Source organism: Ricinus communis, chromosome 10 (assembly GCF_019578655.1).
Source record: "Ricinus communis isolate WT05 ecotype wild-type chromosome 10, ASM1957865v1, whole genome shotgun sequence".
NCBI lineage: Eukaryota > Viridiplantae > Streptophyta > Magnoliopsida > Malpighiales > Euphorbiaceae > Ricinus > Ricinus communis.
In genome coordinates, this window is record NC_063265.1 from 18,112,651 (window position 1) to 18,176,844 (window position 64,194).

General features: G+C 28.8%; 3 protein-coding genes across 5 annotated transcripts; 2 read left to right on the plus strand and 1 right to left on the minus strand.

Annotated features, from left to right (window-relative positions):
* Positions 1-17,851: 17,851 nt before the first annotated feature.
* Positions 17,852-18,945, minus strand: LOC8263660 (dirigent protein 22). The gene has a single exon (XM_002537887.4). The coding sequence runs from the start codon at positions 18,552-18,554 to the stop codon at positions 17,994-17,996; it is 561 nt and encodes a 186-aa protein (XP_002537933.1). The 5' UTR covers positions 18,555-18,945; the 3' UTR covers positions 17,852-17,993.
* A 5,210-nt stretch (positions 18,946-24,155) lies between these two features.
* On the plus strand, positions 24,156-31,661 carry LOC8259325 (regulator of MON1-CCZ1 complex). 2 transcript variants are annotated; one of them, XM_048369662.1, is made up of 15 exons: positions 24,156-24,277; positions 24,796-24,886; positions 25,499-25,600; positions 25,758-25,890; positions 25,996-26,262; positions 26,426-26,685; positions 27,173-27,326; positions 27,681-27,790; positions 27,874-27,961; positions 28,528-28,857; positions 28,941-29,015; positions 29,283-29,872; positions 30,452-30,560; positions 30,667-30,846; positions 31,396-31,661. In XM_048369662.1, the coding sequence occupies exons 5-15, from the start codon at positions 26,095-26,097 to the stop codon at positions 31,570-31,572; spliced, it is 2,241 nt and encodes a 746-aa protein (XP_048225619.1). In that variant the 5' UTR covers positions 24,156-24,277; positions 24,796-24,886; positions 25,499-25,600; positions 25,758-25,890; positions 25,996-26,094; the 3' UTR covers positions 31,573-31,661. The 2 variants fall into 2 exon arrangements, with proteins under 2 accessions (XP_048225619.1, XP_048225620.1); XM_048369663.1 differs by lacking the exons at positions 24,156-24,277; positions 24,796-24,886; positions 25,499-25,600; positions 25,758-25,890 and having other exon boundaries at positions 26,133-26,264; positions 26,427-26,685.
* A 14,143-nt stretch (positions 31,662-45,804) lies between these two features.
* LOC8287221 (kinesin-like protein KIN-7K, chloroplastic) lies at positions 45,805-59,527 on the plus strand. Of its 2 annotated transcripts, none has more exons than XM_015726112.3 (24): positions 45,805-46,182; positions 46,381-46,669; positions 46,769-46,866; positions 47,385-47,474; positions 47,568-47,620; positions 48,123-48,188; positions 48,277-48,330; positions 48,483-48,542; positions 50,688-50,766; positions 51,776-51,843; positions 52,005-52,067; positions 52,270-52,374; positions 53,178-53,282; positions 53,464-53,571; positions 53,641-53,787; positions 54,624-54,806; positions 55,001-55,162; positions 55,398-55,625; positions 55,728-55,868; positions 55,951-56,076; positions 56,163-56,213; positions 56,576-56,623; positions 56,720-56,923; positions 58,670-59,527. In XM_015726112.3, exons 2-24 carry the CDS (start codon positions 46,413-46,415, stop codon positions 59,207-59,209), a joined length of 3,036 nt encoding a protein of 1,011 aa, XP_015581598.1. In that variant the 5' UTR covers positions 45,805-46,182; positions 46,381-46,412; the 3' UTR covers positions 59,210-59,527. The 2 variants fall into 2 exon arrangements, with proteins under 2 accessions (XP_015581598.1, XP_002530370.1); XM_002530324.4 differs by having other exon boundaries at positions 45,807-46,182; positions 55,401-55,625.
* The last annotated feature ends 4,667 nt before the right edge of the window (positions 59,528-64,194 follow it).

The window sequence follows — 64,194 nt, forward strand, 5'->3', positions numbered from 1 at the left end:
TAATCAATAATATATCACTGAAAATAATTATTAATCAAAGTATAGTCATTTATACAATGACTAGACACAAGCTCTGCAGATCATTTTCACTAATTTTCCGTAAAATGCATCATCTCATCTCAGAAGAATGGGGTCCATGTTTAGCCTTCACCCAAAATGCCTCTGATGCAACAACAACAACAACAACCCATCATTCGAGCAAAGCTCTTCTTTGCCATTAGAGTCACAGTCAGAAAGGGTGTTTGTGGGTTTGGAAAATGAAGGGGGACCATGGGTATGTGGGGGTTTCAACTCTTCAATGCAACTGAACCACTTATATATATATATAATGCCCATAATAAAGTTGAAAATTATCTGATGTGAACCCTAGCAATTGCTGTTTTTCCTTTGCCTCTTGATGTGGCAACATCTTATGCGACTTTTCCTGACTAATTAAATTTTGCTCTCCTTTCTTTCTTTCTTTTTTTTTTTCACTTTTTTTTTTATTTTCTTTTTACTTTGATGAATAAGATCTTTGTTTTTGAAATTTGAAAGTTTTTTTTGAAATAATTATATTTTAAAGTTATGCCTGAATCATATTAACTATTTAATTTAAATTAAGAAACATAAAGGTTTATATTTCCTTAAAAATTAATTTTAAAATTTTCAGAAATTAATTCTTAATTAGTAGATAATAGAATTTTAATCATTATTTTAAGTTAAAATGGTGGAAAGTTTTGAATGCATTATTTATGATTTTCACTAAAATAGGAAACTATCTTCATCTTTATTTTCATATGACCTACAAATTAAAAATTTCAATTTCCTGTGAGATATTCATTTTTTTTCTTATATTGGTTCCTTTAATAATTTAAATTTTTATTATAGATTGTTTAACATTTTCATGAAACAACTCCCAAAGCTTGCAATCCAACTTTATACCTGGTGACTTTTATTAAAATTAAGAATTGACCTTTCATCAATTCCCATATAGTTAAAAACAAAGTAATCATAAATTTTGAAATTACTTTTTCAAAATCATAGAGATCGAAACAAATTAGGTTAAAAAAAGAAGTTAAAAACAACTGCCTTGATATTTTTATTTTCATAATATGATGCCAAAACATTTAAAAGATTATAATTTTCTCAACAGGCAGTAATGCCAAAGTAGGAAGGGCTCAGGTAGATATTGGATCTTGATTTTGATGCTTGTGGACATAGATTTTATGCAGAAATTAACCTCCCCACACACACCCAAAAAAGAAAAAGAAAAAAGAAAAAAGAGAAAAGAGAAAAAGAAAAACCCTCATGTGAGCATGCATAGCTCCAAAAACCCTACTTAATTATCAACTTCCAACAAAAGGGTCACCATCTTCAGAAACCCTAATTCTTTCAACGAGTTGGAAAGAACAATTTGTAGTTCTGGCTTTTGGCACTCATATTCATTTTCTGTATGTAGCAGTAGTAAGTGCATTAATTTTGGTTGGTCTGTTTGGGTACAAGAGAAGAGTCACTATCCAGTTGTTCCTCATCTCTCTTTCCCATTAGGTGGATTGAATGTGACTTTGGCTATGAGGAACTCATGTCTTTACCCTTTCACCTTCTCTCTCTCCATTTATATCCTTTTTGGCTTTGCTATTTCTTCAAAAAACATGTGTTTGCGTGTGGCCCATATTCTTCTCTCATCATCTTCTTCTCTAGCTATAACTATAACTATACATAAATATACACATATATTAACTATGTCTCTCTCTCTTTTTCTAGAATAAGACAATTTTTTTTTTTACATTTATTCCCATTTTCTTTTCTCTCTAACCTACCTACCCCTAGCTAGATTTTTATCAAAGACTTTTCTATTGATTGATGATGATCATAAGTTTATTTGTTTCTCCAATTTAATTCTATGTTTTATTAGAATTAAATTAGAGTTTCCAATGATTTTTGGCTCAACAATGATGTTGACGACGACAACAATAATAATAATAATAATAATAATAATATTATTATTATTATTATTATTATGAAAAGAAGAAGAAGATAGTTTCTGCTATTACTTTCTTAAAACAAATAAATTTTACTTTGGTTTAGAGATCGTTTCTCTATAAACTTATTAAATCTCATCGTTTAATTTTAAATCTAAAAGTGACTGGCCACATGTTAAGTCTTACTAATAGAAAAAATACATGATATTAAGAAAACATAATTACTTTTGTGAAATTTAATGATTTACGAAAAATTAGTAAATTAATAAAAAATACTAATTTTTTTATAAATGTAGATTGCTAACTTAAAGAACATAACAGTCATTTTTATATTTTTAATAAATTAAAATAATTTTTTATAAGTATTACTACTTGCGGAAAAATGTATGATATTTAAAAAAATTGATTACTTTTATGAAGTTTAATGATTTGAAAATAATTGGTAAATTTATGAAAATTAATAAATTTTTTATATATGCGAAGTATATTGCTAACTTACAAAAAATAACAATCCTTCATAAACTTTTCGTAATTTAAAATAACTTTTCTCAAGTCTTACTAGCGAAAAGATATATGATATTATAAAAATATGATTAATTTTATGAAATTTAATGATCTACAAAGAATTGGTAAATTTACGATCGTAATTACAAAATTTATTGCTAACTCATAAAAAATATTAATTCTCTTTATTTTTTTTTGCAATTTAGAATAATTTCTCGTAAGTTTTACTAGCAAAAAGTGTACCATATTGCGAAAATATTATTACTTTTTAAAATTTAATAATTATAAAAATATCAACAATTTTATGAAAATTAATAAAATTTTGATAAATATGAAATATATTGCTAACTTATGAAAAATGACAATATTTTTCATACTTTTTTATAAATTAAAATAATTTTTCTTATAGTCTTACCACTTGCAAAAAAATATATGGTATTATAAAAATATGATTATTTTCACAAAATTTAATAATTTATGAAAAATTAAAAAATATATAAAAATTAATAAAATTTTTGTAATTACGAAATTTATTGCTAACTTACAAAAAATGACGATCAATTTTATACTTTTCTCGTAAATTAAAATAATTATTTTTAAGTCTTACTAGCAAAAGAATTGTATGATATTAATGAAAATAATTTTATTGCTAAATTTTATGATTTATGAAAGAATTGGCAAATTTATAAAAACTAATAAAATTTCCGTAAATGTAAAATATATTGTTAAATTATAAAAAATAAAAAAATTTTAATACATTTTTCAGAAATTAAAATAATTTTTTTAAGTCTTACTATTTGTGAAAATGTATAATATTACAAAAATATGATTATTTTTATGAAATTCAATAGTTTATAAAAAATTAGTAAAATAATGAAAATTAATAAAAATTTTGTAATTGCAAAATTTATTATTAACTTACCGAAAACGGCAATCCTCTTCATTTGTTTTAGCAAGTCATTACTAGCCAAAAAAAATATGTGATATTATAAATATATGATTATTTTTGTGAAATTTAATGATTTACAAAAATTGATAAATTTATAAAAATACACAATTTTTTTATAAACACAAAATATATTGTTATCTTATAAAAAATGATAATCTTTTCCATTATTTCTCAATTTCTAAAAACAAAAATTATCATAAATTTTAATGGTGTATGAAATTTTAATACTGTATTATGTTATTTTAGTAATCCTTCATTCTACTTTGTGATTTGTAAATACAGGTTACGAAAATTGGATTTTTTACAATTATATAAAATTAATTACTTAACAGAATTGTATTGGTTATTTAAAACAAAGTGCTACTTTGTTTTAGAATAAAGTAACTATAAAGTTTTTCTCCATGATAATAATAATAATAATAATAATATATCTAAATTTTTAATTCAAAGGTTATTTAGAAAGCCGTAATATCTTAAATTCTAATTCCATCATAGGAAGATTAAATTAAAATATAATATTTATTCTCCATATACTAATATTAGAAAGAATTCATCAAGTGACTTATTGATATATGTTACATAATGGAAAAGAGAGTACCATTCCCCTGTGATTAATTATTGAATACCTGAGGGATTCTATGCTATCTACATATTTTAATAATAAGGAACAAGGTTTAATTTGCTCTTCAACTTTAAGGCCATGCTCAATTTAGTCTATTTCTTTTTAAACTTTTGTGAAACTTCTTAAATAGGTTGAATTTAACTTTCATTTAGAAAATAAGTTGACATGCTATGGAGTCCAATTTAGCCATTCAACATTAGATATTTGGCCATTCAATAGTTTTTTATGGTTAATTTAACCTTTTCGTAAAATAATTTAATCATAATTAATTTAATTATCTAACTGAATTTATATATTAAGTTTTTATATATTTTTTAGATATTCAATTAATTGGTTTAGTTTCGGTGCTGATATTCGCAATAACTTTGATTTCTTAAACTGCATACATTCATTTGTAACGATGGATAAATGTATTTGTGAGTGTTGCCGGTGATTTTTTACGTATATTTTTTTAGTTAATGGGCGAAAATAATAATAAAGTGGTTGATAAAGAGGTTATGATTTTAATTATAAGTTTTTATCTATATTTTAATTTTTAGTAATAATATTAATGAATTTTTATTTAAAAATGTATTGTCGGAAGAAGAAAAATATTGTGATGATAAAGAATTGATATTAATGAATTTAATAGACTTCTAGTAATTTGAAAAAATTATTAGAATAAAATTTAATTTAATTTTTCAATTATTCAATTTTTCACTTGGGTTCGATTTGATTCTCAACTTACCGTTTTTACATTTAGCTATTTTTTATGCTCTTTATAGCATCTCTTTATCAACTATGAAAGTGAAGAACAGTTAAATTGAGCCTCAGTTTTGAAGGCCAAATTTAACCTTATTTAAATATTATTTGAATATGAGAAGTTAAGGAAAAAGGGTACAGAATGATACCAAATGATTCAAAAGTTTAAGTATCCTCTGCTGGTAAGTGACTTGATGTCAGATCATTGGGATCCCAAATGACTTCTTTTACTTTCAAAATAAATCATTTGAAAAAGAATAATAAAAAAATATTTTTATATATTCATTGGTAGTGGACGATCATGAATTCCACATATCTATTTAGTATTATTTCATAAAGAATTAATGCTGTAAAAACAAAAAAATGTTCCGAACTCCAAATTTCTAATTCTTAAAAATTATTTTATATGCTTTAAATGAAGTAAAAATTAATTCAGAATTTTATATATTTAAATTTGAATGAAATTAGTTATTACTAAATTAAATTTTAAAAAAATAGGTGTAATTTTTAAATAAATTTTATATTAATTTATCAATTATTTTAGAACATTAAAATATCTCTTTTATTTTTATTTTTTTATAATTTTTAAATAAAATAAATTCTTTAATAAATTTTTAGAAATTTCATTTTATTATATAATAGAGGTGTTAATGTATTGCAAGACAAATTATATTCTTAAAATTCATTATAATACCATTGACGAACATATAGCAAAATCTCATTTAACTTTTTCTCAATCTTCCATGCTTTTAAGGGTAGAATAAAATTTCATAAAGAGATATTAGGGGCATGTTTGATTGAGCTGATAAATGTAACTGGTAGCTGGTGATAACTGGAACTGTTTAGTAGAATTTTATTAGTGATTACTGTTAGTATGTTAAATGACCATTGAAAGTATTATTTATTGTTAAATATATTATATTATATTATCTTATATTTAATAATATAAATTATTAAAAATAACTTATAATAATTAAAAGATTTTATAGTTTATTTTCTTTAGCTTAATTGTATTTATTATTAAAAATATCTATAACAATTATTTTAAAAGTAGAAATTTAAATTTAAATTCTATAAATAATAATTTTTAATTTCAAATACTATAATTTTAAATATTATAATTATTTAACTATTAAGAATAATTTTAAAATAATAATAATTTATTTTAAAATATGATATCAATTTAAAATAAGTTATAAATAATAAGTTTTAATAAGGATAATAGTGTCCAAATAAATAAATAAAATAAAATTAGCTATCAGCTGATAAAGAAAAAAACTCTAAAATAGAGCTGATACAATCAGAAGCTGATTGAGACTAAATCAGCTATCAACTGTTGTTTCTTAAGCCTTCACTAAATGCTTTAATATAGCTGTTTAGTGAGAAATAACTATAGGCTACATTAAATATCTGAACTAAATATCTTTTGATTATTTTTTTATTAAAACTAGATGTTATTATATTTTACATCCCAGGTAGAATCCTTGGCAATCATGTATTTTACACCAAACAATTTTTATTGCCTATAATACAGGGGCACTTTTTTTTTTTTTTGATGAAATAATACAGGGCACTTAAAGAAGGAAAAATCAATTTGCTTTTTTATTAACTGTAAAAAATATTACAAGACATAATAGCACTTTATTGCAAATGGTTTCTTCTGAAAAATTCTTGCAAAGAAATTTGGATTCTTCCTAAAAGAAATTACAATTTTTGAATTCATATTTAACAATTATAAATTTAAAATTTGTCAAATATTATTTAAATTTAAATACATATTTGACCGTCGCTAAAATTAGCTGTTGTTGTATCTCTAAAAATATCGTCCACGAGCAACTGTTGTAAGAAATGGAAGTTATGTTTTATTCTGACAATTTGGCATGCAGCTTTATCATTTTTAAGGAAAATGATACAGAAAACATTAAATTCCACTTTTCATAAGTCAAATTTACTGGACAAGAGAAGTCACATGAATAAGAAAAATATCCTTTGACTGTGGAAGAAAAAAGCTGATCGAATAACTTGGCTTTATAATTCTCTTTGTTTCTGTTCCTTTTTTTCTCCACTTGTGTAATCATCATCCATCAAATCTCTAGCAAATACCCAATTCTTTTTTTCTTCCAAGTTCTTCTTTTCCTTGATTGAGGTTAAGGAAAAAAGTGGAGAATAATGATTGTATGGGTGTATTTGGTAATTTTGCAAAAATTCTAACATCATGAACTATTGCAATCTTGGTACATAAGTCACATGGTGAGGAATGTCTAGTAGTTTTCAGATCATGCAAATGTTACTACACATGTCATATTCCAATTGGCTTCTAGTCTAAGATCCAAACAGTTGGAATCCAGAATAGATCTGTATTAATGTGAAAGATATAGATATTAGAGTCTTTTTTTTTTATTTTTCCTTTTAGATTAAAAAAAAAAAAGAAAAAGAAAAGAAAAGGGTTCTCAGACATTCTTGCTGGTCCTTTCACTGCATGTGACTTCAAATTCTCATCAACTAGCTACAAAAGCAAATTCAATGTTTCTGGAAGAGAGAGAGAGAGATTTTCCTGAGCAGAAGAGAACAGAAATAAAGAATGTGGATGCAATTAGGAAAGGCAATGCAAGTGGACATAAGAACATGACAGCCCACCACTACTGCTCTCTTATTTGCAGCATATATATATATATGTAAATATCAAAACTCATAAGGGAATGTTTTGAGAACTGATGCATTCATAGCTTCACATCCTCTAATTACCATTCAAAGTATATTGATCATACAGTAGAGAAAAATGTGAGCACTAATAACTATATGAACACATCCTCTCCAGATTATTTTCCAACACACAATACAGATATATATATATATATATATATATATATATACGGGGTTAACTCTAGTTAAATATTATGATGGTGATGATGATGTGAGATGGGGCTTTCTACATGTAAGAACCCTTTAACTGTCAAGTATAAGGATAGCTCTTTGAAACTCCTTAAAAGCCTCTTGATGGATATGATCATTGTTGTCTGGAACTTAAGACTTGGACCACTTATGGGAGGCATCTTTTCAGATGTTGCATTAACAATGTGGGGCAATTTTTAATTATGCCTATATCTTTGGTCCCTTTCCCTTTGTGTATGTATGTCATTTTTGGATTATTCTATCAAAATCTGTTACAATCAAGCATTAATTAATTAAGTTTGCTAGTCCCTGCCCAAACTTCAACTTGATCAATATCAATCTGAATACAAATAAAAAATACTTCCAAATATGCAAAAGTTGTGGAAGTTCTAGTTGCATTTTAAGCCTAGCTTGGTTCTTTTTCTTGTTTATAGGATAAATAATTTATATATAAAAAATGGATATGTTATATAGCCTCAATACAAAAAAAAAAAAGAAGAAGAAGTAATTGTACTAATTTGGGGACTATTATTTGTTTGAAGAATCAAACAAACCCTCACACAAGTGAATGATGTGTATATATTTGAATAAAAAATGTCAAAAGTTCACACTAATTTACATGAAAAAGATTGATCTTCTCCCCACTTTCTTTGGAATTAAGTGAATTTGCAATCCTAGACAATCAATGGTCAATTTGTTATGTCTTATATGTGGTTGCTATGCTATGATCTTTTTACATGATTAAATTGTGGAATCAGAATTTCTTGTAGTACCCTCTAGCAAATTGCATCAATTTTTGTCTACTGCATATACTTGAAATTGAAGTCATTTTATTATCAGCTGTGGCTATTCTTTTTTTTTTTTTCAGTGTTGCATATAATTATTTTTCTGGGTTAATATCTTTAGGTTTGCTGAAAATCAAGCAGTAAGTGTGTGGTGATACTTGGTTATACAAATGGTGACACACAAAATATATCTGTTGTAGATTTTTGTATCAAACATCAATATATGTCATTTCTTTCACATTTGATAGATTTAATGACTTTGGAACTTGATGAGGATGCACCTTTACAAAATTAATAAAAAGGAAACCAATCTACAGATTTAACTTAAATTTATTTATTTTTGGTAAGTAAAGAACTTAGTCTAAATTTATAGATTTATCAAATTTCTCACCCTTTAAAATCCTTTATTTTTTAGGATTTTAATTTCCCAGCTAGAAGGTGAGAAATTCAAAAATCCACAATTTTAAAAGAATGGTGGGTTCTTATATATTTTTATTTTGATATTATATCTAATAAATTTATATTATTCTAAAAGCTATCTCAACTTTTTAGAAAATTTATTCTTATGTTTAATTCAAACAATGAAAATTTTAAAAAATATAATTTTGGCTAAATCCTTCAATTCTAGAATCAACCTAAACGATGTGGAACAACATTTTCAAAGTAATTTATATATCTCATATTTTTATTATAGAAAGTCATCTAGTAACATAAGATTCTAATTAATGCTTTATTCTTTTGAATATACATAAGAAGTTGGTTTAGCACTTTATATTTGGAGAGTCAAATTTCATTCTCCATTTAATTTTAAAAGATGTAATAATTGATATTCTTAAACTTAATTTTTTATTAACAAATTTTAATATTTATGAAATTTTAAAAAAATAGAAAATAAATTTATGTCAAAGATCATTCAAAAAATGTGTGTTCGAGGACAAATCAAGTAAAAATTAGTAGGCATATGATGGTCTGGCTAAAAAAAATGATTCGACGAGGGCGAGAAGTAATTGCTAGGGCAAAAGCAAAAATGTTTGAACAAGAAAGGGCTCTTGAGATAGAGGGTTTAAATTGAGGGCATGGAGATTTAGAGAGAAGGAAAGTAAGCTTATTGTATTTATCACAGCAGAATTACATTGAAAAGGTAGTTCAATTTTTTTCAGATGAAAAAATACAAGTCAATTAGTACTCCTTTTGCAACACAGTTTAAATTTTTAATGTTAGCGATTCATCTAGAACAAAAGAAAAACTAGGGCCAGTGTGTGTAAAAGATAATTGAATGAGTCACATAAAACCTGTTCCCTCATCTACTAACATCACTCCAAGTAATTGGTGAACATCTCTTCAGATTTAATAAACACACACTTTGAATCATCTCTTCCAATGCTTTGAAAAATTAACAGGAAAAAAAAAAAAGGAAAAACTTTGGACATTAATAATCAAAGTCATCCTATGTATTCAAAATCTGTTTTAGTTGTCACAATTGATTAATTTCAGCGGTACCTGAAATTGTTCTGCATCTATTATTGCAAATTTAATTTCATTAATTGCTTTAGAAAAATGTGTAGATCCGTAGACTGAATATGGAAGATGTGCTATTGAATTCATTGGAGAAGTAAATTTGTTTGGTAATGTACCTCTACACAAAACTCAACTCTTATGTTCTAATGCTGGGTTAATGATAATAGTAAATTTTATATTTAGTTTAGTATTTATCTTAAATTTTAATTTGCTTTCATTTTAATCATATATATATATATATATATATATTAATTTCAAAGACTTAAAATACCTCTACACAGAAATCAACTTATGTTCTAATTCTGGGTTAATGATAATATTAAATTTTATATTTAGTTTAGTATTTTTCTTACATTTTAATCTGCTTTCATTTTAATCACACACACACACACACACACACATATATATATATATATATATATATATATATATATATATATATATATATATATATATATATATAATATTAATTTCAAAGACTTAAAAATTTTTATATGTTTAATTTTTGACACATAGTATTTTTATTTTGACATGTGTACTTACTTTTAATACATGAGATTCAAATTTATGTCTAATTTTATAGTTTTTTCTATTAATTTATTGATTTATAAGTTTCGTTCCTAATTAAACGTTGATTTTAATCCTAAAAAATAACATATTAATTGGGCATCACTTCATTTACTTAAAAAAATTTATATTCAAACCTCTTCTCTGCCTTCCTCTTAATTCTCTTTATAATAAGATCTTATTTATAGTGCAGTCTATCGTCTCTTAGGTTGATAGTTAATTTCTTTTGTATTGTTTATGTTTGAAATTTTGATTCAATAAATATAAAAATTTTAAACTTATTTCACTATAAAAATAATAAAATAGCGATGAATTTTATTGACAAATATAAGATAAAATAACTATATATAAGCATTTTGAAAGTTTTTACTCTAAGGTCGGATTTTCGATGGGAAATTCATGATCAAATTTCAACACTATTCTTTTGTAAGAATATAACGACATTATTTGATGTTTCCATCAATAATATATGGTTTATTATAGGTGTGAAGTTTAGTGAAGAACTAGTATTAAAATATGTGTCATTAACTAATTAGTGATGAATTATTAATAAAAAAATTCCGCCACTGATTTTAAGAAAAGATTTACTAGCTGATATTTTAATTTTTTCATTTATCTATTCCTTTAGCCATAGATTTGTGTAAGGAATAGCTACCGCTATTTTTAGATCAAAATTCTCATCCAATATCTTTTTAATTTTTTTTCTTATTTAATATTATTAGTTTTATCTCTTCTTTTTTTATTTTACTGTTATTAAAGAAAATTAATTAGACATTAACATATAAATAATGAAAATAATGACAATTAATTTATTAAAAATAATTGACATTCGAAAAGTAAAAAATTAAACAATTATATTGAATAAAAATATATTATTAATTTGAAAATGAATTAACTATGGACTTTATATATTTTGTAGAAAATATAACTTTACATGAATTTTCTATTATTTTTTAAATTAACAAAAAACTGTCTATCGCTAAATCGCCGTAAATAAATCAATTCGTCACTACTGTCCATCGCTAAAGAAAAGGCCATCACAATCGATTTAATAAAGGACATGTATTTGTCATTGTCGTTGCTAATGGTCTTAGCCATGAAGTTCTCTACTTTAGTGATTAATAAAATGCAGTCTTTTTGTATAGTTCTTGATTGTTTGTTATTGAAGTTTTCTTGAATCTTCAAGGATAATTTGATTTCCTTTATTAATACACTTTGAAGGATTCGGATTTTTCTATCGACGTATTTATAGAATTATTACATATGTAATATAAATAGTGAAATTTTTTTGTAAATATTTTCACAAATGAATTTATTTAAATATTAAAAATAAATTTTATAAAAAATTACAGAGTTTTAGATTAGAAGAGCTCCTTCATCACAATTGAAGAATATGTATAAGTTTTCATCATTCAACTAATTATATTTAGATATAATTGTAGAGTGTTTGAATTTCTTTTTTTTCCTTTTTTATTAGTATATGGTCCATATAGTTGCCTAAGTGGATGGGATGGTAATGTTATAAGAGTTCTCAAAATATTCGAATACTCTCGCCTTCTCCTCCTCCTTCTTCTTCTCCAAAGTTGATCTCTTTTAACCATTTTAACAAATAAATAATGGAAATAACTCAAACACAAGTTAAAATGATAATCATGATTATAATAAATCCTTCATTTCTTGAAGAATGTTCAATCTCTGCTGAAGATTTCCTACTAATTTGAAGTTGAAAATTAAAGAATGAACTTTTATTACTGATATATAATATTCTCAATTCTAAAAAGCAGTGTCGGTCCAAGAAATACTACTGTTAATATTTTTGTTAATAGTAGTTGTAAAAATAAATAGATGAAGTGGCAACTATGACTTTATTAAAATTCATAACCTCTAAAGAACTTATTATAAGCTCAATTTACACATCTTTGTCCGGACCTAATTAATTAATTTGCTCAAAAGTTTACTATATTAAGAAAGAGGCAATGACTCACTTATTATCTAATTGTTTGAATTTAGAAATAGCTAGGCGCGTTGCATGGCGTTATTATTATTTTGATTATAAAATCAAGTTGATAGGTACAATCTAATAAAAATTTTAATATTTAATATTACTTTTTAAAATCTTAAAAAATAATAACAAACTAAATATTTTTAAATGTCTTTAGTTTTTTTAAAATTTTAAATTTTTGTTAATGAAATAAAATAAAATTATTTATTATTTAGTTTTAATATTATAAATTAACATACCAATATAATTAATATTACCATTTTTTAGAATTAAAATTCTATTATATAATTAAAAAATTATTTTACTATTAAATATAACATTAGAAATATAATTTTAAGATGCTATTTTCTATATTAGAATTATTATCTAATTACAATACTAATTTATTAGTTAATATAATATTAAAATATAATTAATTATTATTTCTTAGAATAAATTTAATATTATTATTTGATTAGAAATTTTTTATTAGTTAATATAATATTATAATATAGTTAATTTGATACTATTTGTTAGAATAGAATTAGTATCATTATTTGATTAGAAAATTATTAATAAAATATAATTAATATCATATCTTTAGAATTGGAGTCCGTGCTTAATTAAGAATATAATTTATTAATCAATAAATTAATAGAAAAAACTATAAGATTATACATAAACTTAAATCTCATGTGTCAAAAATAGTACATATATTAAAATAAAATTTTAAAAATTTAAAAATTAAAATATACATAGATTCAGATTTTTCTTAAAGAATGAATTCAGGTAATTGAAATACTACAGAAAAAATATTTCAGAAAATAAGGAGAGTTTATATTTATTTTTTAATTTATTTTTGCTATCACTAACATTAGCCTATTGCAAGTGACCGACACAGCAATCACAAAGTTAATATGATATTAGTTATGTATTTCAATTTAAATATTTTTTTTTATTTCTTTTTATTTGAAATGTCTTTTAAAAATTTGAAAAAGGAAAACTCAGTGACTGAGTGAATTAATGAATTAGCTGATGCTGTTATTGTCTTGAATAAATTGGCTTCGACAACAGAATCTTTTCACGAATGTCTAAAGATTATTGTTGGCTGCCTGAGAACGAACTTCATTAATCAAGTACCATATGTACAAACAAATTGGAACAGTGTCGTTTTGCTCCCTCAACTTATGTCAGTGGGTCAAATAGCCCCAATTTAAACTTCTTTTGACAAATTAGCACTGCACTTCTTTTATGTGTGTGACTAGCAATATTAGTGTATATATATATATATAATTCATCTTTTTCCAAATTCAAATGAATCAATTGAAGTATTAACTATAACAAATGTGGTAATTCTCTTCCCTTCTGATATGCTGTAAATGGAGAATCTATGAACCCTCTTTCTTCCTTGTTACTTTTTCTTTTTGTGTGTGTATTTTCTTAGGATAATTATGTCTGTCTCCCGAAGAGTGTTGCCTCGCCCCTATCGCTCTGGTATCCTCCTAGTTTGGGGTCCTTAGGCATTGGATGTGTCCTCAGGAATTCAAACGAAATAGTGGTTTGTTTATTTTCTTGCAGTTGTGGTATATCAGACTCAAAATCATGCAGAAGTTCTAGCCATTTTCAAAGCATTGGAAATTCATATGAAACGTGCAATTAAATGGATTTACATAAATCATGGAAAATGGCGACCATCTTTCCAACAATAGACTCTTTGATGCAAAAAAATCTCAAACATCAGTTTGAAGCACATTATGAGAGAAAAGAATCATATGGCTGATGGGTTAGCCAAAACCGGAGTTAACAGGTCTTCTGAACTAATAGCTTGACTTGAACTAATGCTGTGATGGTACTACTGCTTTTGTTATTGTTCTTTTGGAACTTCAGATATCTCTGCTAGTCATGATGATCTTCTCTCCATGAGTCTGTGGTGTGTTGGTGTTTCCTTAGATATCATTGTTGTTGCCACTTATATATGTAGTGCACAGTCTATTGGCTCTCTTTTCCCTTGAGGTGTAGACGTTAGTAGTTTTGAGATGATTGCTGTTTAGATATATTATAAGAAGTGTTTAATAAAATCAAAAAAATAAAAATGCAAGAACTCAATAAAAGAAATTAAAATTTAAAAAAACTCAATAAAATGTATTGCCTTTCTTTTATATGTTTTGCAGGTGTTGATACATGGTACTTCACTGGTGCAGTTAACCCCACAAAATGTCACAGATAAGGCAGAGAGATAGATAGATTGAGAGTTTGAGGAGAAATGGGTTTTATTTTTAATTTTTAATTCTTTTTAAATTAATACACTTGGTGGGGACAATATAGTACCTGTCCTTAATTGCACAATGCTCTTTCTTTGGCACCATCAAGTGGTCCTCCCATCTCTCTTCTCCTGAAACAAAGTACTCTCCTTTATTGTATGTCTTGTGTTTTTATCTTCTTTCGCACTACTTCCTTCCTCCACACATAAACCTTTCTTCTTGACTTTTCTTTCCAATGTTTACTACTGTAGGCCCTTTGATGTAATTGCATTCAATCCCCCTACTTTTCTTCTCCTTCTCCTCCACCTTTCTTCTTCTTCTTCTTTCTTCTTCTTCTTTATATTATAATAATCAAACCACTACTACTTTTAGAAACTAACCCTTCATTTATCCTTCCCCTTTAATAGCAAATCTTATGTTTTTTTTCAGACCCTTTCTTTTCAGGTATTCTTAAGTTTGCTTTAAAAAGTTGGGTATATAAAAACTATTATGTGCCCAGGTCTCAAAATTGTAAAACTGCCACTGTCATCATGCCTGCTAACTAAAGATTTAGTCCCAATAAGATATATATATATATATATATATATATATATATATATATATATATATATATATATATATTTTTTTTTTTATTTACATATAAAAAAGAAAGAGAGGAAGGATGGCTTGTTAATGGGGTCCTTGATGTTGATATTTTTTTATTTTATGGTTGATCCATTCTATCAATTAATATTAGTAGTTTTGTTAGATAACCTAAATCAAGGCACTTTGATTTGGAATTTTAACTAATACCCTAATAATCATCAAGATATTATAGTACAACCTGACAAAATTATCCTTGACAGCAACAGATTAAAAGATAATTAAGTCAATCTAAATTGGGGACAGGAGAGGAGCCACTTTTGGTACATATTTACAGCTGGAATATAAATTTTGGAGGTTTATGTTTTATACATTTATGCAACCCTTTATAGTCCTTGTTGGTAAATGTTTTAATAAGGGTATGTTTGGTATGGGACAAAAAGGTGAAAGTCTTAAGGGGTTAACCTTCCCCCTTATTTACCTCTTCTTTGGTATATTTTGGGGGAAATGGGTAAAGTTTAGGGAGGTTATCACCTGACCCCTTAATACAGCTGAAATTTTGATATTTGTTTTTAACTCATTATCTTAATTAAAGAGCTAAACAAAGAGTATTTTCTAAATTCTATATTAATTTTAAAATTTAATTTGTATATTTAGAAATTTTAAGATAATTTTTATAACCCAAAGTTTTTATTATTATATGTTTTATTAATTTATAATTCATTTATAAATTACTCTCGCTATGTAATTAAGTAATTAAAACAACGACTAATTAGTTAATTTTTTATATTTTAATTATAATTTACGTACATCATTAATTATTAAGCAATTAAGTATTTAATTTAATTATTTTTATTAATTAAACAATTACTCTAAATATTTACTAATATTTTGTTTTAATTTTATTAGTTAAGTAATTTCTCTAATTAATTAATTGGTAATTCATTTATTAATTAGTAATTAGTTAATTAGAGCTTGTTAATTATTTAGTTAAACAATATATTCATTTAATATATGGATATTTATTATGATACAAATAATAATTTTACATATTTTTATATATTAATTAGGAAATATTACTAAAATAAAATCTTAATATGACATTATAGTTACATGAGATTTTTATTTTCAAGCTTATTTTCTTTTATTTTCGTATCAAAGATACTTAAAAGCTGTCCTTCTTCACCCCGCTAATCACTATCCCTTAAGTGTCACTCTTGTAATTAACTGTTAACCCCATTATTCAAACCCTATATCAAAGGTAACCTGAAAAAAATTAATGGTGACCCATCAATTATTAATTGAGTATAGCAATTTTAAATTTTTGGAAATGACTTGCTAGTCACTATTAAAGAGTAAGGCCAAAGATTACTTAACAAAGACAAGTTTCACCTAGAGCTATTTATCAGAAAGAAGACATATTTTTAGGACAAACAAGAAAGGGTATTGCCTAATCCTCATACACATATATGAGATAATAAGCTTTATTTCCAATGGAGAGAGAGAAAGAGAGAATCCCCTTATTGGGAGTTGAGGGAAAAGATACATAAAAAATGAAATTTTACTGAATCATTTGATTAAAAATATACAAATTAACCTTTAATTATGTAAGATGCTAAGCATAATCTCAGTTGAAATTAAGGTACAAAGAATAATATTGTTTCTTAAAAAAAATGTTTTTAGTCCTGTAAGGTATAATTACTGATTTAACAGAAGGATTTGAAAATCATTGTTTCTATGGCTAAAGCATCAGTTAGTCATTGGGAATCAAATGTTTTCAAGGTTATGTTACTTCTGGCATAACCTTTTCTTTTTGAAGTTGAAGGAATTGAATTTTAACAACTTGGTACTTCAGAATGGATTATATAAAATCCAATTAAATAGGATAAATGTAATTTTTAAACTTTATAAACATTGAATTTGTGAAAAGAAAGGACATACACATATATATATATATATATATATATATATGACTAGACAGTAGAGGGTTGAGTCCATATAAGAAGAAAGTGAAGAGTAATGGGCCTAAAAGCCCCATCAAAATAAGAGTTTTAGTAAGTAGAGTCCAAGATGTTTGGACAAAGCCCATGAGTATGTGAGGGGGAACCCAGTAAAATGCAAATGGATATTTAGGCCCGTTAACTATAATTAATATAAAACAATTTGAGCGGTTGTGAATAATCAATTGTTACATAATAGACCCGGTTACATGAATTATGTACCTAATACCAAAACACGTAATTTTGATAAGTTATAAAATTGGTGTAAGGCTGGTATAATTGAAAGTTACTTGATAGTTTACATTATGAAATGCTAAGAAAAAACAAATTAAAACCATGAATTTAAATTCATTGCAAGTTAGGTAAATTATTATACAATAAAATGATTGTTTTTTTTTTACATTTCAACTCTTTATTTTGTATTATATTATTATTAATAATTTTATTATTAGTATTTTTCGCTAATAACATGTATAATTTTTGGGAAAAAAAAAAAACCCAAATATTACATAAAGTCAACAGCAGTCATAATTGTGAAGAAACAAGAAAGCAATACAAATACATAATTAAACAACGATGAAGCATACAATGTCTAACAATTATAATAAACAAGTGAAACCAAACAATTGATCAGTAATGGAAGACATAGACATTATACTCAACAATGGCATTATTAGTCTTGAGATCAATGGTGTGCGTCCTCGCCTGAGCATAGCCACGAGCAAATCTGAAAACTCTGCTTCCACCAACTATAGACATCTCTCTCACGCCTGAAAATATGGCATTATGCCCTAAAAGACTCAGTGTGCTACCGTTATACTTTCCTTCAGTGAATACAAAGTTGAAAACCATCAGAAACTCAACATCAGTTTGCGATGCCGAGGCAAACATCCCCTGTGCATTTCCTATACGCTTTGAGTTTATGTCTGGCCCTGCAGTCAGTGGGTCATCGGCTATGAATATGGTGCCGAAGAGTGTTGATGAATTTGTGCCTGGCTTGGTGACAGGGATGGCTGTAGGGTTTTTGCTTGTGATTATGTCGTGGAAGTAGAAGTGGAGGTGGGTTAGTTTCTCTTGCTTTAGACCTATTGACTCTGGGGATAACTTTCTCGAGAAACTGTGGGATTTTGTGGTTGAAAGAAAGATGAGGATGAGCGTGGTGGACGTGAGAAAATGCAGGGTTTGGGCCATGGCGTTTGGGGTGTTGAGGGGATGAAAGAAATGGAGATAACCTTCTTGAGAACTATAGCTGTGTAATTTATATAATAAGGTGCACAGTGTTGATATGTTTTCTACGCTATTAAGATGACATTACATTGTTTCTATTTTGAAAGGATTTTGTATATATGGAAATTACCCCATTCATATATGTATATGGACTAACTCAATGAGTTCTTTTTCTAAGTGACCTTTTTTTTTTTTTTTTTAACTAACTCAGACAGTCAAGATTAAGGGAAAGTTTGATATTAATGATTTATTGCAGCACCTTTTATTGGAAGCTTTATTTATTTTTTATTTTTAATATTTATGTTTTCATTAAACTTGTTTTCTTTAAAATATAATTTACTCTACTAAAAAGACTGACTTTCTAAAAGCAGTTGTATTAAAAATAAAAAATAAAAAAAAGAAACAAATGATAAAAGCAATGAAACTGGCCATGGTAAAGTACCATTGAACCAAATATAAAATTTGAATAACGGTTAAGTTTGGTGTCGCTTACACTAACATTCATTCTTATATTTTCTTTAAAAAAGGTACCGCAAAAATTAAAATAATACTGTAAAAGATAATATATATGAGTCCTAATAAATAGGGTAAAAATATTTTTAAAAAATACTGTAAAATAAAAAAAACTATAGTAAATATTAAAACATTGTTATATGCCAAATGACAGTTCAACCATCACTATTAATGTCGTTAATAAAGTAATATTTAAATTAAATTCAATGCTGTTAGTACTTTTAGTGCGAGGTGTGGCCTATGTTTATGTATGTTGGGTTAAAATCTATAAAAAATTATTTCATTGGGAAAAAAGACATGAAAAGAAAAATAATAAAATTGAAATAGATATTTTAATATTTTTTATTTTTTTTTATTTTTTTAGTTATTTTTAGATATAACAATAAAAAAATAACTGAAAAATAATTAAAAAATTAAAAATTAAAATAAAATGTAAACTTAAAAAAATTTAAAAACAATAATTTTGAAACAAATATATCCACAGTAAAAATGATGTTTTTTTTTTTTGATTTTATGATATTTTTATAAAATTTTCTTGTTGTTAATCATTTCTTTGGGTATTTTCCTTCTTTAATCAAAAAAAAAAAAAAAACAATTAAAGTCAAATTCTTTGCACGAATTCCATGCTTGGAATAAACTAATACATTTGGAAGATACAACGAAGATTTTTCTTCACACGACATTTGAAGACAAAGGAAAAATAATTAAGAAAGAAAAAAGAAAAAAAGGAGATAAGAACAAGTGGCTATATTCAACATTCAAATGCAACGACGGTTCTTCTGATTGGAGAACTGTTTATAAAGTATATATATATATATATATATATAGAATTAGCTACGCTGTCAATTTCAGCAAGTCAATGAATCCAAAGCACAATGTCCATTATCACATTTTCAGAGACTATATTTTAAGTTTTAGTTTATTAATTAATTTATTAATATTTAAACCGGTGAAGAAGAATTGTATTTTAAACCTATAGACTTAATTTTATTTAAAATAAATATGAATATTCTATTAATAAGAATTGATAAGTGCATCTTTATATAAAAAAATAAAAGTAAACATTAAAGATTAAGAAATACATGTAAATAAATTTACTTTTAATAATCATCAATTATGTTGATGGAGCAGTACATTGTAATTCTATTTAGTGGCACTAAATAAAATAACTTTTTATTTTTTTGTCTTCTTCTGATGAATTTTTTTTCTCTCTGTCAAGTTAACTTTATTTTTCAAAAGCACTGTATATTTTTACTCTTTTATAATTTTAAATATATATTTTTTAGATAAAATATATAAAGTTACAAATCGTGAAAAATTAACTATTTATTGATAAAAAAAATTCAATTCGTAAAGACTCAACTCTATTTGTTTTGATTACTATAAAATATTATATTTCATATATTTGATAACATGAATTTAGAACTTAATAATTTCTAATTTCAGTATTGACTCTCAGATCGTGATAAAAAAGTTACTAATTAAATAAAATTAATTTGATGATCAAATAATAACATTATGAGTTGTTAAGTTTTAAATTTATATTATTAAATAGTTTGAATACAATAACAATGTCCTAATAGAAAAACATTGATCAAATATTTATGAATCAAAAATCTCTATTTAAAATAATTATTTTATCATAATTTATACCTACGTAGCTTTCTTTCAAAAAATAAAAATAAAAATTATCAAAGAGTTTATCTCTTATTTTTTTTATCTCGAAACTCTTTCAATCTTTACAATCATACAAAGAAAGATTTATTGATAGAAAAGGAAAAAATACAAACACAACCAACAAACATATCTCAAAATGGAATACCTTTTCCAGAATGGATTCCCCTCATTAAACCTTTCTCCATTTTCCAAAACACTTATCCAAAATTTTCTTTTTATATAAACTTTAATATATATTAATGGGGCTTATAACCATAGATATATATGTGTATATACATATGTGAATATGTTTTTGGAAAATGAAAATATGTGTTTGTTTATCAAGGAAATGAAAAGGGGAAAATACAAGAAGAAAAGAAAGTTAAGGGAGAAAGATTTCCTTCTAATATGTGTCATCTCTTAATAAAATGGCTAAATATATAACAAACAGTGGCTTATTTTTCCAAGGGCAAATTGCTCACTAGCTTTCCTGCAGCGAGCCAAGGTTTTACTTTCTTATTGAACTAAACTGATATAAAGAGTTAGCCTTCGTATATGGTATTAACAATTCTGAAATTTTCTTGGCTAATTTTTGCGAATTACCGGCTATAGTTAGAGGCATGACATATATATAAAATAGTGATTATATTTAAACTTTATATTACTTTTCTATTATCTTAATATAAAGCACTTAAATATTACATATCGGGCAAGTTTATATTCTCAACTGAAATCAATATCCTTTATCATATTTACTTTAAATTTATAAAGTCCCAACCTTATTCTAAAACTATTTGTATATAAAAACAAATTAAATTCAGATTTAATTATTAAATAAATGACAAATATATCTTGAATGTCTTATATTTAAATCATATATATATATCACTCATTCAACCGTTAAAAAGACACCGAGAGAAATCCTTATATACAAACACTAAAACCCACGTTCAATTCAGTCGGATAATTATAGATCAAAGAAGTGGAAGAGGGGACCAAGTAAAAAAGAAGAAAAAGCATTTGTTTAGTTGCTTTACTTCTTTATGCATTTTTTATTATAATTTCTTAAAAAATATATTACTTTCTAAGATAATTCTTTTTTTATCCATCTCTTTTTCTTTTGATTTGTTAATTTATTAAGTATAATTATAAAAAACTGCATTTATTAGTTGGCACTAATATTATCACATGCAATTAATTTTTATATTTCATGATTTTAATTTTTAAATACTAGAAGTTAATAATATTAATCTAAAATTTTATATTTTTTAAACTGTATGTAGAATGAAAATGAATTATCTTTAAGAATGGAAAAAATATTTGATTATAAGAAATTATAATGTCACATAATACAGTAAAATAAGTTATTATAAAACTGTGGGCTAATATGTTTTCTTTCCCTTTTGAGCTTTTCACCTGCCATCATTTTCACTTTTTAATTTGTAATGTATTTCAATGTATGTTGAATAGGATAAAAACTATTTTAAGAATTATAATATAATCATATATTTAAAATTTAAATTTGAGACTTTTGTTAAATTAAAAGAAATCTTTACTATATCATCTACATATTCTTGGTCAATTTCTGCAATTTCTTCGCCACTTTTCTGGCGTGTCTGTCTGCCTGTGTGATCAGTTCAATTGTCCACCAATGTGGTCCGTCAAGCCCTCAAGTGAACATGAGTTATGAGCAAGTAGGACCCCAAAGTTCTATTATTACACCCAACATCATTCCTCAAATTCCATCTACAGCAGATTGCAATACAGAATGAAGGAACATTATGAAAAAGAAAGAAAAGAAAACAAACAAACAATATTTTGCGTGCCTTTGTACCAATTTTGAATTGATAGGCAGACTACAAGAATAAATGAAGTTCTTTATTTTCGGAGGCACTTCAAGGCAGGGCCCAAATTTGGTGGTGCAATAAGGGGAACATGGCTCTCTTTTTAAGTTACAAATTTATCTATGAAGTGTTAGATTATTTTTAAAAATGCTTAATCGTCAAATACTTTTGCATTTTGTTTCTAAATCTAACACAAAAATTTTCAGTTTCTTAATTAAATTTTTTAATTTTAACAATGTACTTTTATGTTAATTTTGATTTTAACATTTGAAAAAATTAAATATAGTTACAATTTCAGTAATAATATAAAGAAAGAAAAATATCGACTCGACATTAGAATTGTTGGTTCATTCCGTTAAAATAAAGGATCATTTAAATAAATAATTAACAAAAAATATTTTTATAAAATATGTTATTTATATATTCAAAATTCAAACGATAATTGAATGGTAGAACTTTTTATTTATAATTTTTATTTTTTCGTCATTTGTTGTAACAGTTAAATATGTTTCCAGCCTTAGAAGGAAACTTTTCCTAAAATATGGATAAATAAGCAATCTTAATATTGATTTGATTTTTTTTTAGCGAGAAAATTATAACGACATCGGTAAATTTTGACTGATAATTTTATTAAAGACTACAATTAAAATTAACATTACAATATATTACTAATATTAAAAATAACTACCTACTAAATTTTGAAAGAAGTACGAAGCAGAAAATTAATTTAACAATCAAAGTCTTAATACAGTACTTAGTAGCCTCCCTAGAAATTTCCCATTCATGGGTCTGCCTCCTATATTTCAATTATGTCCTTTTAGTTATTTAATTTGAATTCTCATATATTACTAAATTTGGATTTTAGTCATTATATTATTATTCTTTTTATTTATATTCTCTTTAATGTTTTGATTTTAGCTCCATATATTTAAAAGATATAAATTTAACTCTCCCTGAGTTAATTTCCAGTTCTGCCCCTGCTTGTACTTCTCCCTTTCACCAGTTAGCATCACAATCTGACACTACCTTCCTTTGAATACCTATACTTTAACTGAATAATATGCGGCCTGTTTTCGTAAAAATACCAAGCACATTCATCATTGCCTCCCCTTTCATCTCTAATAGGCAAGCAAAGATTACGCATGCATCCTACTAATTAAACAATGCCCCTATTACATTTTAAAATTCACACCGAATCAGTCGGTCCAATTAAAATAATAAAAATTAAACTAATAATCGCTTCGATTTATATTTTAAAATTAATTTAGTTTAATCTAGCATAATCAAAACCAGCTGGTTAATTTATCGATCAATCACTCCCCTATAAAATGTCGAATCATAAGCAAATTGAACCTTGGTTGCAACATAAGAACGAGATTGCCTCTACTTGATGAGCTTTCAGGTAAGAAAATGATATAATCGCCACTATCATAATTTTCTTTCATAAATCAATTCCAACTTCCAAGTAAAATTATTATTTGGGCATTTGATTATTTTCTTTTTAACAAAAATGGGCCAGCTTCTATCAAAAGCCCAGGCCCATGTTACTGGTGAATCATGTAATTGACTGGCAGTTAGGAAGCTCCATCCTGCTCGCAGACAATAATAACTGCTGAAACTTTTCTCAGTAACCAAACATTTTTCAAAGCAAAACTCAAATGATCAATTCTCAGTGTATTTTCTTTTTTTCTCGCTTTCTCTAATTTTTGTTGATCAAATTCATCAAGTTTGTTTTTTTATTTTAATGTATTTCTTTTTTCTCTTATTGTATCGGAATCAAACACTGAAATCACTGAATTATTGTTTGTTTTAGGGCCAAAAGTAAGATAGTTGTAAGTTATTATAGGTAGTTAAGTCGATTTATTCAAATTCGTACTCTTTTATTTTTTGAGATTCTATGAAGCTAAATTTGTGTGTATAAGCTGACTAATTAGAACTTATTGTCTTACTAGAAGGTAATTAAATACGATTGAAATTAGGGTTTTAGCTGATTGATTCTGTCTCGTACTAGAAATAATGCTATAATATAGGGTTATATATAATTCAAAAGCATGAGCCAATTCTCTTACTAAAAATGAAATTTTTTTATGTATTTTGCTAATCTTTGTATCAATTTGATAAACATTGTCATTTGTCCTTCTGAAATGGTTGGCGTATATCTGCTAATCTAGTTTGGGTGTATTTCCTTTTAGGTATCTCAATCTCTTATGTAGTATCATAGATATGAAAGAAAGGAACACTACTTCAACACTCAACCGCATTTTAGTAAATTGTGCTGCGAAGGTTTGTGTATAAGCTTCAACTAGTTGCTTGGTTCTAATGGCTAAAAGTCGTAGGATTTATTAATGACATAGCGAGCCAAATGTTTTTCTGCAATGGAAAATTCTGTGTTTTCCATAAAATAAAGATCTTGCTTAAGAGATGAATTGGTTGTTTTTTTTTTTTTTTTTTTTTTTTTTTCTGGTAGTAGTTTGTGAAAAGTCAGATATTCTTAATTACTTGTAACTATGATTTTTTGTTAAATCTCTTTGCGTTGTCTTTTGTAAGTAACTACAGAGCTATAAATAATTTGTTATTTACTTGCACAGTTAAGAATGAAAAGTCCAAATTATCTAGAATAAGTATCTTTACCTTTTTGTCTTTTCTCACTTGGGGCATCTTTCTACCGTAGTAACAAGTTAGTTTAAATTCTTGATAATTTGGTTTTACAAAGACCACTCGAACTTTCTTATTTTCCCAAGCTGGAAGTGTACCACTTGACGGGCCTAAAGTTAGCTTGTTTTAGCTTGGTGGTTAAATAAGCTTTTAGAAAGAGATGCACTAGAACCTGTTTTTTGATACATGTGAGTTTTCTTGTCTCTATGATGCGTCTTTTCTTAAAAATTTATATTGCAGGCAAAAGATTATGGCAACTGTGTTGCAGCAAAGGTTCCAGAAATTGAGCGTGATATGTGCCTGAAAGAATTTGTTGCATTGAAGAACTGCATGCAGAATATGGTAGCATTCTTTTGTAATTAATAAGAAATCAAAATGTTGCATACGAGACCCAAGAATACTTGAAAAGAAAGAAAGCATACACAAGAAATAAGAACTGTTATTGTTTTGTCTTCTTTTGAAGATGTGCTAACATCATTTTCTTCGTTTTGGTTGACAGCTTCGGAGAAAGGTCTAAGCATTTCTCTTCAATATTTTAGGCATCGACTAAGCAAAGTTCATTTAGACTTTCAGGGGGTAATGGACATCATTCAAATACAAAAAAGAGAAAACAAGATTATCTCTCTGGGACGGTAGTGATTCTTTAGCACCAACATTGTTTTCTTTGTTCTGTTTATTTGATCATGGCTCTATTGTTTTTTTGCTGTTCCAGTAATTTAATCCTTCTCTTTTTTCAGTGATTGAAGCATATGATCTGGTCGTAGATTGTTCATTTCAATATTTGCTATATACTCTTTTTATTTTGTTCTCAAGTTTGAGAGGCAAAGAACTCAAGAATGTCTGGGAAAGCATCAGGTTCACGGCTAAATGTTGGCTTTAGTGGGTCTGGTGGGCTGTCACATGTTTTTGTTCAATATCCACCTTTAAGATGTAGCATTGCAGGATCTAGGGGTTTTTATTATGATGATGGAAGTAAGCTGCTACTTGCCCCAACATCTAATCAGGTAATATGATGTTGAAATAAGTTATTCATACAGGCAAAGTTCAAGGGCATAGAAGATCTTTCCACTATTGATTGTTATCATTCAGTCTTTTCTCTTTCTTTTTAAAAAAAAGAAAAGAAAACTAAAAGGTTTTTATTATGTTTTTTTTTTTTCTCTAATTCAGGTTTTTTCTTGGAAGACTATTCCCTTTGATCCTTATGCTGCTCCTGTATCTGATTCAATTAGTGAAGGCCCTATCTTATCTATTCGTTATTCTTTAGATGCAAAGTTCATAGCAATACAGCATTCTAGTCAAGAGATACAATTTTGGCATAGAGAAACAGGGGAAACCTTTAGTCACAAGTGCAGGTCAGAGTTAGAGAGTATCCTGGGATTCTTCTGGACTGATTGTCCACTCTGTGATTTTGTACTTGTGAAAACAAGGTATGGAGAAGTTTTCTGTGTGCCTATATCACTGTTAAAGCATGAATTATATGGTCTTTCATTAACTCATAATCGAATTATTTCAGAATCATTGACATTTATCTGTTGCAATGCAGATGTATGTGTTTAGAACTCTTTCAGGTCACTTGGACATAGAATTAGAAATCGCCATATGGAATAAGCCACATAAAAATGGAACTTTTAGGTTCTAGGATGTACTCAATCAATTTTAAATTGTCTGCCCAAAAGATGTTGATAATATTTCTTGGTTACTAATCCTAAAAGAGATAGAGAAAAGGTCCCACAGTAGCACTTGCTATATTATCTTCTTTTATATTTATTTATATTTCTGTCTAGTGTCTAGACTCATTTTCATATTTCTCTCTAGACTCAAGATTCATTTGTATATATTTCTGTCTAAATTATTTTTATATACTTCTGAGTTCTTTTCTTTTTTCGTCACACTAAAATAGAGTTTTGACCTCAGTGGGCTCGATTTCCTGGCCTGTGATCATGAGTCGAAATTGCTTAATTTGGTAGAGACAAGGAAATTGAACGTGAGTTGGTATGTCTATACGCACGAGAGTCGCTTGGTTCTTCTTGCTTCAGGAATGCAATGCAAGACATTCACTGGATTTCAGGTGTGTTGACAATCAACATTGTTAGCACAAGTTAAACTCAGTCCGTTCTTAAGTTGGCCGATGTTATTCAGCTATAGTTCTTCTGCAGGAAAATAATATTAGGCACAGCTACATAATCCCAATTCAATTTATTTTGCTTTATGTTGGTCCAAGAACATGCTTGCAAAGTAATAGTCATGGATGAGTGCTATGAACATAGCTTTCTTTTTTCTTTGTTGTAATTTTCAACATGTATTAATGCAGCACGTGAAATGTTTAATATGGTAACCAGTTAGGGCCTTCTTGACAATATGAGCAACTTGTATAACTTTCAGGTTCTTTCAGCTTGACAAGCTTTCTTTTCATTGTATTCAGCTATCATCTGCAGGAATTGTTCGCTTGCCAAAGTTTGATATGGCAATGGCAAAATCTGAAGCTAACAGTAAGCCTGTCCTAGCTGCTGAAGACATCTATATTGCGACTGTGTAAGTTTCCTCGATTTGGTTTCTTTTTCTGTTATGTATTATTTGCCACACATAGTGATTGCAAAACTGCTTAATACTTTCAGCTATGGGAGGATATACTGCTTGCAAATTGATAGAGTGGCAATGCTACTTCACTCATATAGGTTTTATCGTGATGCTGTTGTACAACAGGTAAATCCTTGCTCAAAACTCCTCTTTCACTCTTTTCTTCTCTGTCCTCTGCTTAGAGGGAATACTCAATTGCTTATAGCAGTGACAAGATTTGTTGCAAATAAGTAGGGCCTTTTAGGGGTAGAAGCCCTTTTTATTTGGACAAATAGTCAATGTAGGATCATCTGCTTTTTCGTTGGCAGTTTCTTTTTTGAATGCTTAACTCGTGGTATTTTTTGCTGAAGGCTCTCTCTTGTACATAAGTCTCTCTCTTTTGTACTTCGATCATCTCCTTGTCACCTTTTATATCGGAGAAATTTTTGGTACAAATAAGGTCTCATAGCTTAGGCTGCCTTTTTCTTTTCCCAATAGCAACAATAAATTTGGGCAAGATGCTTTAATACAGCATATTAAACAGGTGAGGAATCGAATCTTCTTGAGGCCTTGATGCAAATTAGCATTTGCAAGGATGGACACGGTTGCAGCCAATTGCTCAGGCTGTGTAGAAAGATCAATTTATATTGAACTAATGCGAATTGTGACATACTTCTGTTGCTGGAATCTGAATAGTTCTATGCTTTTTGCAGGGTTCCTTGCCAATATATTCAAGCAAGATTGCTGTGAGTGTAATTGATAATGTACTGCTCATCCATCAAGTGGACGCAAAGGTTGTTATACTATATGACATATTTGCTGATTCTCGAGCACCTATATCTGCTCCACTCCCTCTACTCTTTAGGGGTTTCCCTAGGTCAACTACTTCTTCACGATCTAGTGGCAAAGAGAGTGAAAGTGCAGAGGCGGACACAAGCAATCATGAAACAATCATTTATGGAGATAACTGGACATTTCTGGTTCCTGACCTCATATGTGATGTTGCTAATAAGTTGTTGTGGAAGGTCCATCTAGACTTAGAGGTAAGTGTTATCTGTTTTTCATTACATTTCTATTCATCACAATATGTGTTCTTTTGTAATTAGTGTCTTTCTTTTTCTTGCAGGCAATTTCTGCAAGTAGCTCTGAGGTTCCTTCAGTCCTGGAGTTCCTGCAGCGGCGAAAGTTGGAAGCTAATAAGGTAGAAAGTGTTTCTTAAATTTTGATTTCATGTCAGTTTTTATCCAAGGCATTTGTTTTAACAATATATTCACATACCCAGTGAGAATAGAATCAATATATTGGTCATTTTGACAAGAACAAAATACAAGATGACATCACTGAACAGATATATGGATTTAGTCTTGCTCCATCACATTTAATGAAGTGATTTAATTATCGTGTAACCTTCAGATGACCTTGTTAATTACGAACACTTCATAATTAGCTTATATCTCTACTGCTTCAGGCCAAACAGTTATGCCTGGCAATAACACGTACTATCATCTTGGAAAGAAGACCAGTGACCATGATTTCCAGGGCAATAGATGTACTGGTTACTAATTACTCTTACTCTATCAAAACCGGCAGCTATTTCAAGGGAATAAAAGTTGAGAAGACTTCATCGGCCAGTGGCACACATGTTAGTCCCAGGTCCAATGACAGTGTGTCTGCAAGTGGAGTTGATGCACTTGATAAATCATCGAAACAGGAACCTAGTGCTCATGTTTTGAATGAATCACTCAGTAGATCTTCAAATCCTTCCACTTCAGATTCCGAAGACAATGCACGCTACAATGCAATCAATACTAACAGGAAAAACTCCTTAGGTGCTGAAAATGCTAGCACTGAAGTTCAGCCATCATCTTCTCATTCTCAGAATCTTGGACTGAGTAACAACCCATTACATGCCAATGCGCCTGAGGGGCAGGAGTTGCAACTTTCTTCGCCAGCAATTTCACCTGATGAAATGTATAGCTTTGTGTTTGCTCCAGTTGAGGAAGAAATGGTGGGAGAACCATCTTACTTGGTTTCCATCATTGTGGAATTCCTTCGCAGGTATGCTATATATTATAGCCGATTGGCTTTTCATTTCTACTATTATATAAAAGATAATGAGTCATCCTCTTGCCATAAGTCTGCACAGATTTGCCTCAGAAGCATTTGCTCATGCAAAGCCACTGCACAATATGAATTTGAGGAACTTAGATCCATAATGATTATGGCAATGAGTTTAACTGGCATGGTGGAAATGGCACTGCGCCCCATTAAGAATGTAAAATAATTATCAAATTAAATTATTAGTAAAAATCATAATTGATCTATTAGATTTCATATCAGAAGAGAAAGGAAAAAGACTATGAATGAAGAAACACTCTCCCTTTTGAATGGATCAATTCCAAAAGGTGAACAAGCTAGTGTCTTTCTTTGGTCTAATGGATCGAGAGAACTCAGAAAACTACCTAAGGCTTGGTTTTAGAATGGTTCATGACTCCATGTACCTTCAGACAAGTGATTGTAGAAATGTGAAACCTGTTTTGTAAACAGTGAAAGAGTGTTCTTATTTCTGCTTATAATTCAAGTTTGTTACACTTGTGGATTTGGCTTTGCACTTATGACACTTTTTCAATGTTGCAGCACAAATCTAGAAAAGATTAGAGTTCATCCAAACCTCTATGTGTTGACAGTACAACTTCTATCCCGCAATGAGCGATATACAGAGCTCACATTATTCATCATAAACAAGGTTCTAAGATATGTTTTAAAATTGTGCCCGTGAAGTCATTAAAACTCAATGCAGTTTGTTTAGGCTTTGTTTTCATTATTTATGAGAAAAACTGATTTCACTACAGGTTCTTGAGCCTTCAAAAGAAGTAGCAATGCAACTCCTAGAGTCTGGTCGTCAGAACTTCCAAATCAGGAAGCTGGGTCTGGATATGTTGAGACAGCTCTCTTTACATCATGACTATGTGGTGCAGCTGGTGCAAGATGGGTACTATCTTGAATCCTTGCGCTATGCAAGAAAGCACAAGGTATTATTTTTCTTCTTTTTTTTTTCCGTCAGTTCCTTGGAGAAGATGCATTTCATGTTGTCACCACTACAATGCCGACTTTACTAAAGGTGGGGGTATTAACAATTGGTGGTGACATCACAGTTGCATCTCTTGCAGTACTCTGTCTATATAACTTTTATATACTCTCTATTGGTGGCATTTCCTGAAACAATCGAACAGTCATATTTTTGAGAATTTTGTGTTGTTTTTTTCTTTGGTAGAAGCATTGAGGAGTTGGTGCTTTTGTTGAAACGAACCTTTATTTTTCTTAAATAAGGAAAAAATATAATCTTTATCCCGCAATCTTTGTCATTAAAAGTTAATTCATCCAAAACATCTGTCCATATTTCAAGAAATGAAGTACTAAATTGTTTTGGTTTCAAGGCACTTGTTTGTTTTTACCCTGTCATTTTCTGGCATTTTCTTGTTCAGATAAGGTGCTTATGGTGGTTGACCAAAACGTTAGATGCAGCATCTTTTTAAATTGCCATACTGACTGCACTGACAAAGAATTGGTTCATTTTCCAGGTCAATTCTGTGCGGCCTGCGTTGTTTCTTGAAGCGGCTCTGGCTTCCAATGATTCGCAACTTCTTGCTGCAGTTCTAAGATTCTTTTCAGACTTAATTCCTGGATTTATAAACACTTCAGATCACCATACATATTATCTCATTCTCAATGAGATGAACTCAGCTATAGCAACTTGAGCGATGATCAGTTTTCTGAATATGACTTTTGAGAACTACCAATAACATTATCTACTTAGAGAAAGGAAGAGAATTTACATTTCTATCCATTTTCCAGAATTTATTCCTTTAACCTTTAGAGCACCAAGACAAAAATTGCTAACTTTTATTTTACCTTAGTAAAATCCGTACTGTTTTAGGGTTTCTCCTTTGATCTGGGCGTTGAGACTAGTCAAACTGTTTTATTTCTTAAACAGTTTTTAGAAAGATGAATGGATGGAAACTTAGAGCTAGCAGTAAAGTGGGTATGGTGTCGTCATGGCAGACATTTAGAAGCCATGAAAATTGTTTTAATTGATTTTTAGAAAGTGACGAGAAAATAAGCATAAACTTTGAATTTGTTCATTCATAAATTAATTAGTCTTATAGAGGACCACAGAAAGCTTAATAAAGTTTCTTTATTCAATTTTGGTAAATGGCACAGATAAGCGTTTGACCTTTAATTGAATGTACAATCAATAACCCTACATTCATTTTATTTTACTTGAGCTTTAAGCTTTTATTTTTAATTTAAAAAAAAGAAAATGAACTCTAAACTAAACTTGCAATTATTATTGTTAATGATTTTAAGTATTGTTTAAGTGCATGGATAGCTGTAGGCTTGATGAGTGGCTCTTGATTGACTTGTGCATGCTAATTTATTGGGGAATAACGTGTATGAAAAGGAAAAGGCAACGATTTCTAAGTTTTGATTCCACCATTGAGAAAGCATTTACATGAAAGTTTTGATTCGACCATAAATGACACATATGGAGAAAGTGGCATTGCCTCCAACAGTGTTGGATGGAAAAAGAAAAATCAATTTCTTGATGAAGGGCTCGGTCTTGAGCTCCCCCTCCTCATATCTGATAAACCAAAGTTAGTCGGAGCCCGGTTTCAGAGCTCGCACCATGCTCGACCCTGAACTCACTCCCCCATGCCAGTGGCTCAAGACGACTTCATTGGATGACATCAAGACAAATTATAAATAAAAGTTTTACCAATCTATTATGTTATTACTTTGACAAGCCATCTTTTTCTTTTATGATTTTGTATTTTGGAATGGGTAATGATAAGTCTTAAAGGCATCCTATTATATAAACAAAATTCAAAAGAAAAGGGTGGTGTGTACTTTTAGTGGCATGTGGGTATCAAATTGCTATGATGAGCAATCACCATTCACCCACCCACCAGTGAAAATGGGGGGTCACCCCATGATTTTACATCAACAGTAATGACATGGGCTGTTTTGCACTGGATATTTTTACTATTTACTGTACGAGACAGAACTCTTTAACATCTTACTCATCTTCATTACTAAACAATTCTTTATTTTTATTTTATTTTTGTTTTTTTTAGACTCATTTTTACACATCATCGTTACAGCCTCTTCTTTTCGTTCCTTTTGCAGCTCCAATATTCCTCACTAAAGTATTGCTTTCACTACTTGTTAGCAATAACTGTGCTCTTTAGCCTTGTTTTATAGGCATAGGCATGGAACTCACCCAACCTAACCTGTAAAAAAATGTCAAACCGGAGCAAGGGGGTTTGTCTCCAAAGCTGGAGTAAATCAGGTGGTGGACACGTAACACAGGACATATGTTTCCTGTTGGTCCATAATTAATTGTAGCCATAGTTTTAAGGTTTGTCATTTAAGGTGACTTAAGGTAAACAGTTCAATGACTTGCTTCATACAATTTTGCAGGACCAATGGCACATTAACTTATGACATACAAACAACTCGGCGAATATATTTGTGGGCTCAATTATATATTCCTTCTATGTTTCGGAAAGGGAATGACTTTGGCGGATTCCTTTAAAGTGCTTCAATATGTTAGATTAGTGACACTTCCTCCAAATGTTGTACATTTAAGCAACATATATATATGGTAAGTGATAATTCAGTCAATATTAACAAAATTTTTAAAGGCTGATCTATAAAGTACTTAAAAAATGGTTAAAATGTATCGAGATTGTCCAGTCACTTACTCCGATGATTAAATTAATAATGAGTGTGTAAAATAATATGTAACTGTAAATATTATATTATAGTTTTTTATATAGACGTTGAAGGTCCCATCGTCTTGTTAGGAAAATAACTCTTAGGACTTGTTCTTTTGGCTGTCAGCAAAGTCGTAGATCAGACTTTTCAATTAGAATCTGATTATGACAAGATCTGTAAAATTTCATATTGTAATAGGATACATGACTGATCAACTCCATTTTCTCGGTCATGACAGGTTAGCTTATAATATTCGATTATTAGTAAGAATCTTTTTTAATTTAATTAATGTTTTGAGTTCGAACTTTAAATTTTGTTCGACACAATTTAAAATAATTTTTATATATAGACTAAAAAAGAGATATATATTTCAAATATGATTCCTCCATGCGAGTAACTTATTTCATTAGTGAATGTAATACATCAAAAGTTACCACTAACCTCCAAGATATCCTCAAATAAATATTAGATCATGAGTTATTGAGAGCAAATAAATCATAACTTAATTAGTTTTGTTAAAAAGATGATCTTCAGTAAAGCTCCTTTGCTTAATATGGGCAATCTTGAGGAATAGCATTTTAAGCAACTCGAATGTCCAGCTTGAGCTTCAAATGATGGACTAAGAATTAATGAAACTGACCCACTTTCTCATTAACCAAAGTTAATTCCTAGCAATAAGTGGGTTGGTCCTGAGAAGTAGGACCAAGAATATTTAAATTAAAAATACATTAGTTGGAACAACCATTGCTAAAAGTTGTGGATGTAATATCATCATCATCATCATCATCATCATCATCAGTTCTGTGTATTGGCTGGCTTAATTATTCTGAAATCATTGTGATAGTCTGTTATGATATTGATACAGCCATTGATATAATAACCTCTTCAGGTTTGAGAAATAAAATTGGTGGGAACCTAACTCTTCAGCTTTATTTATTGTTGCAGTCAAATTAAGTTTTCTTTTACTAAGAGATGTAATAGATAGTGAATATTAACCAAACAACAGATTTCTAATTCTCTTAAATAACTCTTTGTAAAATTTATCATTTCTTAAAAGATGAAAAATAATATTAAATCTAAATTTATTTTTTCAAAAAAAGAAAGAAATAAAAGGTCGATATTATTAATTCGGTTTGGCTTAATATATAATTTGACCCTTAATTTTTTACTCAGTTTTAACCTATGATGCCTCTCAGCTTATATATTTGATATTTTTCACTTCGAACATATATTTTTAATTATGTGATTTTTTACAATATAAGTGAATAAAAATATATATATTAAAAAATACATAGGTGAAAAACATTTGAAAAATAGGAGTTAATAATAGTGTTAGAAATTCAATTGGTAAAGTTCAAAGTAGAACTATCTATTCAGCCAAATGTGATTGGTAATTATATTAATAGTTCTAATGAGATTGATGGCTTGCTCTCTTACAATAGCATTATATTATTTATGGTTCATTTAAATATGATTGTTCATTTCTCTTCAATTTCTGAAATCAACTAGGATAACAGTGAGAATACTTTTTAGTTTTCTTCTAGGTACTTGACTGCTAACCATAATTAAAGGGATGATTTTGTTTTTCCTTTAATTATTAGAGAGCTAATGTGGGCCTAGAAGACCTTTAATTATTATTCATATGTGCCCCTTTCCCTACTCATATTATATAAGCTAATGTTCATAATTATTTGTATGCAATATGTATCAACATATACAATGATGACATTGACATGGATCTCAAACACTACAAAAAGCCTCATAAAGATATCATTTTCTTCTTCTTTTTTTTTCTTTTTTTCTTTTGGGTTTGTTCAGGTCAACCTCTTTATTCTTCTTAAGCAAAATCTATATCAACCTTATGTAATGACAACTTTGCTTTCTGTTGGCTCTTCTTTTCATGAGGACCATCTTGCCACTTTTTTTTTTTAATTTCTATTTTTGTTAATTGTTCTTAAACTTATATAGTTTGTCCACAAAAATCTTATGTTTATTTAATTTCTTTTGTTTATTAAGTACAGCCTTATACTGGTCCTACTCACCTATAGCATTATATGGGTGCTGAGCTCTCATTTCATGAAATTTTAATGACCAAACTTTAGTGTTTGGATTAATATGTCTTAAATTATATGGTTATATTTAATATGTGGTTTAAGTTGGTAGTTGTAAATGATATTGCACTGATACTTTGAGCTGGAATAATAATTATAAATAATATTGAATCTATTGGGGATTAGGTTAAAATTTTTAATTTTATATTAAGATTTTTTAAAATACAATACTATATGTAATGTAATATAGCATTCAAATACTAAATGATTAATTAAATTTTCTTGTAATTTTAATAATTTTAGTCACTGATTTGAATTAAATATCTAACTCATCATACCATACACTAGTCACCCATCTAAAACATAGACTGAAATTGAAAATTTACAAATTCACCTGGTTTTGGGTTTATTAATGGCTAATTATATAACCAAAAATGTCAAAACAGAGAAGGGGTATATGTGTGTACTATATATATGTTTAATATCTTTCCTATTAGAAAGAAACAAGATGAAGAATGCCACCCAATTGCATGTTTCTGATTATTGGATCATTGATAAAGATAGATGATATACAGATGTTAGGTCATTGATAAAGATGTTAGCTATCCTTAGATTTTGAGTTATCATCTTGCCTTCTTTTTGTTTTTTGTTTTTTTTTTTCTAAATGGGATTGAAATGGCCATTGGTCATTGATAAGGATTGTATATTAGGTCAAATAATATATACACAATGCATTAGAAACATAAGCAAACAACTCTATGTATGTATAATAATATCATGAAGATGAGATAGCAACACTCTTTTCTAGTTTAATAACATATCTCTTTTTAAGTAATTTATTTTTACTTTTCTAAAATAAAATTATCATAGTAATATTATGGTCCTTAAATTTCAAATTAATTCCATATAAATTTTTTATATTTTATATATAAGAAATTGATTAAATACTACGGTCTACTCCGAGCTTAATAGATTATATATAGATCATATAATTAATAATATCATATTTTTATATATTTCATTAAAAAATATGATAAATTATTATTAATATTAGTGAATGGCAGATAAAAAGACTAGAATTTAAAATTTAAATTCTCATAAATAATAATGCCACCGAGATTATTTTCTAACTATAGAATATGAATTCATATATAGGATATTAACATTGATGCAATATTTTAGAAAAATTTTAGAAGTATCATTAATTAAAATAAATAAATAAACAACATAATCCTCTTACAATTAATATTTAATAAATCAATGAATTTTGATAAAATCTTGCACAATTATTAGTTATTGAAGAGAATAATGTAAGAAAAACTAGAATTATAGTGGTAGTAGTAGTGGTAAAGAAAGAAATTAGAATTTTTATTTTAAAAGTATATATGCTTGCTTTTCTTTTTTCTTTTTGCCCTTTTACAATAAATTAAATTTAAGGACCAAATTGAAACTTTTCAGAGGCTGAAATGTCGGTCTGTGTTAGTTGTCTGATTGGCAACAACAATTATTGGAGTAGAAAAAGGTTTTAGGATGTGAAAATTGGGACACTTCTCCTTCCTTCCCCATTCCATTTCCACCATTCTTTTCCTGCCAAACGATTTTTCCTTTTGAATGTCACCCGAATATGATAAGGACTTTGGTACACATTTCCTTATCTTCTGCTCCACTTATTCCCTTATTCCCTCTGCAATTAATTACAACGTCCGATACAAAGGCTTGTTTGATTGATGAAAAAATAGAGCGGAAATAAAAATGGAAAATAAAAAAATGAGAATTGAGTAATTTCTATTTTTGGTATTTGTTTTATTAAAAATTATTCCATCTATGTGAGTTACTCGTTTTTCTATTTCTCTTAAGGTATCGTATGGATTGAAGGATTTCAAAATTCATTAATTTAATCAATATCTATTTTCAGAATTACATTGTTTAGATTAAATATAAAAATAAAAAAAAATTAATGTTAAGGATAAATTTGGAATAAGATAAATTTATTAAAGACAATATTGGAATAGAAAAAAATATTACAATAATCCGTCATTCTTTTAAGAGAGTAGATTTTAGAAATTTTCACCTTCTCGGTGAAAAATTAAAATACTAAAAGATAAGAAATTTTAGAGGACGAAAGATTTCTTAAAATCTATAGATTTAGACCTTTATTTTTACTTGTCAAATGATAGGTTTAAGCTAAACTCATGGATATTGCAAAAGTCCTCACATAAAATCTCTCAATACAAACGATTTCTGAAAAATGAAAAGTCATTCCCATAATAATCACATTAAGTCCATTGTAAATAATCAGACAAGTAAAATAATAATTTATCGTTTATATAAATTTTATTTTTATATATTTATAAATTAAATATTATTTTTTCTTTAATAATTTAATTTTTATTTTAGATTCAATCAAACGACTTATAAAATATAATTATTTTTATTCATATTTCCATTTTTGGTTTAAACCGAACGGGATAATATGACTTCACAGCAATTAACTGATGTGCAGGGACTCGTATTCTACACAAACTTTTTTGCTAAATTTCAGTTAAAATTAAATATTTTGTACTATTAATTTAATCTCAATTAAGTTTTAACTGAGTTTAATTATCATACAAGTCTTGCATTTTAATTTATTTTCAAATTTAGCATTCAGTTTCAATTTTAACTATTTGATATTGATTTTAATTTTAGTTCCAAATGGAATTATCATATAAAATTTGATGATTTTAATAGTAATAAAAAAACTGAGTTGAGATTAGAGTTGCTGACCATCTCGTGATAGAACATTCGATGTTAATGTAAATAAATAGATGATCTGATAATATATTTTCTTTTGTAACATTTTATTCATCTTTATTAAAATAAAAATAATAATTTAATCTCATACATATTTCTAACTTTCTTTTCTTTGTCATTTATTGGAACATTTAAAAGTATTTCAAGCTTTAGATTTCTCAAATTTCAAACAAAAATAGCAAGATAAAATAAATGTAAAGTGTCTATAGATGAGTTAGTAATTCTGAATCGATTCAATTTTTTTTTATATTGCTCGGAATTATAGTCATGTCAACAAATTTTAACTAATAATTTTATTAAAATTTAAAATCAAAATTAATATCAAAATATATTGTTAAAATTGAAAAAATAAAAATTACATATTAAATTTAAGAATAAGTGTAAAATATAAAATTTATTTAGCGGTTGAGCCTTTTAATTCTAAATTCTATTCACTTAAAATACCTAATTTATCAATTAATATTTTTTAAAAAATTCTTTAAAAACACAATAGGTCAAAAATTACACAACAAGAATAATCTATTTTGGTAAAAGATAATAAATACTAATTAAAAAAGCTCTAACTCATGACCTTTAAAATTCACACAAGTTAGAAAACTCACTAATTGACTTTATTAATTAAAAACTTTAGTACAATAAGGTGAGCTTGTATAATTATGAATCTTCAAAATATTAATATTTACCTTTTTGGGAATAATATATGACCATACACAAACTGAATAATAAATTAATAAACTTCTTACATTGTAAATGGCATCAGAAAGGGTTAGAAAAAAAGACTCAAGTAAAAAAGTGAAAAGTTGGAAAATGCTTTTTTACTTTAATTTCAGTTTTACCTTTCCATACTCCTTGTAAAGAATATTTACTTTACAAGCATTCCAAAATGTTAGAAAGAAAACAAAGAGAAGAAGTAGCAGTCAGGACAGAAGGAATCCTCATAGTCATCTTCTTTGCAAGTGAGTACATGGCAGACAACCTTTTTCTCCTCTTAGTACTTTTTATTTTTTATAAATAAATAAATATTAAAACATTACATTTAGGTATGGAAACCTAAAATGAAACCTATTATAAGGAAGACTATGTATCTGCCTTTCATTTCTCAGACTTGTCTTAAGTCAATTTTGGTTTCAGAGGCATAGCATCGTGGGTAAATGGGTTTGGAAGCAAATGATTGGCAAATTTATTGCTAAAATACATTATTGTCCTTTTGATTTTATTTTATTTTATTCTATGTCATGGCAATTAATATAATACTTTATTTTTATTATTTCTTTTGTAAATTTATGAATTTAAATTCCAACGTCTACTTTTAAAATGTTCTCGTCTTACTGTTAGATAATATTTTTTATGTAACTATAACTTATATAAATTATGTTATTTTTATTATTAATTAAATATTTAAAATATTTTGTAAAAATTATAAAATTACTTTTTTTTTTTTAAATATCAACCATTTCTCACTTGAGAAATGGAAAAATCTCCCGTTAAAGAAAAGGAAGAAAGAAAATAATGAACCACCCATTTCCCATAATGTCAATCATTTTATGTTGCATAATAATCCCTACAATAGCAAGTTCTCTTCCATTTTGTATCATTATAGTACACTTTTTTCATTCCTTCTACTAAAAACAAAACCTAGTGACCACTAAATTCCATTTTCCAATGGAGCAAACAAGTGACTCACGAAACACACTAGCTGTTGACACTATAACTATAGGCCATATTTCTTTTACGGAGTGGTCCTTTTCTATTAAATACGGCCAAATTCATATTTTGACATTTGAATTTACAAAAATCAATTTATATATATTTTAATTTTCTTTTACTATAATTTATTAGATACCTAAAATTTATATAATAAGTTACTGTTAAATACAAAATTATTATTGTGAACATGCATAGTGTGTGTTGTAAACAAATTATTTATTAAAATAGTTAATTTAGTCTTTAAATATATATTGTTAGTGATGTATCTAAATTAGTACTCGCAAATATATGAACCGAATGGTAGTTCGGACAATCTCACCACGAGATCGATCTCACAAGAAATTGTAGAGTATATATTATAAAAACCAACTATTACACAAATTACTGAAAATAAATTTAAATACTCTAAGTCGATGTTTTGATAATGATCTTTAGTTTAATAAAATAAATTAAATAACTAGAAAATAAATATGCAACTAGAATGATTAATATGAATTATATGATAAAATAGTATTTAGTCCAGTTTTTACTTAGTAATCCTTTTAATTCTCTTAAGCCCTAATTTAACAAATGAGATAGTGATGTGCCTTTAAGTCACTCAAGCTAATAATGCAACTTAAGTTTCTTATACCAACATATATTTAAGTAAAGATGATGTTTCTAATACTTTTAACCTAAAGATTTTCATAAAATATATTACAACTAAATTGATATGATGGTCAACTAACAATAATAGATGAAACTAATGAACATATGAAGGCAAAGAAATGATTCATTAAACTCAAAATATATAAGGTTCATACATAAGTAAAAAGCCAAACTAAACACTTATGAGACTTAGGCTAACATACTTAATCCAACGATCATTGTAATTAAATAAAAAAATTTAAGAATCATAAAACATAAAACTAAAACACCCTCAAAGTTCAAAGGCAATTCAAGGAATGAAGAAGATTGGTCCTCTTTCTCCACGTCTTCGAAAAGCTTTTCTAATTTTTCCAAGAATGATGCAACACAAGCTAGCTAGATGTAAAAGATGATGAGCCCTAGAAATTTATGCAGAGAATATTAGAAATCTTCTCTAGAGAGATGCTCAATAGCCGAAGAACTCTCTGTTTTAATTTACCTATACTCCTTGTAGAGATTTCCTTTTTTAGAGTTCTTTTCTCAACACACAACTCATATAGTTTATCCCTTACTATCCTAAACAAACTAAACAACTCAAAAAATAATTATCCACTAATTATATAATAATTACTTAAACCCTCCTTCTTGGGCCTTAATGAATTAAGCTAGGCCCAAACTATTAATAGCCCACATGTCTGATTCTCGAGCCTTTAATAGTCGCAGTCCAATTAACGTCCATTAGTGGGTTTTTAGCTCAAATTCTTTTGTTTGGCGATTATTTCTTGAATTTAGATAAGAAAACTAAAGTGAGGTAAAACACATCTTTATACCATATTATTTATAGAAACATATCATTAAAGCTCTAAAATACCCTTAAATATCTATATACAATTTAGATCGATCAGTTAGTATTTAATATATTTTTATAAAATATATATTTTCTAATATTTCATAATTTTAAAAAGTATCTCTATGATCCTTCAAGTTTTTTAATATTTTATTATTAAAATTCATTTTTATCCATTCAAAACCTTTTAAAGATATTTCTAACAATATTTTTTGACCCATTCAAACTTTTTAAATATTAAGCAAACTTTTTTGAAGTTTTACCCCTCAATATTTTTAGTTGAGGTTTTAAAATATCTTTTTTATCATTGCCAATTTTTCTGAAAAGTACATTGAAGTATCTGTATTCACGAATTGATATTTTCATCATATATAACTAATTTCATTAAATATTTTATTATAAATCTTAAATTTTTATAACTTAAGTATAGGATATAAAATACATTTATTATTTATAAATTGAGGTAGCTATGATAATTTGACGTGGAGAAGCAATCTGATGAAGGTGGAAAGTGGACATCGTAGCAAGGATAGGATACTTACATAATAAGTGACTTTAGATAGGCTTCTAAGATGGCGGCACTCTAAAATATAAGAGTACATGAATAAATCAAATTGTATATCGAAAGGTGATAGAAAATAATTGATAGTATATATGTAAAGAGTTTGAACTGATCATATGAAACGCTTTTTGGTTGTTTGGCTGTTGAGTGTAGGAACTCCAAAATAAAAGGTGTTGAATTTAAAGAAATTTCAAGATGGATGACCTCCTAGAAAGATTTTAAATCTGCTAAAAGGATAAAACCTTGATGCTAATAGGGCTAAAATGAACGATATCTCATGTTATATGATTTTGAATCATTATAAGATCACTTTAATAATTAAATTTCATAATAAAAATAAAGATATATTTTAATAAATAACTAAAAATCAATTATTATTTTAAATGATTTTTTTAGTATAGGCCAAAATTGAACCAATATAATTTCAGTTTTAAAAAATCTAAATTGAATAAATCTTATAAAAAATTTAACCAAAATCAGTGCGATTTTAGTTTTTAGGTTTTTCAAAATTTCACTTCAAGTAATTACCCTAAAAAATATATGATAAATTCATTTATTTAGCGTTTGAAATAATAATGCTTAATACGTCCATCAAATTCGAGACTTCTAGTGATTATTTGAACTTTTGAAATAATTATGTCAATACCAATATTTTCAATACTTGTATTAGTATAACTCTAAATGTGTCAATTTTTAAATTAAGATAGTAATTGTATCATGAAATATTAAAAATAAATGAAAAGGGTTAAATAAATATATGAAAAATAATTATGAATTATTAAAAAAATCAGGAGAGGTCAAATTGTGTAAAAATTACGCGATATTAAGAAAATAAGAGGGAGCAAATGGATATTTTCAAAAAAATTAAAGTCTTAGAAAGTATGAAATATTAAAAAATTTGGAAGAATGAAAAATGATATTTTGTGAAAGTTACGGTAAGGAAAAAATATCTTGCAAAGTGTGAATATCTTCAAAAAACTTGTTTTGACATGTCAACTATTTATTTGACATATTGAATGTGCATCTCAATAGTCAAGTGTTTAATAGTAATAAAATTATTTACAAGTTAAAGTATATATATTGAAAGTTTAGGTGCATATATGATAATGGTAATAAGTCTAGGGGCCAAAATTTGCATTTGACGTTAAACAAAAGGCCTTCAAGATGTCACGTGCATCAATGAACCATCAAATTTAACGGTTACAATGCGGTAGCCAAAAATGTATCAATAACAGCATTTGACAACCAAGAATGAAAAGCAAAAACAAAAATAAGAATGAGCCGTTAGAAAAGACATAAAAAAAAAGGGGGTTAAAGAACATATAGTTTTAGCGATAAAGTCCAATTTGGTTCTCAATTTGATTTTCTTTTAATTTTATGGTTAAATTTTTAACTTTTTTATATCATTTAAACTCTATTCTTTAGTTAAATGGGTATGATACATAGACTCTCTTATAATTTAATTCTTTAATTGATCGCTTATGCTCAATTTAGCATTAAAATGAACTATAAATACAAAATCTTTGCTAACTTAATGAAAATATGAAAAATAAAACAAATCAAGCCTATTTGTAAAGTTTATGAGGTAAATTAGACTATTTTCCTGTTTTTACCAAGAAAAAGAAAAGTTATGAGAAAAAAATATAAAATTATTATTTATTTTTTAACTTTATATATGATTTTATTTTTGTGATTAATGAGTGTATACATATTTATCGGTTAGTAATAGATAATATTTCACTATATTCTACTAATGAGAATTAACTTTTATAATGTAACATATGTATATATTAAAACTATTTGACTATAATAATATACTGTTTTCACTTATTTTTATGTAGAATAATAAAAAAGATATATACTTAAATACTGAAACGCATAAAACTATAAATATTATTTATTTTCAAAATATAGTTGTACATAAATTAATTATATTAGCAGAACCCCGTAAATGATGAAATATTATATTTTTCTAACAAAAATAAATACTAAATATGTACTTAAAGTTAATAATACATGGAACTGCATCAATATTTTCTGAAAATTGTACCACGTAAGTAAAGTAAATTTATCCTAGGTCAGGACAGGCTGCTGACAAATGGGTCCTGAATTAGTTTGAAAAGCTGACACGTAAGTAGTAAGGCCCGCCATTTATTCCTTTTTCTCATCCCATATCTCATCGCACGCGACTCTTGTGATCATGCCCGCTGCAACTCCGCCCTCTCTTAACATAATACTAATAATAATATAATAAATTTTAGTAATTACTCTGGAATTTAATATATTTTTATCTTATAATTTATGATTTATTTTTTACTATTTTAATACTTTATAAATATGTCTGACGTGATAATTAGAAAATGTAACACGCCGTAATCTCTAAATAGTATTGTATTATTTAATTATTATTTACTAACATAAAAATAAAAATAAATTTATATTTTAAAATAATAATATATTAAATAACATTACAATAATAATAATAATTATTATTATATTTTACATTCAAACTGATCTATGCTAGGGATCACCATCCCAGTTATTGGTTGAACCCATTCATGAACTTCTTATAAATAATCTAATTCAGCACTCAATTGTCTTATTCGAGCCACATGTTGAATTAATTTGTTTGCATGAGTGAAAGAATTTTATTAGTTTTTTTTTTTATATTTTCCAATTAAAAAATAACTTGAGACAGATCCTACTCATTTAGGAACTCTTACATGATATGGTAAAGTCTTTTCCCTAATTCCTTAAACCATTTCACCTAATTTATTTTAATTGCATTGCTAGTATTAAACCAGTGTTTATTTCCAATACACTAAAAATGCTTTTTTCTAAAAGGCTGCTAAAAAAGAAGATGAAGTTGCCGCTTAATATTTTAATTTGACAACGTTTTATTCCAAAGTTATCAATATTATTTTATTAGTGCGTTTCGTAAATTTTTTATATTAAAATAATATGTTCGATTATATTTTATATAAAAATAACAACATTATAAATTCAAGTAATATTATAACTATATTGATTATTTTAAAATATTGAATTTTAAATATATTAATATAATAATTATTTATTTATGTAGTTTAATTATTTGCAAAATTTAGTCATTCAATTATATTAAATAAATGTTCTATTAAACTTAATATAACTATTAAAATGGAACTCGAAATTAGTGGAGATAAATATAAAATATTTATAGTAAAATAATTGAAAGAATAAAGCTATGCAACCCACTGTTATTTATTCTAATTATTATTTATATAATAATAATATAATATTTTATTAAACTGTCCATTAAGTTTAAAAATATTTAAAAAATAATTTAATAAAAATATTATATGCTCTATAAAATGAGCAAGAGCTAAGATAAGTGATATGGTTAATTTTTCTAATTAAAATAGATAGAAATAGTTGAGATTTTAAGTAAAATACAATGAAATTAAAGAGAAATTTTATTTCCCATCAAGCAAAGCAAGCATATTTTTCATTACTTTCCTTTTCCTCTAAAGAATAATTAATTAAAGAAACAAAAATAGAAAAGAGAAATTCTCTTACCATACCAGTTTTCCCTTTCCAGATATAAATTAATATGTCTATTTTTTGTTTCCTCTGTAGACTTGAGAAATATCTTTTACTAATCTATCATCTCTTTTCCACTGTCTGAAAAAAAAGGTCTGATTGAAAATGCAGTTTGCCTTTGATTAAGGGCATCCCTTCCAAGGCAAGAAAAATATAAAAACAAAATCAACTCAAAAAGAAAAGCTAATTACCAGTATAAAAAAGAAAATTTCTCTCTCTCTCTCTCTGATGATTGTGTTCTTCTTCTACACTCATTATCTCTGTCTCTTTTACCAGATCTAACCTCTCTCTACTCTAACTCTTACTATTCTTTTTCTCAATTTTTCTATGCGCGCACTCAGCTTCTTCTCCATGCATTCCTTCCTCACCTCTCTTTCCCTCCCTCTGTTTCTTTTGCTGAGCAGCATTTTTCTAAGTTAAGGTAATCATTACTTTCTTTCTTTTCATTTTCTCTCTGTTTCTTACTCTATCCTCTCACTTCTTCTCTGCACTGCATTTCTTTTCTTTTTTATTTTCTTCTGCATTATGCTCAATTGAATAACTCATAATTGTGCTTAATTTTTTCTTTTAAAAGCTAACTTTGTGTTTGTTTATTTTTTTCTGAAAAAAATGGTTGAAGTTAAAAGAGGATTGAGTTGAGTTAATTCAAAAATGGCGACGAAACAACAAGGATCCAAATGGAAGAAAACAAGTCTAAGCAATTTCTCGAAAGGTGTAATGAATTCGCCATCATCTTCAACAACATCATCGTCGAAGCAATTTATAGAAACGTCGATAGACGGTCAAAGCTCACCTGCATCATCCTCTGCTCGTAGCAAACCTCAGTACTTTTACTCTGAAAACGTTTCTTTAGATGCGGAGAGATCCAAAGAAAACGTTACCGTTACAGTTCGCTTTCGTCCGTTAAGGTCTGCATTTATTTACTTCAATTTTATGATTACTTCTATTTTATTTGGTTGTTATCGTTGATGATGATGGTGATGATGGTGGTCATGATGATTGTATAGTCCAAGGGAAATTCGACAAGGAGAAGAGATTGCTTGGTATGCTGATGGAGAAACTATTGTCAGAAATGAACATAATCCCTCTATTGCATATGCTTATGGTAAGTCAAATTTTGTGTTTCTTAATTTTTCTTAAAAATTTTGTATGGTTCAATGTCAATGTCAAACATGTTTTTATTGAATTTGAATTTCTATCAAGCAACTCTTCTGTGAATTTCTTCTGATAAACATTAAGCAATCACCAAAAAGAATATATTTTTTTCTTTTTTCTTATATTATATTAACTGTTGTTCTCAACGTACTGTGTTCTTTTTTCCATTTTTAATGGCCAAGCACTAATTTGCTTACCCTATTGAGAGCCTCTGTAGCCGGTCATTCTTGTGCATTATAGAAAAGGAGTTTGAATTATAATGCCTAGACAACCCTGTGTTAAGTTCGTCTGTAAATCTGAGTAATGCAATTTAGATTGTTTTAATTACTTCACCATTGTGGTCTATTAAAGGCTGCTCTTCATGTTGATTGGTTGATGCATCATATTTGATAATAGAAGGCATATTCATGTTCATCTTTTTTAGTTGTTACCGTCTCAACTTAGTTATTTATCCTGAATTCCTACTAGATCGGGTGTTTGGCCCTACAACTACAACGCGCCATGTTTATGATGTTGCTGCCCAGCATGTTGTCGGTGGTGCTATGGAAGGCGTCAATGGTCATATCACGAACAGCTCTTTCCTTAGCAAACTTGAAGTTCAGCATTTTTCTAGTTTGAAGCGTTTAACTTTGCATTTACTTGTGCTTTCAGGAACCATTTTTGCATATGGTGTAACAAGCAGTGGGAAGACTCACACAATGCATGTGAGATCCAGTAAAACTATGCAACTTTCTTCAGAAATCATGTTTCTGGTGTACTTTATGATAAATAGATAATGCATGCAAAATTCAAGAGTCATGCAATTCCTTTCTGTGTTTTTTTCTTTTAGTATCATTGCCTTATGTTTCATGCCTGATAATTTTCAGACCGCTGTGAAAAATACTAGAGAATAACTTTGTCCTTACCCTGCTTAATTGAGGCTGTTTAGATACTTTAGGTTGTATTATCATATTTCACATTTATCTGTTTCTTTTTTAAATTGCATGTGCAAGGCTATTCCATTGAACTGATAGCATATATCTGTTCCTTTTGTGAATCACGTGTAAGGCTAATTCATTAACTGATAACAGATGTCTGCATCCATCATGAAAACTGATGCAATTTCTATAGGCTACACTATGTTATTGGACAAGTATTTCCTATAGACAAAATGTGTTGAGCTATTAACAGTAGAACAGCTTACTTACATGCTAATACAAATGGCAGGGTGATCAGAGGTCCCCTGGAATTATACCATTGGCAGTAAAGGATGCTTTTAGTATTATTCAAGAGGTACTTCATATAAAATATGATTCAACATAAGATCATCTTCTTGTTCCTTGTGTTAAAACTGACAGTCTAACCTTTACCTATGCTTTAGACGCCAAACCGCGAGTTTCTCCTTCGTGTTTCATACCTAGAGATTTATAATGAGGTTAGCTTCTTCCCATTTTCTATAGCTTCTTTCTTGGTCTGTATTCTGCAATATCTCTTCCTTCTTTTCTCTTAGTTCTGATGTAAACTAGCTCTATTACTTTTCTTTACCTTTTTAGTGACTTCATATCTTTAGGCTTTTCTGCATTTCAGGTTGTCAATGATTTGCTGAATCCAGCAGGACAGAATTTAAGAATTAGAGAAGACGCTCAGGTACGTGCTTAACTATTTATGAGTGTGTTTTTGTGTGCTACCTTCTATAACTGCTGCAGTTAAAGCCTTGTGCTACAGGAATTGTTGCTATCTTTGACCTACTACAGCTTGATAAAATGTTTACTTCATTACCTTCAAATTTTCTTATATTACTCACCACAACCAGGATACTTGGATGACTATTACTATAGTCCATGCACTCAGCAAAACTGCCCAAGGCAACAACCTTAATGAGCATAAGTATACCTTTTGCCATAGATCCTAATATCCTATTGCCAAATGTTTCACCATAATTTTCCTCTGACCTACTATAATTGCTGCTGCATAGAGAAGCTTACTATTGGGCTAGTTCTATGGCTTGACATGGTAGAGTGAAGGTTGGTCAAAGAACTGATATTAACTTGGTAGAGGTACTTGATGGAATTTTTCAGCTTTTAATACCTTATTTTCCAGTATAGAATGACATAAGTACCAGTTGAAGCTCTATGGCTGTTTTCTTCATCAAAGATTTCAAATTATAACAATGTGATCTCTGAAGTTCCCATGTTATTTGCTTGTGCATGTTCATGGGATTATATCAGTACAATTCTACAAGTTGGACATGCAATTGCAGAAGTTTTCTGTATAAATCATTGGATGGTGTGAGCCAAAGCCCTGCTTCCAATTAAGATGGTTTGCTGCTTACAAACGCTCTATTTAGCTTGTATCCTCTTCCAGATTTCCCCCTCATAATATTCAAGTTAGCAAGAAGGCTACCATAAGTAGCAATATAGCTTTTTTTTCAATTGAATAATGTAAACCTGCCGAAGGTGTTATTTCTTGGATTGGAATTCATCAATCAAGAATAGAGATGAACATCTGCAACCTGGTGTGCTGATTGCAACTAATGGTGAAGAATTATGGGTACATTTTAACCTGGAAAATTAACGCCTTCTAATAGTAATGCTATCCCCTCTATAAGCAAAGGGTATTGCAAGTCCAAAATGCTAAAGATCAACAGCATAATGTTGTTGGTGAATGGAATATTTAATTAGCAGAGGCGATCATAATTCTCTGAAGAAATTATCAGAACTTGGGATGAAAGATAAGATGCTTAAGATGCTCTTTAATAATGGTAACAATGACAGTCTCATCCTCTTTGGTTGCATGTGCTATACTAACTAAGCTCACCTATGATCAAAAGTCCCTTGATTATGTAATAAAGATTGGCATGACAGCATTGTCCAAGGTCTTGGTTATATGCCCAAATCTTTTGCTGCAAGTGCACCATTGACGGGTTCTGCTTTAGATTGGAAATTTCAGGATGGCTCACATTAGCTGATGCTTGCATGGGTTCTTAGATTCAGATATTCTTTTTGTTGCTTTAGGATTGCAAATCAAATTCAGAATGAGCTTCTGATTTTAGGATCATGCTGATTGTGATGGTCCTTGGGTTCAAATTTCAAGGGCATATGCTCTCATTTATTCAGACTTTTCATACTCAGTCATATTCATTAAATACCTCTCTGCACCATGAGAAGCAAACCATCTATTGGGAGATTGATAACAATGGCCACTTGAGATTGATAACAATGGCCACTTGAGATTGATAACAATGGCCACTTGAGGAAACATTATAGGCCATTATGGTATAGGATTCAGCTGGTTCCATTTTTATCATGATATACCCAACTACTTGGGTGTGGGACTACAAGGAAATGCTGCATGCTCATATGCTTGCCCAGCTCTTCTAAGCTTTTCCATCTAGGCAGTGTTACATACAGTGAACATTCAGAGCTTTTGAGCACCTTAAAAAGAGCATGTACCTCAACATTTGGGCAAGTGAACTGTTCAAGTTTTTATTATTCGATTAAAGTTTGTTATAGGTAATTGACTCCAAGGCACCTTAGATTATTTTGGGGCTAACCATTCCGTGGTTTACTATTCTATTAGTGAAATGGGTTCGATGTTCTGTTTCTCAACTCTTGCATGCTGGAGCATCCAAACTTTTAACTCTATACTATCATTGTCCTTTTTCTTTCTTTTTGTTCTTTTTCATTTTTTATCAGTGATATGGCCTGTTAGTGCACCTGCTAGTATATTTACACATCATTGCTTAGATTTGGTGAAGATGCATAATTTATCAATCTCAGCTAATGTTTATAGGGAACCTATGTTGAAGGAATAAAGGAAGAAGTTGTTTTATCTCCTGCCCATGCCCTTTCACTTATAGCAGCTGGAGAAGGTAATCTCATTTTCTTTTGTGATAATGGACATTAATCACCACCATGTAAGGCTGTGTGGCCCATGTACATGTGCAAAATTAAAGCCCCCATAAGAGAATGTAATCCTTCGAAAATATTTGTTCAAAAGAAATTGTGACTTGTGGAACCACCATTTTCTCCTTCATCTAAAGCCTAGAGGAATTTTTACATTCCCAAAAGCCCTTGTACTTTGCACTCTCTCCTTATTTCTTGCTTACATTAGAACCTCTCAAGATTCTAAGCTCTCTTTTCTAGGTTTCTGCTTGAAGCCAATTAATTTCAAGAATTGTATACACATGAAAGTGCATTGATCTCACCTATTCATAATGAAGAACATATTTCTATTTACCTTGGGTGTGACAAAAAGAACTGAACATTAATGATAAAAGTAATACCCTCTTTCATTAGGTAAATATCATCCAATGTCCCTAAATTTACATGTGCCTCCCATTTTAGTTCTTATATTTTAATTTCTATCATAAAACTCCTTGTATTTTAATTTTGGTAACACTAACAACTCATTTACATGATTTTGAGAAAAATATCATCGTAGATATGATGAGACATCATAGCTTGATAGAGATTTAATATTTCAATGATTTTAAAAAGTTCGTGGGAATATAACACCACATCCTATTTCAAAACTACAAATTTTAAGCATTCAAATGACATATTTCAGATACATAGATAGATAAGGTAGGTACATCTTGTGCCACGCAATCTTCCATCCATGATGCTATGCATTTCAAATTCTTTGATCACAAATCTGTTAGACTCTATAACCCTTCAAATTTAATTTTATTTATGGAATAATCCAAATTATCAAGACATAAAATGGATGACTCATGAATACTTGATCAACTTCAAAATACATATTTTATTTTAATTGCTAGAGCATTACTTAATTAGTTATGCTTATTAAAACAATCATATCAAAAGCTACAAGTTTCACGCAGTGTAATTGGTTATTGGGTTTATCTGTTGGCACAGAGCATAGACATGTGGGGTCCACAAACTTTAATTTACTCAGCAGCCGGAGCCATACAATATTTACTCTGGTAATCTTGCACTTTCTTCGTAGAAGCATAACTATTGATTTTTGCACTGCTCATATGTTTTCTTAGATATCTTTCTACTAATGATATCCTACATATTTAGAAATTCATTTTTTGGTTCCTCTGCCTTTTAAATTGACCATTTCCTACTACTTTTGGTACAGACAATAGAGAGTAGCCCATGCGGTGAAAATAATGAAGGAGAAGCTGTGAATTTGTCTCAATTGGTAATTTCTAAGACATGTATTCAGATACCAATGGTGATACTATGTTGCTTACCTGTTTAAATATCTACTTTGAATTTGGTCTAGTTGCATGTTTTACAATTTTGTTGTCTTTTACAGTGTTAATGATATTGTTTACTCATATGCTTGTCTCTCAATGCCAATGACCTTTTTTAACTTCTCCACATATTATTTATACCTGCAGAACCTCATAGATCTAGCAGGTTCTGAAAGTTCAAAGGCTGAAACTACTGGCATGAGACGAAAAGAAGGATCCTACATTAATAAGAGCCTGCTAACACTTGGAACTGTGAGGCTACATATACTATTATTGTTTATCACTAAAGTAGTAGTTAGTCATCTTTGTACCATCTACAACCTTACCAATGTAGAAATCATGTTAATTTTCTGCCCTCTCGTTTTCTGTTTCAGTATTTACCAGTAATGATTACACTGTTTAAAACTGATTGGGCAAGCTTTTCATAACACATTGAAATGTATGTATGTATGAATATACATGCATATACTTTTCTTTGTGGTATTTCTGCTTATTGTGGATATCTTGTTCTCATATATGAGTTTATATAAAGCCCAGGGCAAATGTAAGATAGAAAAGCAAAAGCAGCTGATTTGTCGTGTTTGATTTATTTAGTTTATGTATTTTTAATGACTTGTGATGCACTTCTGTATTGGGATTATGGCCCAGTCGAGTTGAGTATTTTCACAAGTTAGGTGTTCCAAAGATTTTATTTTTTTTCGTAATCTTCGTGGCTTTGTTTATGGTGTTTCTGATGTCAATTGGTGCATTGACTAATAAGTCAAGATGTACTATTTTCACCGCGACATGCGTTGATATAATGTTGTACTCTCTCAATATATCCTGCGTTTATATTCTAGATTTAGAAATTCTATTATTTCCACTTTTTTTTTTTTCTAAAGGTATGGGCCTAAAATGATAACAAATTATTCAGGATTCAGAAATTTTTTTCTCACAAATATCATAAAAAGAATCACCGTGCTGCATCTGATGGCCTTGAGTGAATTCCGTTCTAGTTTCAATGTTTACATTGTGTGATAAAATTATCTTGAATTTTTTACTTATGGCTCTTATAGGTCATATCAAAGTTGACAGATGGGAGGGCCACCCATATTCCGTATAGGGACTCTAAACTGACCAGGCTTCTTCAGTCTTCATTAAGCGGTCATGGTCGTGTGTCAGTAAGTATAAAACTTTTTTGTGTAATGTTTTACTTTTATGTTTAAACACATTGCAGTTCTGGCAGCATGAGGTCTGTGTGACATCTCTACCTATACTTGCAATCTTGCATCATTATACTTCTTACGGATGCTACGTGCCTTTACCAGGCCCCCGCTTATCCAGTTAACTTTTGTCTAACAGCTTATATGCACTGTCACTCCTTCATCAAGCAATTGCGAAGAGACACATAATACTCTGAAATTCGCTCATCGTGCTAAACATATTGAAATTCAAGCAGCACAAAATAAGGTATTTTTTCCCCATAGATCTCTAAAACAATCTTCTTGTGAAGGTTTGAACTAATTATTTATTTTGCAGATTATTGATGAGAAATCACTTATCAAAAAGTATCAAAATGAGATACGCTCTTTAAAGGAAGAGCTAGAACAATTGAGGAGGGGTATTGTTACAGTTCCTCAATTGAAAGATATGGTGGAAGATGATATTGTCCTCCTAAAACAAAAGGTACACTCAGCTTGTTGCCGCAATTGGACCATATAGTTTTCAGCATCACATGATCTCGGTGAAAGATTTGTTATTTAGAGAACTTTCATCTTTAGTGATTCTTAGCCGAGTTATAATTTTATCATTACCATTTGTAACTTGACCATTGGAAACAGAATAAAGAACAGAAAAAGAAGAACGCAAACATAACCAAAGAATGATGATATAAATTCTGAATTAGCTCCCGCCTTTATGCATCTTAAATGAATCTTGTTTGTCTGCATATCTGACTTATATACATGTTCAGTAAACATGAATCAAAATGAGGTACGCTCTTTAAAGGAAGAGTTAGAACAATTGAGGGGGAGTATTTTGACAGTTCCTTAATAGAAAGATATGGTGGAAGATAATATTGTCCTCCTAAAACAAAAGGTACACTTGTAGAGCTTTTTGCCACAATTGGACCATTTAGTTTTTAGCGTCACCTGATCTCAGCGAAAGATTGTTATTTAGAGAAATTTCATCTTTATTAATTCTTAGTCGAGTTATGGTTTTGATCATTAGCATTTGTAGCTTGACCATTTTGAACAAAATAGAGAACAGAAAGAAGAAAGCAAACATAAAATAAGAGTGATAATATATATTCTGAATTAGCTTCCACCTTTCTAACATATGCATCTTCACTGAATTTTGTTTGTCTGCATATCTGACTTATATACATATTCAGTAAACAACTCATCTAATAATATTTGATGTCATGCACAAATTGTCTTTGTGAGTTGTGACACCTTTGTTTCTTCTGTATCTTCTGTTGAATTGTTGCAAAATGGTCTGATTCATTCATTTAATATATGAAGCTGGAAGATGGTCAAGTCAAGCTGCAATCTAGATTGGAACAAGAAGAAGAAGCCAAAGCAGCTTTGCTGAGCAGAATACAACACTTGACGAAGTTAATTTTGGTCTCCTCCAAAGCTTCACAATCATCAAGGTTTCCTCACCGCCCTGGTCCAAGGAGGAGACATTCCTTCGGAGAAGAAGAGGTACTACTATAATTGGTTCAATTTGACTATATGTATACACACAAATTTTCTTTTGAACCATGAGTTAAGATTTGTCTCCAATACCTTTCTAATTTGACGTTAACTGAGTATAATAGTGGTGTCTATGTATGAGAGTTCCACGGCTTTCTCTATTTAATTTGATCTGATTATAGTTGCTTATACATAACATGCAGCTTGCTTACCTACCATACAAAAGGCGGGACTTGATGTTGGATGATGAAAACATTGACTTGTACGTTTCTCTTGAAGGGAATAGTACTGAAACTACAGATGATACACTTAAGGAGGAGAAGAAATCCAGGAAGCATGGTTTATTAAATTGGTTAAAGCTGCGGGTATGTTTTTGAAAGGGATAAACTTAAACTTAGTTTCAGTCTATATTGCAGCTTGTAGTTGCTTATAGAATTTTATTAAAAGCAGGAATCATAAAAACAATGACTGTGTTTCGCACACGTCAAAAACCCTATGCACATTGGCGATCTGTGTTACTATAATTCATAATAGTTTACTGGTTCAATTTCAGGCATCATGCTTCCCTATTTTGACACTAGAATGTTTACTGTTTGTTAGCAGAAACGAGATAGTGGCATGGGGACAAGTACCAGTGATAGATCAAGTGGTGTAAAATCTAATAGTACACCTTCAACACCTCAAGCAGAAAACAGCAATTATCATACAGAATCCAGATTTTCAAATCCTTTGCTTACAGAAAGCTCTCCATCAGCTGATCTTCTATCGGATATAAGACTGGATACAGAAGTTCCCGAGGACAATTTCCTTGGGCAAGAAACTCCTTCAGTATGCAGATGGTCTTTTTTATTAATTAGTATACTAGTAACTTTGTGAGGATACATTGTGCATAGTCTGCATCTCTAAATTCATGTGGTTTCTTTGTTTCAGACTAGCATAAGAACAAGTGATCAGATTGAACTTCTAAGGGAGCAGCAGAAAATTTTGTCTGGGGAGGTAGCACTGCATTCAAGTGCTTTGAAGAGATTGTCTGAGGAGGCCTCAAGGAATCCCCAGAAGGAACAGATTCATGTAATAATCTATTTCCCTACACCTTTCCTCATTGCTCCTTCTGGCCTAGAAAATTAAATTTGTGGTTCTCTTTATATTTTAGGTAGAGATCAAGAAGTTGAATGATGAAATTAAGGTGAAGAATGAACAAATTGCTTCACTGGAAAAGCAAATTGCTGATTCTGTCATGGCTTCACACAACAAAATTGATAAATCGGATGCATCACTGGTAAGTTTATCTCTGCTTATTACTGCATAAACTGCTCATCTATAGTTGATATCCATCTTTAAGCCTTTAGTTGTTTTATGCCGCAGACAATTGCTGAACTGATGGGGCAGTTGAATGAGAAGTCATTTGAACTTGAGGTAATTATATTCTACAATGTGACATGAGAATATAATATCTTTACGTTTGTACTACAATGACAAACTTGATAACCATTTGAAACTAAAACACCGGAGCTTGATTCTTAAGATTAAATGGGGACTGTTGAACCTTGATTAGAGTCCATTTTATGTAACAAGTTGGAGTTTCAAATGCAGATTATAAATCGTGAGTGATAATAATGTACTTTTACCAACTCGTTTAGTATGTACTAAATTAATCAGGAAGATTCTCAACATCTTTTTAACTTCTTGATTAATAATAATTCATCCACATTTTCTCATTTTTAACTAATCTGAATTTGTTTATTTCATAAATATCATCTTTTCATTCCTCTTTTCAGGTTAAAGCTGCAGATAATCGGGTAATTCAAGAGCAGCTTAACCAAAAGGTCAAGAAGCAACATAATCTATATGTATACATGTGTATGAATTTCTTTTTCTGTCAGTTGAGAATGGATTATAACTCAAATTTCCATTTCTGTCAGATCTGTGAATGTGAAGGATTGCAGGAAACAATTGTCTCTTTGAAGCAGCAATTGGCTGATGCACAAGAGATGAGAAACCCTAGTCCTCTACCTAGTTACTCACAGAGACTTGCTCAATTGAAAAGCCTTCATGAACCACATCAGGTGGAAAAGGAAAATGCCGCCACAGAAGATAGAAAAGAAGATTTGCTTCGACAGGCACAGGTTTGTTCTTAAAGCATTCGTGTACCTCGTTGAGAACATGCCCTTTTCTTCTCTCCCTCTTCTTCCAATGAAAACATTTTAAGAAAAAGAAAAATGAAGTTCAAAATGATGTCATGATGCTGATCTTATTAATAATGCTATTCAAGTGTCAACCATGTCCTCATATCTTGACAAAATATAATGAAGTCAACCATATTTAGGAAGTATGTAATGGGAAAGCAAAGTGAGATCCCTAGTTGGCTTTCCCTTGTGCTACTATTCTCTATAATCCGACTAGCCAATTCATTTAGATATACATTTTAAATTGCTTTACAATAATGTCTACCTGGACTTCATGCAGACTTATGGACATAAAACGGTTAGCAACCATATAAAATTTGTATTGTTGCACACTCATACCCTATTTTTGACATCATCTTTTGATATTGCCATTCCAACCAGTTTATTGACTTAGGCTTAGTTGAGCTGAGTTGAGAATTTGATATTGGCTTTCCCTCAAGTTCTGAATATATATTCATTTATGCTATATTTAACCAGTTGTTTCAATATCTGCAGTGTAGCACTGAAATGGTTTATTTAGCTCAATTTTTCCTCTTAAGTAATAAGTATTATGGAGTGGATGCTCCTTGGAATTACTAATTTGAATGCAGGAACTGAGCTCATGATAGCGCACCACACAAGACCATAACACTTTTTTGGGGATTGTTGGGAGAGAGAATTGGAGAAATGGCATTTTAGCTTTGGAAAATGCTTCATATAAGACTTATTGTACTTTCTGTTATTTGTTAATATTACAACTATTTCATATTAATTAGGAGTGTACAGCTATACATAATAAGAGAATAATTAGGGATTTACTTAGGAGTTAGTATTTGATTTGAATTACTATATTAGAGATATAACTTGTATATATAGATGTAACAATCGTTGATAAATACATAGATAATTACTTTTCACATTGAATATCTAAGTTTAGTTCACATGGTATCAGAGCCGGCTTTTTGTCTGCGATGATGGGTTTGGAATCTGCCCGTTTGTATGTCACGCTAAGCGTGAGGAAGGGTGTTAGAAGTTGTATTTATCTCACATCGCTTAGTTAATGGACTGTTATAGTGTATATAATAATAATTATTATTATTATTATTATTATTATATTAAATTTCTCAAGTTCCACTCTTCCATCAAATTTGTGCCTACATGATTTGCTTTGATGATCCCATTGTTTCCTGGGATTGAGGTATATAATCATTAGCCAGTTTAATTTCTGCAATAATAGAGTTATTGTACGGAGTTCAACCAAAATTATTCAGTTTCAGTTTTTGTCTTTAAGTTAACCTGTTTTTGTCAGTTTAAATAATTGCAAAAGTCGGATCATATTGGGAGAGAATACCAGTGCAAATACTGTATGAGCTGTGGAGCATAAGGGCTCTCTTATTTATGACAGACTGCCAGTGCTGTCAAAAGGCACTTGCAAGCTTTTTCAGTGGGGTGGAGATGGGGACAGGGTTCTCCTCTTCCTGCTCATAGCACTTGCTTTGAACTGACAAATAAGCTAGCTTATAGAGTTGGTTATCTTCTGATTTATTTCACCACAGCATATATTATATATGTCTTCCTAGCAACACATTTTATAGCGCAAGTTCCATCATCTGATAGCATTAGAAGAATTTATGTGCAGTAGAACTTCTCTTTTGCGACAGGAATTAACAATTTTAGCTGATTGATTCATTCGTTTCCCTCCATCAGGCCAATGAGACTGAAGAGCTGAAGCAAAAAGTTGATGTACTGACAGAGTCAAAAGAACAGCTAGAACTACGGAACCAAAAGTTGGCGGAGGAGAGTTCATATGCTAAAGGGCTAGCCTCAGCTGCTGCTGTCGAGCTCAAGGCATTATCGGAAGAAGTTTCCAAGCTGATGAATCATAATGAGAGACTATCTGCTGAGCTCGCATCACTTAAGAGTTCACCCCCGCAATGTAGAAGTAGCAGCACAGTCCGGAATGGGCGAAGAGAGAATCATGTAAAACGCCAAGACCAAGTCGGGCCAACCTCTGAACTCAAGAAAGAGTTGGCATTATGTCGAGATCGTGAGCTTCAGTATGAAGCTGCTCTGATGGAGAAAGATCAAAGAGAAGCCGACCTTCAAAGTAAGGTCGAGGAATCTAAACACAGAGAAGCTTATCTTGAAAATGAACTTGCTAACATGTGGATTCTTGTGGCAAAGTTGAAAAAGTCCCATGGAGCTGATATTGATATCTCGGAGTCAACAAGAGACTCTAATAGTTGATGATTTTGGACTTTGAAATTATTCAAAAATGATGGTAGTAGTGTGCAGGAAATTGTGTTGTGCATTATAAGTTAGGGGTGTTTGTGCATTTCGCTTCACTCTTTTTTCTTTCCCTCCTCTAATTTCTTTAACCAAATTAGCCTATTGGCTTATATTCCTCATGCTTTTTTTCATTTTTTTTTTTCTAATTGTTATTATTATTGTTTTTCATATAAGTTTCCAGTTGCTGTCGATATTTGTATGAACTAATCGGCCCACTATTGTTTTCAAGTGGGCGCCATTGCGAATGCTTATTCAGATAATGATTCGTATATAAAATTAATTATAATAGCCCCATAAGAACCCAGTACGTGTGGTGTGGTAAATTTCAACGGCAGTCGGGTGTTTTTCTATTGTAGACTCTGAATTTCAACTCGTGTTATAAAAACCCTTTGCATTTTTTTAATTGTGGTAACATTGGAATTCTAACATACACCGGCCTCCCTTCATTTGTAATAATAAAAGAAAATAAAATTATTCTAGGTCCAAAGTAACTTTAATTGACAGCCATTTAGTGAGACTAATCCTTGTGTTGATGGGTCAAATAACTTTCATTAATTCTGATGCTGAAATTCCAAGAAAGTATTGCATTCAAAAGGAATACAATGAAAGGGTACTTCCAAGTAAACAACCCTGTGTCCAAAAACCTTGTTAGAGATAAAACAAGAGGATCGAAGAAGTAGACAAGCTCGTGTTCAGGTAAAGGGCGTGCGTGCGTGATGATTTAGGAGCATTTATTTCTTAAAGAGCAACTCAAATTTTTAAACATGAACCTTAAAAATGGCCACCTAAACTACAAGCATGACCATTGTGGGATTCTGTGGAACAGTCTGAGCATGATTTTATACTTAGATTTCTAAATTTAGATTGCTTGATGGATAGGCAATGGCCAATGTCAGAGGAGCAAGTTTAAGCTTTGGAAATAAAATTGGGTAAATCTTATAGAAGTTTTCTTTACGTTATAATTATAGATATATTCCATAGACGTGTCTCATTCTCACCCTACCTATCTCCAAAGACTAACCATAAGGCTTTAAAAAATTTTGTGGGTAACTATCCAATTTGGTTTCAAATATTTAGTTTTAATCTTTTTATTATTTTTCTTTTTAGTACCGGATTTTTTATTTTATTTTCAGATTAAGTTATCTAAAGAGATTTCAAGCATCTTTAAATCACGTTTGAATAGCAATATGCTTTTCTAAAAAAAATTCAATTAATTATGATATAAATCAATTCCGAGATATATGCATTTTGTCTAACATGTCATGCAAAATTAGTTAAAATTCTTTTAAGTAATTCAATCTAAAATTATCAATGAAAGTTTAAAGAATTTTAAATAGAAACACAATGCAAAATTTAGTACGGAGTAGGATAATTCCCCAAAATTTGTACATACGAATGCAATACTTAACAATGAGCAATCGGTAATTGATATATGAATAATATAAAAATGCAAAAGAAAAATTAATGGTGAACAAAAAATTTATATATCTAGCTCAAGTTTCTTTCTACATTTTTGTTTACGTATTTGATCTCTAACAATACTTCAAACACCTTTTATCAAATTAAAAGATCTTAAATGAATTAATAATTTATATAGTTAATATTAATCATAATTAGTTTAATGATTACAAAAAAAATTAATTATTTATAAGAAGAACTATCAAATATTTTATTTTTAGTCATTTATCTTTTTAATCATTTTAATCTAATAGTAATTTGAGCATTTCTTTACTTATAATAATAAGATTTTATTTTATTACCAAACATCGTTTTTTACAATAATAAAAGTAAAATCTAATAGTGTTGTAAAATAGGCTCTAGTCCATATACTTCCTACTCTGTTTTTTTCTTTAAGTGATAAAGATTTCATTGATAAAAATTAATAAGTATATCTTAATATAAAAATAAAAATAAATATTAAATATCAAAAAATCCGTATAAAAATATTTATTTATAACAATCATCAATTATGTTGATCGAATAATATATTGTAATTCTTTAAAAAGTATTTTTTACTCGATAATATTAAATTGTATGGACTTCATAAGTATTTATTAAACACCCAATTGTTTGAATATTATATTTAATCTCTTTTTTTTTTCATCATGCTCACGGAGAGAAAAATCAACATCTATACTATCACTCCCATATAAAATAAGAATTCAACATTTCATCACGTAGAAATTATATAACTCCTAAAAAATATATTAATATTTATTTAAAGCGATTGGCAGTGGACCAAAAAGACTTTAACAAATAAAAAAAAAAATGAGATAGAAAGAAGGGAGCTTTGCAACAAAAAAACATTTACACTTCTGATGCCTTCATATAAATTTTTAAGAGGCATATTTGAGGCTTAATTTAAGGATTAAAAGCGTTTAATTTGGGGAGTAAAGATCTTTACGATTCTAGTTTCCTAATATGCACAAGGCCAGATAATTACTTATATAATCTATCATATAGTTTTTGACTCATTGACCCTCCGAAAGAGAGCCATTTGGGCACATAGCATAAGCAAGTTGAAGCATTAACTAAAACTGGACATGTACATGAGATATTTTCCAAATCAACCCACAATATAAAGCAATCTGCTCTTTATGTCTCCATTCTGGAATGAGTAGCCACGTCCTTTACGACTCCATCCAAATGTAACGTGAATCACAAACCCTAAAACTATGTCTGGTTTTTGTGCTTGAAGAACAACACCAAACCAAACCCCTTGACCTAAGTATTGATGCATATAAAGAAAGAAAATCAGAAATTAAGTCATGCAGATATGTTTGGATTTTCTTATTAATGCATTGTCATAAATATCCAGAAACTGCCATAAACGTTACTGCTTTTCCTCAAATCATATGAGATTTTCTTCATCATGCTGTTTGCTAAGTAAGGATGCAATACGAATTGGGTTGAGTTTTCGTGATTTAATTACCACAAAAAACAGTCAAACACATGTATTTTCCAAGACAAAAAGAAAATACAATAAATCTCAATCTGGTATATCTTCATTATTAATATTAAGTGATTAAGTAGATGAATGTTTATTTAAAAAAAAAAAGAAGAAAATTGTTGTATGTTCATCCATGTATGCACACGCAGTGGAGGCCGTGACCCAGTTGATATTAAAAATCAGTCACAAATTTTTAGATAATTAATATTTAGTTTAACAGACATTAATATAAAGTATATGTGTGTTTAATTGATTATATTGACATTAATCTAAAGAATTTACTTTTGTTACTAATTCTTAACATTGAAGTTTTTGTGCATTATCCTTAATAATTCAATTTTATTGTAAATTTGAGTATATTATTCAACCATTCTACCTGAAAATATTAAATTGGTAAGTGAATATCTATCCAAAACTTTGTAGTCTTAATATCTTTGATAACCACGACAACTGATTGTTAAGTTCATGATTTAATGTGCATGATTTGCTAATACAAAAATTATTTTAATAAAAGATTCATATTAAAAATAAAAATGCATGATTTGGATTTTGATTACACCTATTCATCACCCATACTAATTCATTGCTGTAATCTATAGTGTGTTGTAACAAATTCATCTATGCCGCTAAATGGGTTTATGCTTGTCTCAATTTTTTTAGAAAAATTTAATTCTTTTGATAAATTAATTGATTAATTTATTAAACAAATAGGAAAAAAGTTATTATTGAGAAGCTATAATAGCAATTACCCAAGAAAAATCCTAAGAAATCTCCATTGTAAGTGAAAAAAAACCCCAAATTGGAGTACATTTAAGATAAATAAGAACATATCTAAAAGCATCCTAGTGCACATAATTCACTATATCATTAGTTGTATTAATTAATAACTAACATTAATTTAAAATATGTTTTATCACAACAATTTCTTAACATTGAAATGTATGTGCATCATGAGCCCTTAAATCTTTCTATATTGTTGAATTTGCTTCCGTTAGTAGTTAAACTAGCTTTTGAGTAGACATATCTATTGTAATAAGTTCGATTTCCGAAATATCTCAATTTTTTTAAAAATTATTAATATAAATTTGTCGTGTATTGTAATAAATTTGATACCGACATTCATAATTCTCAATTTGTAGCCTATTATATTGTGTTCTTTCACGTGTAACTCAATAATTATTGAGCCAAAGCTTTTAAATTTATTGAGATCATTAATTGTTAAAGTAGATATCTATCGAGTTGTCTAAAAATCTAAAATTTGTCGCATATTGTAATAAGCCCTATGCGATAGTTTAGAAATTGTCAGATACTATAAATTCTTTCACGTGCAACAAAATAATTATTAAGATTAAAAGCCTCAAATTTTTTGGGATTATTAATCATTAAACTGGAGATGTTTAAAATGTGAAATTGTAATAAATTCAAAACAACATTTTAAAATCTTAGAATTTGTCGTATATTGTAATAAGTTTTTCCACGTGCAATGCCGAAATTGTTGAGTTCAAAGATTTCAAATTTTTCGAGATAAATTAATTATTAAATTAGATATCTACTGAGTTGTCTAAAAATCTAAAATTTGTCGCATAGTGTAATAAACACCTATTCAATACTTTAGAAATTCTAAATTTTTCAGATACTATAATGAGTCCTTTCAGGTATAACTCAATAATAATTGAGTTTAAAAATCTCATATTTGTCGCGATTATTAATCATAAAAACTAGATTTTGAGTTATTTAAAGTGTGAAATTTGTCGCATATTGTAATAAATTTGAAACGGCATTTTAAAATTTTCAAATTTGTCGTATATTGTAATGAAATTTTCCCACGTGCAACGCCGGAATTGTTGAGTTCAAAGATTTCAAATTTTTCAGGATAATTAATTATTAAATTAGATATCTACTGAATTGTCTAAAAATATAAAATTTGTCGCATAGTGTAACAAACCTATGCAATACTTTAGAAATTCTAAATTTGTCAGATACTATAATGAGT

Bases quoted from the DNA above. Each gene is read 5' to 3' on its own strand.
- LOC8263660 (XM_002537887.4), bottom strand. From the start codon at position 18,554: ATGGCCCAAACCCTGCATTTTCTCACGTCCACCACGCTCATCCTCATC.
- LOC8259325 (XM_048369662.1), top strand. From the start codon at position 26,095: ATGTCTGGGAAAGCATCAGGTTCACGGCTAAATGTTGGCTTTAGTGGG. The intron at 27,327-27,680 runs GTGTGTTGACAA...CATTGTATTCAG, and splicing joins AGACATTCACTGGATTTCAG to CTATCATCTGCAGGAATTGT. The intron at 29,873-30,451 runs GTATGCTATATA...TCAATGTTGCAG, and splicing joins ATTGTGGAATTCCTTCGCAG to CACAAATCTAGAAAAGATTA.
- LOC8287221 (XM_015726112.3), top strand. From the start codon at position 46,413: ATGGCGACGAAACAACAAGGATCCAAATGGAAGAAAACAAGTCTAAGC. The intron at 50,767-51,775 runs GTAATCTCATTT...CTGTTGGCACAG, and splicing joins ACTTATAGCAGCTGGAGAAG to AGCATAGACATGTGGGGTCC. The intron at 56,214-56,575 runs GTAATTATATTC...TCCTCTTTTCAG, and splicing joins AGAAGTCATTTGAACTTGAG to GTTAAAGCTGCAGATAATCG.